Below are 72089 nucleotides of genomic sequence, written 5' to 3'. Positions count from 1 at the left end.
AGTGTGAGATGAGGCAGTTGGGGGGGAGTCAGTAGTAGTAATGAGTGTGAGATGAGGCAGTTGTGGGGGAGTCAGTAGTAGTAATGAGTGTGAGATGAGGCAGTTGGGGGGGAGTCAGTAGTAGTAATGAGTGTGAGATGAGGCAGTTGGGGGGGTCAGTAGTAGTAATGAGTGTGAGATGAGGCAGTTGGGGGGGCAGTCAGTAGTAGTAATGAGTGTGAGATGAGGCAGTTGGGGGGAGTCAGTAGTAGTAATGAGTGTGAGATGAGACAGTTGGGGGGGCAGTCAGTAGTAGTAATGAGTGTGAGATGAGGCAGTTGTGGGGGAGTCAGTAGTAGTAATGAGTGTGAGATGAGGCAGTTGGGGGGGGAGTCAGTAGTAGTAATGAGTGTGAGATGAGGCAGTTGGGGGGGGTCAGTAGTAGTGAGTGTTAGATGAGGGAGTTGGGGGGGCAGTCAGTAGTAGTAATGAGTGTGAGATGAGGCAGTTGGGGGGGGGAGTCAGTAGTAGTAATGAGTGTGAGATGAGGCAGTTGGGGGGGAGTCAGTAGTAGTAATGAGTGTGAGATGAGGTAGTTGGGGGGAGCCAGTAGTAGTAATGAGTGTGAGATGAGGCAGTTGGGGGGGGGGGTCAGTAGTAGTAATGAGTGTGAGATGAGGCAGTTGGGGGGAGTCAGTAGTAGTGAGTATTAGATGAGGCAGTTTGGGGGGGGGGGGTCAGTAGTAGTAATGAGTGTGAGATGAGGCAGTTGGGGGGGGTCAGTAGTAGTGAGTGTTAGATGAGGGAGTTGGGGGGGCTGTCAGTAGTAGTAATGAGTGTGAGATGAGGCAGTTGGAGGGGAGTCAGTAGTAGTAATGAGTGTGAGATGAGGCAGTTGGGGGGATCAGTAGTAGTAATGAGTGTGAGGTGAGGCAGTTGGGGGGGTCAGTAGTAGTAATGAGTGTGAGATGAGGCAGTTGGGGGGGGTCAGTAGTAGTAATGAGTGTGAGATGAGGGAGTTGGGGGGGCAGTCAGTAGTAGTAATGAGTGTGAGATGAGGCAGTTGGGGGGGAGTCAGTAGTAGTAATGAGAGTGAGATGAGGCAGTTGGGGGGGAGTTAGTAGTAGTAATGAGTGTGAGATGAGGCAGTTGGGGGGGAGTCAGTAGTAGTAATGAGTGTGAGATGAGGTAGTTGGGGGGAGCCAGTAGTAGTAATGAGTGTGAGATGAAGCAGTTGGGGGGGATTCAGTAGTAGTAATGAGTGTGAGATGAGACAGTTGGGGGGGCAGTCAGTAGTAGTAATGAGTGTGAGATGAGACAGTTGGGGGGGCAGTCAGTAGTAGTAATGAGTGTGAGATGAGGCAGTTGGGGGGAGTCAGTAGTAGTAATGAGTGTGAGATGAGGCAGTTGGGGGGGAGTCAGTAGTAGTAATGAGTGTGAGATGAGACAGTTGGGGGGCAGTCAGTAGTAGTAATGAGTGTGAGATGAGGCAGTTGGGGGGGAGTCAGTAGTAGTAATGAGTGTGAGATGAGACAGTTGGGGGGGCAGTCAGTAGTAGTAATGAGTGTGAGATGAGGCAGTTGTGGGGGAGTCAGTAATAGTAATGAGTGTGAGATGAGACAGTTGGGGGGGCAGTCAGTAGTAGTAATGAGTGTGAGATGAGGCAGTTGTGGGGGGTCAGTAGTAGTAATGAGTGTGAGATGAGGCAGTTGGGGGGGAGTCAGTAGTAGTAATGAGTGTGAGATCATGCAGTTGGGGGGGGGTCAGTAGTAGTAATGAGTGTGAGATGAGACAGTTGGGGGGGCAGTCAGTAGTAGTAATGAGTGTGAGATGAGGCAGTTGGGGGGAGTCAGTAGTAGTAATGAGTGTGAGATGAGGCAGTTGGGGGCAGTCAGTAGTAGTAATGAGTGTGAGATGAGGCAGTTGGGGGGGAGTCAGTAGTAGTAATGAGTGTGAGATGAGACAGTTGGGGGGGCAGTCAGTAGTAGTAATGAGTGTGAGATGAGGCAGTTGTGGGGGAGTCAGTAGTAGTAATGAGTGTGAGATGAGACAGTTGGGGGGGCAGTCAGTAGTAGTAATGAGTGTGAGATGAGGCAGTTGTGGGGGAGTCAGTAGTAGTAATGAGTGTGAGATGAGGCAGTTGGGGGGGAGTCAGTAGTAGTAATGAGTGTGAGATGAGGCAGTTGGGGGGGGTCAGTAGTAGTAATGAGTGTGAGATGAGACAGTTGGGGGGGCAGTCAGTAGTAGTAATGAGTGTGAGATGAGGCAGTTGGGGGGAGTCAGTAGTAGTAATGAGTGTGAGATGAGGCAGTTGGGGGGGGTCAGTAGTTGTAATGAGTGTGAGATGAGGCAGTTGGGGGGGTGGAAGTCAGTAGTAGTAATGAGTGTGAGATGAGGCAGTTGGGGGGAGTCAGTAGTAGTAATGAGTGTGAGATGAGGTAGGTGGGGGGGGAGTCAGTAGTAGTAATGAGTGTGAGATGAGGCAGTTGGGGGGGAGTCAGTAGTAGTAATGAGTGTGAGATGAGGCAGTTGGGGGGGAGTCAGTAGTAGTAATGAGTGTGAGATTAGACAGTTGGGGGGCAGTCAGTAGTAGTAATGAGTGTGAGATGAGGCAGTTGGGGGGGGGAGTCAGTAGTAGTAATGAGTGTGAGATGTTGGAGGGGAGTCTGTAGTAGTAATGAGTGTGAGATGAGGCAGTTGGGGGGGGTCAGTAGTAGTATTGAGTGTGAGATGAGGCAGTTGGGGGGAGTCAGTAGTAGTAATGAGTGTGAGATGTTGGAGGGGAGTCAGTAGTAGTAATGAGTGTGAGATGAGGCAGTTGGGGGGGAGTCAGTAGTAGTAATGAGTGTGAGATGAGGCAGTTGGGGGGGTCAGTAGTAGTAATGAGTGTGAGATGAGGCAGTTGGGGGGGCAGTCAGTAGTAGTAATGAGTGTGAGATGAGGCAGTTGGGGGGAGTCAGTAGTAGTAATGAGTGTGAGATGAGACAGTTGGGGGGCAGTCAGTAGTAGTAATGAGTGTGAGATGAGGCAGTTGGGGGGGGAGTCAGTAGTAGTAATGAGTGTGAGATGAGGCAGTTGGAGGGGAGTCAGTAGTTGTAATGAGTGTGAGATGAGGCAGTTGGGGGGGTCAGTAGTAGTAATGAGTGTGAGATGAGACAGTTGGGGGGGCAGTCAGTAGTAGTAATGAGTGTGAGATGAGGCAGTTGGGGGGAGTCAGTAGTAGTAATGAGTGTGAGATGAGGCAGTTGGTGGGAGTCAGTAGTAGTAATGAGTGTGAGATGAGGCAGTTGGGGGGGTGGAAGTCAGTAGTAGTAATGAGTGTGAGATGAGACAGTTGGGGGGGCAGTCAGTAGTAGTAATGAGTGTGAGATGAGGCAGTTGTGGGGGAGTCAGTAGTAGTAATGAGTGTGAGATGAGGCAGTTGGGGGGGAGTCAGTAGTAGTAATGAGTGTGAGATGAGGCAGTTGGGGGGGGGTCAGTAGTAGTAATGAGTGTGAGATGAGGTAGGTGGGGGGGGGAGTCAGTAGTAGTAATGAGTGTGAGATGAGGGAGTTGGGGAGGGAGTCAGAAGTAGTAGTAATGAGTGTGAGATGAGGCAGTTGGGGGGGGAGTCAGTAGTAGTAATGAGTGTGAGATGAGGCAGTTGGGGGGGGAGTCAGTAGTAGTAATGAGTGTGAGATGAGGCAGTTGGGGGGAGTCAGTAGTAGTAATGAGTGTGAGATGAGGCAGTTGGGGGGGTCAGTAGTAGTAATGAGTGTGAGATGAGGCAGTTGGGGGGGCAGTCAGTAGTAGTAATGAGTGTGAGATGAGGCAGTTGTGGGGGAGTCAGTAGTAGTAATGAGTGTGAGATGAGGCAGTTGGGGGGGAGTCAGTAGTAGTAATGAGTGTGAGATGAGGCAGTTGGGGGGGGTCAGTAGTAGTAATGAGTGTGAGATGAGGTAGGTGGGGGGGGAGTCAGTAGTAGTAATGAGTGTGAGATGAGGGAGTTGGGGAGGGAGTCAGTAGTAGTAGTAATGAGTGTGAGATGAGGCAGTTGGGGGGGGAGTCAGTAGTAGTAATGAGTGTGAGATGAGGCAGTTGGGGGGGAGTCAGTAGTAGTAATGAGTGTGAGATGTTGGAGGGGAGTCAGTAGTAGTAATGAGTGTGAGATGAGGCAGTTGGGGGGGAGTCAGTAGTAGTAATGAGTGTGAGATGAGGCAGTTGGGGGGGGGGGGTCAGTAGTAGCAATGAGTGTGAGATGAGGCAGTTGGGGGGAGTCAGTAGTAGTAATGAGTGTGAGATGTTGGAGGGGAGTCAGTAGTAGTAATGAGTGTGAGATGAGGCAGTTGGGGGGGAGTCAGTAGTAGTAATGAGTGTGAGATGAGGCAGTTGGGGGGGGGCAGTAGTAGTAATGAGTGTGAGATGAGGCAGTTGGGGGGGCAGTAGTAGTAATGAGTGTGAGATGAGGCAGTTGGGGGGGGTCAGTAGTAGTAATGAGTGTGAGATGAGGCAGTTGGGGGGGGGTCAGTAGTAGTAATGAGTGTGAGATGAGGCAGTTGGGGGGGGGGGGCAGTAGTAGTAATGAGTGTGAGATGAGGCAGTTGGGGGGGGTCAGTAGTAGTAATGAGGGTGCGATGAGGCAGTTGGGGGGGGTCAGTAGTAGTAATGAGGGTGCGATGAGGGAGCAGTACAGGTCAAATGTCAGAATCAGATAGAAGGAAGAATAGGGCTGGAAGATGTAAAGGCAGAACTACAATAGTATATTATAACCAAACGGAGTTTACAGCTGTTAAAGTTGCAGGACTTTAGAATTAGTATAAAGTATGATTATAAATATAAAAGGTATAGGTGTGAAACAATGGTAGATACTACAGTGGTATAGAGATAAAGTGACGGTGGTACTGGAATGATTTATACAGTGTAGAGAAGAAACACAAACATACAAGAATGAAATGTTCAGTAAGCAGGTAGTTGCTTGCAATGATGAAGCAGGGTGTTGGTATAAGGTGTGTCCAGGTTATAATGACAGCTGGTGGCTGAGTTGCAGGGTATCCAGAAGCTCAGAAGATACTTTGCAATTTTTTCCAAGTTATAGAGAATTTTTTTTAAATGTCGTCCTCCTGTCTTCCTCCTGCTTAACTCCTTACTAAGTCTTTAAGTTATGCTGTACATGTAGTCCCACTTTGAAATAAAAATCTATGCAGCCTTATAACCTACTGAGTATATAGTGAAGCATAACGTGTAGTCACTGATTGCACCATCCCCAATAGCCTCACCCACACCAGATACAAGCCAGATATACATAATGTTCTATATATTTTACATTTATTACCAAATTCCATACAGGAATCTCTCCTGGGCAGGTGCCGATATCTCCTGGGCAGGTGCCGATATCTCCTGGGTAGGTGCCGATCTAGACACAGTTGCCCCAATACCTGCAAAACCAAACAAACAGCAGAATTAGGAATCACAAATAAGATGTAAACTGTATCTGTAAATAACAATTTCTATGTTCATGTATCCTGCTCTGCAAGTTGTTGGCTCTGAATCTCTATGAGATGTTTATTGTGTTGCATTGTTACAGCGTTGTCTGACTGCAGCTCCTGGAGTTGTCTGGCCAGGGGCAGGGTTCACACTGAGGGTGGAGGGGGTTACACAAATGGGAATCAGTATTACCACTATGGGGTACTGCTAATGAAAATAATCATTGTCCCTGTTACTCCTTTGGCATTAAGGAAAAGAATGGCAAGTTCCCGTCACAGAGGACCAGTTTGGGATAGATGAGATGAATGGTTACAGGAGCTCAGTGGTTACCAGACAGGTGTTTGGCATTTACCAGCTCCTCAGTTACAAAAGTAAATCCTGACGCCACAGTTCTCCCTCAGCTGGACATCCAGGTATTATCAGATCTTATTCATGGCCACAGTCTTCTAAATCATCCTACACTATGTGACCACCTGCCCATCATGTGCCAGGAAGAAGCTGAATACGTCTCCTAATGGACAGCTACAAGCACTTCCCATTCCTATAGGGCCCTGGGGTGACATTTCAGCTGACTTCATTCCAGATCTATCTCTGTTTAAGGGATTCTGCATCAATATTAGTGCTTGTGGATCGTTTCTCCAAATTGGATCATTTATACATGTTTTTAAATTGGGGGGGCAAGATATAATTTAATTTTGGCACCACTAAATCACTGCGGGTCGCCCCCACAGGAGCAGCTGGAGTAACCCACCACACCACCCACCTGATGACAGAGATCAGTAACCCACCACACCACCCACCTGATAACAGAGATCAGTGACCCACCACACCACCCACCTGATAACAGAGATCAGTAACCCGCCACACCACCCACCTGATGACAGAGATCAGTAACCCGCCACACCACCCAGCTGATAACAGAAATCAGTGACCCACCACATCACCCACCTGATGACAGAGATCAATGACCCACCACATCACCCACCTGATAACAGAGATCAGTAACCAGCCACATCACCCACCTGATAACAGAGATCAGTAACCCGCCACATCACTGACCTGATAACAGAGATCAGTAACCCACCACACCACCCACCTGATAACAGAGATCAGTAACCCGCCACACCACCCACCTGATAACAGAGATCAGTAACCCACCACATCACCGACCTGATAACAGAGATCAGTAACCCACCACATCACCCACCTGATAACAGAGATCAGTGACCCACCACATCACCCACCTGATAACAGAGATCAGTAACCCACCACATCACCGACCTGATAACAGAGATCAGTAACCCACCACATCACCCACCTGATAACAGAGATCAGTGACCCACCACATCACCCACCTGATAACAGAGATCAGTAACCCACCACATCACCCACCTGATAACAGAGATCAGTAACCCACCACACCACCCACCTGATAACAGAGATCAGTAACCAGCCACATCACCCACCTGATAACAGAGATCAGTAACCCGCCACATCACTGACCTGATAACAGAGATCAGTAACCCACCACACCACCCACCTGATAACAGAGATCAGTAACCCGCCACACCACCCACCTGATAACAGAGATCAGTAACCCACCACATCACCGACCTGATAACAGAGATCAGTAACCCACCACATCACCCACCTGATAACAGAGATCAGTGACCCACCACATCACCCACCTGATAACAGAGATCAGTAACCCACCACATCACCGACCTGATAACAGAGATCAGTAACCCACCACATCACCCACCTGATAACAGAGATCAGTGACCCACCACATCACCCACCTGATAACAGAGATCAGTGACCCACCACATCACCCACCTGATAACAGAGATCCTTGAGTCTGAGGGGTCTTTGCTTTTGCTGTTTTGGCCTCTGGATGAGGACATCACAGCTCTCTCCCAGTCTCCTCACTCACAGACACAACACTTCCAGAGTGCTACCGCGCAAGTCCAGGAACACAAGCAGCCAATAGCGAAACTCTGCACAGACAATTTATCCAACCAGGAGAGGAGTAGGAGGGTTACCCGCAGACGGGAGTTGCATTTTGGCGTAGGAGCTTATCGCTACAGTGCACCGAGCCTCGCTCTAGGACTACAGAGACCATCATGCAACACGAAGCCGGCTGCTTTCCTAACTTTATCAAACCAGACAAATCAATGAAAGGCAGCCTAATAATAAAGCCTGCGTGTTATGTCTGTCCCTGCACTGACCAGCACCCCGTGACCCAGTACATTGAATGGCGTCTCTCTCAAATGTTGGGGGGGTGAGCTGCCCCTTTGAAGCCGCCACACCCCCTGTTCCAGCGTTTATGCCTTCTCATATTTTGCTATGGGGTCATCCAGTGCCATCTTCCTCTCCCAGTCAGGGACATAGGCAGTCCGGACCCTATTTATATTTGGAGGTGTGGTCTAATCACGAGAGGTGTGGCCACTCTCAGGATGAGATATAACTAATATAATTGCATTGCTGCTTTGCCCTGGACAGGGCGGACCCAGGCCCCTCCAGCAAGCCAGGGCCCGAGTACTTAGTCCCCTCCCAGTGCCCCTGCTCCCAGTATGAATTACATCTAGGACCCAGGAGAAGAAGTAATCCTGGGCAGATGTCTTTATGTACAATATAGGCACAAATACAGAAATACCCAGAGAAGTGGGAACATGCAGAACAAGCCGCTATCGTTAAATAGGAGTTGCTCAATATTATGCTTTTAGTATACCATATCGACAAGAAAAGGAGAAGAAATCTTCTAGAGGTGCGACGCTCTGCGGAAGTCGCTGACAGGTCAAGATCAATGCAGCGGATTTCTCATTGGAAATAACTGTACAAAGTGCTCAGACTGAAGGATTAATGTGTAACCTTGGCTTGACCTTGGTTCTTTATCTCTCGACCTCTGGCACATTCATGTAGATCGGAAGCTCTTTGGTCCATGGCGGATTACATGTCCCTGTTACAGTTTACACAGGACTGTGTACATTGGCGTAGCGCCATGCGAATACTAAATGCATAGCTCAGAGAGCTTAAGGGTTGAGGTGTTAGAGACATTCCAAAGAGCAATTTCTGCTTCCAAGATATGCAGCTGCCTGTTTATCCCAGCGGAAAGGGGCCGGAAGCTGGGTCAATGCACAGGATTGCAGGATATGAAGCCTAGATTGTAAGCTTTTGGGAGTGTTGCCTTTCTCTCTCACTTACTGCTATACGCTATGGAATATGTTGGCTTTATATAGAATATTAATAACACAGAACAACAAACACAATTTAATTTAAAGACTCTCAGTGAGAATTGGGAACTATCATAGGGAAGAGAGTCCTATCGGGAATGGATCTAGGACAAAGAGAGTGATACTGAGCCTCTGACACCAGTACGCACTGAGCAGCAGGGATCCCGCCCCAGCTCATTCATATGTATTTCCTCACCTACAGAGGAGTCACATTCTCTGCACCCAACCAACTGTACTAGCACCCCAATAGTCTTTCTGAGCTCCATGGAAGATTGGGGCCAAGTTTTGGGGTCACAGCAACAATTTCAGCAGATTTATGAATCTTTGTTATTGTATTGGTGATACAGGGAGACGATGATATCAGTGATACAGGGAGATGATGATATCAGTGATACAGGTAGATGGTGATATCGGTGATACAGGTAGATGATGATATCGGTGATACAGGTAGATAGCGCTATCGGTGATACAGGTAAATGATGATATCAGTGATACAGGTAGATGATGATATCGGTGATACAGGTAGATAATGATATCGGTGATACAGGGAGATGATGATATCGGTAATACAGGTAGATGATGCTATCGGTGATACAGGGAGATGATGATATCGGTAATACAGGTAGATGATGATATCAGTGATACAGGTACATGATGATATCAGTGATACAGAGAGATGATGCTATCGGTGATACAGGTAGATGGTGATATCGGTGATACAGGTAGATGGTGATATCGGTGATACAGGTAGATGATGCTATCGGTGATACAGGGAGATGATGGTATCGGTGATACAGGTAGATGATGGTATCAGTGATACAGGTAGATGGTGATATCGGTGATACAGGTAGATGATGCTATCGGTGATACAGGGAGATGATGATATCGGTGATACAGGGAGATGATGATATCGGTGATACAGGTAGATGATGATATCAGTGATACAGGGAGATGATGATATCGGTGATACAGGTAGATGGTGATATCGGTGATACAGGTAGATGATGATATCAGTGATACAGGTAAATGATGATATCAGTGATACAGATAGATGATACTATCGGTGATACAGGTAAATGATGATATCAGTGATACAGGTAGATGATGATATCGGTGATACAGGGAGATGGTACTATCGGTGATACAGGTAGATGATACTATCAGTGATACAGGTAGATGATGATATCAGTGATACAGGTAAATGATGCTATCAGTGATACAGGTAGATGATGCTATCGGTGATACAGGTAGATGGTGATATCGGTGATACAGGTAGAAGATACTATCGGTGATACAGGTAGATGATGATATCAGTGATACAGGTAAATGATGATATCAGTGATACAGGTAGATGATGATATCAGTGATACAGGTAGATGGTGATACAGGTAGATGATGGTATCGGTGATACAGGTAGATGATGATATCGGTGATACAGGTAGATGGTGATATCGGTGATACAGGTAGATGGTGATATCGGTGATACAGGGAGATGATACAATCAGTGATACAGGTAGATGATGATATCGGTGATACAGGTAGATGATGATATCAGTGATACAGGTAGATGGTGATATCGGTGATACAGGGAGATGATGATAGATGATGATATCAGTGATACAGGTAGATGATGATAGATGATGATATCAGTGATACAGGTAGATGATGATAGATGATGATATCGGTGATACAGGTAGATGATGATATCAGCGATACAGGTAGATGATGATATCGGTGATACAGGTAGATGATGATATCAGTGATACAGGTAGATGGTGGTATCGGCGATACAGGTAGATGATGATATCGGTGATAATGGTAGATGATGATATCAGTGATACAGGTAGATGGTGGTATCGGTGATACAGGTAGATGATGATATCGGTGATACAGGTAGATGATGATATCAGTAATACAGGTAGATGATACTATCAGTGATACAGGTAGTTGGTGATATCGGTGATACAGGGAGATGATGCTATCGGTGATACAGGTAGATGATGCTATCAGTGATACAGGTAGATGGTGATATTAGTGATACAGGGAGATGACGCTATCAGTGATACAGGGAGATGATACAATCAGTGAAACAGGTAGATGATGATATCGGTGATACAGGTAGATGATGCTATCGGTGATACAGGTAGATTATATCGGTGATACAGATAGATGATGCTATCGGTGATACAGGGAGATGATGATATCGGTGATACAGGTAGATGATGATATTAGTGATACAGGTAGATGATGATATCAGTGATACAGGTAGATGACGCTATCAGCGATACAGGTAGATGATGATATCGGTGATACAGGTAGATGATGATAGATGATGATATCAGTGATACAGGTAGATGGTGGTATCGGTGATACAGGTAGATGATGATATCGGTGATACAGGTAGATGATGATATCAGTGATACAGGTAGATGATACTATCAGTGATACAGGTAGATGGTGATATCGGTGATACAGGGAGATGATGCTATCGGTGATACAGGTAGATGATGCTATCGGTGATACAGGTAGATTATATCGGTGATACAGGTACATGATGCTTACAGGTAGATGATATCAGTGATACAGGTAGATGACGCTATCAGCGATACAGGTAGATGGTGATATCGGTGATACAGGGAGATGATGCTATCGGTGATACAGGGAGATTTTGATATCAGTGATACAGGTAGATGATGATATCAGTGATACAGGTAGATGATGATATTAGTGATACAGGGAGATGATGATATCAGTGATACAGGGAGATGATACTATCAGTGATACAGGTAGATGGTGATATCGGTGATACAGGGAGATGATGCTATCGGTGATACAAGTAGATGATGATATCGGTGATACAGGTAGATGATGATATTGGTGATACAGGTAGATGATGATAGATGATGATATCGGTGATACAGGGAGATGATGATATCGGTGATACAGGTAGATGATGATATCGGTGATACAGGTAGATGATGATATCGGTGATACAGGTAGATGATACTATCAGTGATACAGGTAGATGGTGATATCGGTGATACAGGGAGATGATGCTATCGGTGATACAGGTAGATGATGCTATCAGTGATACAGGTAGATGGTGATATTAGTGATACAGGGAGATAATGCTATCAGTGATACAGGGAGATGATGATATAGGTGATACAGGGAGATGATACAATCAGTGATACAGGTAGATGATGCTATTGGTGATACAGGTAGATTATATCGGTGATACAGGTAGATGATGATATCGGTGATACAGGGAGATGGTGATACAGGGAGATGGTGATACAGGTAGATGATGATATCGGTGATACAGGTAGATGATGATATCAGTGATACAGGTAAATGATGATATCAGTGATACAGGTAGATGATGATATCAGTGATACAGGTAGATGGTGATATCGGTGATACAGGTAGATGATGGTATCGGTGATACAGGTAGATGATGATATCGGTGATACAGGTAGATGGTGATATCGGTGATACAGGTAGATGGTGATATCGGTGATACAGGTAGATGACACTATCAGCGATACAGGTAGATGATGATATCGGTGATACAGGTAGATGATGATATCAGTGATACAGGTAGATGACACTATCAGCGATACAGGTAGATGATGATATCGGTGATACAGGTAGATGATGATATCAGTGATACAGGTAGATGATGATATCGGTGATACAGGTAGATGATGATTTCGGTGATACAGGGAGATTATGATATCAGTGATACAGGTAGATGATACTATCAGTGATACAGGTAGATGATGATATTAGCGATACAGGTAGATGATGATATCGGTGATACAGGTAGATGATATCAGTGATACAGGTAGATGATGATATCAGCGATACAGGTAGATGATGATATCGGTGATACAGGTAGATGATGATAGATGATGATATCAGTGATACAGGTAGATGGTGGTATCGGTGATACAGGTAGATGATGATATCGGTGATACAGGTAGATGATGAAATCGGTGATACAGGGAGATGATGATATCAGTGATACAGGTAGATGATGATATCAGTGATACAGGTAGATTATGATATCAGTGATACAGGTAGATGATGATATTAGTGATACAGGTAGATGATGATATCAGTGATACAGGTAGATGGTGATATCGGTGATACAGGTAGATGGTGATATCGGTGATACAGGGAGATTGTGATATCGGTGATACAGGGAGATGATGCTATCGGTGATACAGGTAGATGATGATATCGGTGATACAGGTAAATGATGATATCAGTGATACAGGTAGATGATGATATCAGTGATACAGGTAGATGGTGATATCGGTGATACAGGTAGATGATGGTATCGGTGATACAGGTAGATGATGATATCGGTGATACAGGTAGATGGTGATATCGGTGATACAGGTAGATGGTGATATCGGTGATACAGGGAGATGATACAATCAGTGATACAGGTAGATGGTGATATCGGTGATACAGGTAGATGATGATATCGGTGATACAGGTAGATGGTGATATCGGTGATACAGGGAGATAATGCTATCAGTGATACAGGGAGATGATGATATCGGTGATACAGGGAGATGATACAATCAGTGATACAGGTAGATGATGATATCGGCGATACAGGTAGATGATGATATCGGTGATACAGGTAGATGATGATATCAGTGATACAGGTAGAAGATGATAGATGATGATATCGGTGATACAGGTAGATGATGATATCAGTGATACAGGTAGATGGTGGTATTGGTGATACAGGTAGATGATGATATTGGTTATACAGGTAGATGATGATATCAGTGATACAGGGAGATGGTGATATCAGTGATACAGATAGATGATGATATCGGTGAAAAAGGGAGATGATATCAGTGATACAGGTAGATGGTGATATCGGTGATACAGGGAGATAATGCTATCAGTGATACAGGCAGATGATGATATCGGTGATACAGGGAGATGATACAATCAGTGATACAGGTAGATGATGATATCGGTGATACAGGGAGATGATGATATCGGTGATACAGGGAGATGATGATATCGGTGATACAGGTAGATGATGATATCGGTGATACAGGTAGATGGTGATATCGGTGATACAGGTAGATGGTGATATCGGTGATACAGGTAGATGATGATATCGGTGATACAGGTAGATGGTGATATCGGTGATACAGGTAGATGGTGATATCGGTGATACAGGTAGATGATGCTATCGGTGATACAGGTAGATGATGCTATCGGTGATACAGGTAGATGATGATATCAGTGATACAGGTAGATGGTGATATCGGTGATACAGGGAGATGATGCTATCGGTGATACAGTTAGATGATGCTATCGGTGATACAGGGAGATGATGCTATCAGTGATACAGGTAGATGGTGATATCAGTGATACAGGGAGATGATGATATCGGTGATACAGATAGATGATACAATCAGTGATACAGGTAGATGATGGTATCGGTGATACAGGTAGATGGTGATATCGGTGATACAGGTAGATGATGATATCGGTGATACAGGTAGATGGTGATATTGGTGATACAAGTAGATGGTGATATCGGTGATACAGGTAGATGATGCTATCAGTGATACAGGTAGATGATGGTATCGGTGATACAGGTAGATGATGCGATCAGTGATACAGATAGATGATACTATCGGTGATACAGTTAGATGATGCAATCGGTGATACAGGTAGATGATATCAGTGATACAGGGAGATGATGCTATCGGTGATACAGGTAGATGATGGTATCGGTGATACAGGGAGATGATGCTATCGGTGATACAGGTAGATTATATCGGTGATACAGGTAGATGGTGATATCAGTGATACAGGTAGATGGTGATATTGGTGATACAGGGAGATGATGCTATCGGTGATACAGTTAGATGATACTATCGGTGATACAGGGAGATGGTGATATCGGTAGATGGTGATATCGGTGATACATGTGTATGTATTTGTTATATACCTGATTACATATGGATTTACCTGATATAACTAAGCCGGACCACGTGATATTTATATACATCATGTGACCCGATGTGACGATGCCGATTGGATGGCACTATCTTGTATAACTAAGCCGGACCACGTGATATTTATGGACATCACGTGACCCGATGCGACGATACAGATTGGATGATATAATCTTGTATAACTATGCTGGACCAGGTGATATTTATGTACATCACGTGACCTAATGCGACGATACAGATTGGATGACATAATCTTGTATAACGAAGCCGGACCACGTGATATTTATAGACATCACGTGACCCGATGCGACAATACAGATTGTATGGCATTATCTTGTATAACTAAGCCGGACCACGAGATATTTATTTTCTTCACATAACCCCATGCGACGATACAGATTGTATGGCATTACCTGACATAACGAAGCCGGACCACGTGATATTTATGTACATCACGTGACCCGATGCGACGGTACAGATTGGATGGCATTACCTGATATAACTAAACCGGACCATGTGATATTTATGTACATCACGTGACCCGATGCGACGATACAGATTGGATGGCATTACCTGATATAACTAAGCCCGACCACGTGATATTTATGTACATCACATGACCCGATGCGACGATACAGATTGGATGGCATTACCTGATATAATTAAGCTGGACCACGTGATATTTATGTACATCACGTGACCTAATGCGACGATACAGATTGGATGGCATTACCTGATATAAGTAAGCCGAACCATGTGATATTTATGTAGATCACGTGACCCGATGCGACGATACAGATTGGATGGCATTACCTGATATAAGTAAGCCGGACCACTTGATATTTATGTACATCACGTGACCCGATGTGACGATACAGATTGTATGGCATTACCTGAAATAACTAAGCCGACCACGTGATATTTATGTACATCACGTGACGCGATGCGACAATACAGATTGAATGGCATTACCTGATATAACTAAGGTGGACCAGGTGACATTTATGTACATCACGAGACCCGATGCCACGATACAGATTGGATGGCATTACCTGAAATAACTAAGCCGACCACGTGATATTTATGTACATCACGTGACGCGATGCGACAATACAGATTGGATGGCATTACCTGATATAATTAAGGTGGACCAAGTGACATTTATGTACATCACGAGACCCGATGCCACGATACAGATTGGATGGCATTACCTGATATAACTAAGCCGGACCACGTGATATTTATGTACATCACGTGACCCGATGCGATGATACAGATTGGATGGCATTACCTGATATAACTAAACTGACCACGTTATATTTGTCTACATTACGTAACCCGATGCGACGATAGAGATTGGATGGCATTACCTGATATAACGAAGCCGGACCACGTGATATTTATGTACATCACGTTACCCGATGCGACGACACAGATTGGATGGCACTATCTTGTATAACTAAGCCGTACCACGTGATATTTATGTAGATCACGAGACGCGATGCGACGATACAGATTGTATGGCACTATCTTGTATAACTAAGCCGTACCACGTGATATTTATGTACATCACGTGACTCGATGCGACAATACAGATTGGATGACATTACCTGATATAACTAAGCCCGACCACGTGATATTTATGTACATCACGTGACCCGATGCGACGATACAGATTGTTTGGTATTATCTTGCATAACTAAGCCGGACCACGTGATATTTATGTACATCACGTGACCCGATGCGACATTACAGATTGGATGGCATTACCTGATATACTGTAACTAAGCTGGACCACGTGATATTTATGTACATCACGTGACCCGATGCAACGATACAGATTGGATGACATAATCTTGTATAACGAAGCCGGACCACGTGATATTTATGTACATCACGTGACCCGATGCGACGATACAGATTGGATGGTATTACCTGATATAACTAAGCCCGACCACGTGATATTTATGTACATCACGAGACCCGATGCGACGGTACAGGTTGGATGGTATTACCTGATATAACTAAGCCCGACCACTTGATATTTATGTACATCACGTGACCCGATGCGACGATACAGATTGGATGGCATTGCCTGATATAACTAAGCTGGACCACGTGATATTTATGTACATCACGTGACCCGATGCGACGATACAGGTTAGATGGAATTATCTTGTATAACTAAGCCGGACCACGTGAAATTTATGTACATCACGTGATCCGATGCGACGATGCAGATTGGATGAAATTATCTTGTATAACTAAGCCGGACCACGTGAAATTTATGTACATCACGTGACCCGATGCAACGATACAGATTGGATGGCATTATCTTGTATTACGAAGCTGGACCACGTGATATTTATGTACATCACGTGACCCGATGCAACGATACAGATTGGATGGCATTACCTGATATAACTAAGCGGACCACCTGATATTTATGTACATCACGTGACCCGATGTGACGATACAGATTGGAAGGCATTACCTGATATAACTAAGCTGGACCACGTGATATTTATGTACATCACGTGACCCGATGCGACGATACAGATTGGATGACATAATCTTGTATAACTATGCTGGACCACGTGATATTTATGTACATCACGTGACCTAATGCGACGATACAGATTGGATGACATAATCTTGAATAACGAAGCCGGACCACGTGATATTTATAGACATCACGTGACCCGATGCGACAATACAGATTGTATTGCATTATCTTGTATATCTAAGCCGGACCACGAGATATTTATTTTCTTCACATAACCCCATGCGACGATACAGATTGTATGGCATTACCTGACATAACGAAGCCGGACCACGTGATATTTATGTACATCACGTGACCCGATGCGATGATATAGATTGTATGGCATTATTTTGTATAACTAAGCTGACCACGTAATATTTATGTACATCACGTGACCCGATGCGACGGTACAGATTGGATGGCATTACCTGATATAACTAAACCGGACCATGTGATATTTATGTACATCACGTGACCCGATGCGACGATACAGATTGGATGGCATTACCTGATATAACTAAGCCCGACCACGTGATATTTATGTACATCACTTGACCCGATGCGACGATACAGATTGGATGGCATTACCTGATATAACTAAGCTGGACCACGTGATATTTATGTACATCACGTGACCTAATGCGACGATACAGATTGGATGACATAATCTTGTATAACTATGCTGGACCACGTGATATTTATGTACATCACGTGACCCGTTGCGACAATACAGATTGGATGGCATTATCTTGTATAACTAAGCCGGACCACGAGATATTTATTTTCTTCACATAACCCCATGCGACGATACAGATTGTATGGCATTACCTGACATAACGAAGCCGGACCACGTGATATTTATGTACATCACGTGACCCGATGCGATGATATAGATTGTATGGCATTATTTTGTATAACTAAGCTGACCACGTAATATTTATGTACATCACGTGACCCGATGCGACGGTACAAATTGGATGGCATTACCTGATATAACTAAACCCGACCATGTGATATTTATGTACATCACGTGACCCGATGCGACGATACAGATTGGATGGCATTACCTGAAATAACTAAGCCGGACCACGTGATATTTATGTACATCACATGACCCGATGCGACGATACAGATTGGATGGCACTATCTTGTATAACTAAGCCGGACCACGTGATGTTTATGTACATCACGTGACCCGTTGCGACAATACAGATTGGATGGCATTATCCTGTATAACTAAGCCGGACCATGAGATATTTATTTTCTTCACATAACCCCATGCGACGATACAGATTGGATGACATAATCTTGTATAACTATGCTGGACCATGTGATATTTATGTACATCACGTGACCCGATGCGACGATACAGATTGGATGGCATTACCTGATATAACTAAGCCGGACCACGTTATATTTATGTATATCACATGACCCGATGCGACGATACAGATTGGATGGCACTATCTTGTATAACTAAGCCGGACCACGTGATATTTATGTAGATCACGTGACCCGATGCGACGATACAGATTGGATGGCATTACCTGATATAAGTAAGCCGGACCACGTGATATTTATGTAGATCACGTGACCCGATGCGACGATACAGATTGGATTGCATTACCTGATATAACTAAGCCGGACCACGTGATATTTATGTACATCACATGACCCGATGCGACGATACAGATTGGATGGCATTACCTGATATAAGTAAGCCGGACCATGTGATATTTATGTAGATCACGTGACCCGATGCGACGATACAGATTGGATGGCATTACCTGATATAAGTAAGCCGGACCACGTGATATTTATGTACATCACGTGACCCGATGCGACGATACAGATTGGATGGCATTACCTGATATAACTAAGCTGACCACGTTATATTTATCTACATTACGTGACCCGATGCGACGATACAGATTGGATGGCATTACCTGATATAACTATGCTGGACCACGTGATATTTATGTACATCACGTGACCCGATGCGACGATACAGATTGGATGACATAATCTTGTATAACTATGCTGGACCACGTGATATTTATGTACATCACGTGACCTAATGCGACGATACAGATTGGATGACATAATCTTGTATAACGAAGCCGGACCACGTGATATTTATAGACATCACGTGACCCGATGCGACAATACAGATTGTATGGCATTATCTTGTATAACTAAGCCGGACCACGAGATATTTATTTTCTTCACATAACCCCATGCGACGATACAGATTGTATGGCATTACCTGACATAACGAAGCCGGACCACGTGATATTTATGTACATCACGTGACCCGATGCGATGATATAGATTGTATGACATTATTTTGTATAACTAAGCTGACCACGTAATATTTATGTACATCACGTGACCCGATGCGACGGTACAGATTGGATGGCATTACCTGATATAACTAAACCGGACCATGTGATATTTATGTACATCACGTGACCCGATGCGACGATACAGATTGGATGGCATTACCTGATATAACTAAGCCCGACCACGTGATATTTATGTACATCACATGACCCGATGCGACGATACAGATTGGATGGCATTACCTGATATAATTAAGCTGGACCACGTGATATTTATGTACATCACGTGACCTAATGCGACGATACAGATTGGATAATCTTGTATAACTATGCTGGACCACGTGATATTTATGTACATCACGTGACCCGTTGCGACAATACAGATTGGATGGCATTATCCTGTATAACTAAGCCGGACCATGAGATATTTATTTTCTTCACATAACCCCATGCGACGATACAGATTGGATGGCATTACCTGATATAACTAAACCCGACCATGTGATATTTATGTACATCACGTGACCCGATGCGACGATACAGATTGGATGGCATTACCTGATATAACTAAGCCGGACCACGTGATATTTATGTACATCACATGACCCGATGCGACGATACAGATTGGGTGGCACTATCTTGTATAACTAAGCCGGACCACGTGATATTTATGTAGATCACGTGACCCGATGCGACGATACAGATTGGATGGCATTACCTGATATAAGTAAGCCGGACCACGTGATATTTATGTACATCACGTGACCCGATGCGACGATACAGATTGGATGGCATTACCTGATATAACTAAGCCGGACCACGTGATATTTATGTACATCACATGACCCGATGCGACGATACAGATTGGATGGCATTACCTGATATAAGTAAGCCGGACCATGTGATATTTATGTAGATCACGTGAACCGATGCGACGATACAGATTGGATGGCATTACCTGATATAACTAAGCTGACCACGTTATATTTATCTACATTACGTGACCCGATGCGACGATACAGATTGGATGGCATTACCTGATATAACTATGCTGGACCACGTGATATTTATGTACATCACGTGACCCGATGCGACGATACAGATTGGATGACATAATCTTGTATAACTATGCTGGACCACGTGATATTTATGTACATCACGTGACCTAATGCGACGATACAGATTGGATGACATAATGTTGTATAACGAAGCCGGACCACGTGATATTTATAGACATCACGTGACCCGATGCGACAATACAGATTGTATGGCATTATCTTGTATAACTAAGCCGGACCACGAGATATTTATTTTCTTCACATAACCCCATGCGACGATACAGATTGTATGGCATTACCTGACATAACGAAGCCGGACCACGTGATATTTATGTACATCACGTGACCCGATGCGATGATATAGATTGTATGACATTATTTTGTATAACTAAGCTGACCACGTAATATTTATGTACATCACGTGACCCGATGCGACGGTACAGATTGGATGGCATTACCTGATATAACTAAACCGGACCATGTGATATTTATGTACATCACGTGACCCGATGCGACGATACAGATTGGATGGCATTACCTGATATAACTAAGCCCGACCACGTGATATTTATGTACATCACATGACCCGATGCGACGATACAGATTGGATGGCATTACCTGATATAATTAAGCTGGACCACGTGATATTTATGTACATCACGTGACCTAATGCGACGATACAGATTGGATGACATAATCTTGTATAACTATGCTGGACCACGTGATATTTATGTACATCACGTGACCCGTTGCGACAATACAGATTGGATGGCATTATCCTGTATAACTAAGCCGGACCATGAGATATTTATTTTCTTCACATAACCCCATGCGACGATACAGATTGGATGGCATTACCTGATATAACTAAACCCGACCATGTGATATTTATGTACATCACGTGACCCGATGCGACGATACAGATTGGATGGCATTACCTGATATAACTAAGCCGGACCACGTGATATTTATGTACATCACATGACCCGATGCGACGATACAGATTCGGTGGCACTATCTTGTATAACTAAGCCGGACCACGTGATATTTATGTAGATCACGTGACCCGATGCGACGATACAGATTGGATGGCATTACCTGATATAAGTAAGCCGGACCACGTGATATTTATGTACATCACGTGACCCGATGCGACGATACAGATTGGATGGCATTACCTGATATAACTTAGCCGGACCACGTGATATTTATGTACATCACATGACCCGATGCGACGATACAGATTGGATGGCACTATCTTGTATAACTAAGCCGGACCACGTGATATTTATGTAGATCACGTGACCCGATGCGACGATACAGATTGGATGGCATTACCTGATATAAGTAAGCCGGACCACGTGATATTTATGTACATCACGTGACCCGATGCGACGATACAGATTGTATGGCATTACCTGAAATAACTAAGCCGACCACGTGATATTTATGTACATCACGTGACCCGATGCGACGATACACATTGGATGGCATTATCTTGTATAACTATGCTGGACCACGTGATATTTATGTACATCACGTGACCCGATGCGACGATACAGATTGGATGACATAATCTTGTATAACGAAGCTGGACCACGTGATATTTATAGACATCACGTGACCCGATGCGACAATACAGATTGTATGGCATTATCTTGTATAACTAAGCCGGACCACGAGATATTTATTTTCTTCACATAACCCCATGCGACGATACAGATTGTATGGCTTTACCTGACATAACGAAGCCGGACCACGTGATATTTATGTACATCACGTGACCCGATGCGATGATATAGATTGTATGACATTATTTTGTATAACTAAGCTGACCACGTAATATTTATGTACATCACGTGACCCGATGCGACGGTACAGATTGGATGGCATTACCTGATATAACTAAACATGACCATGTGATATTTATGTACATCACGTGACCCGATGCGACGATACAGATTGGATGGCATTACCTGATATAACTAAGCCCGACCACGTGATATTTATGTACATCACATGACCCGATGCGACGATACAGATTGGATGGCATTACCTGATATAATTAAGCTGGACCACGTGATATTTATGTACATCACGTGACCTAATGCGACGATACAGATTGGATGACATAATCTTGTATAACTATGCTGGACCACGTGATATTTATGTACATCACGTGACCCGTTGCGACAATACAGATTGGATGGCATTATCTTGTATAACTAAGTCGGGCCACGAGATATTTATTTTCTTCACATAACCCCATGCGACGATACAGATTGGATGGCATTACCTGATATAACTAAACCCGACCATGTGATATTTATGTACATCACGTGACCCGATGCGACGATACAGATTGGATGGCATTACCTGATATAACTAAGCCGGACCACGTGATATTTATGTACATCACATGACCCGATGCGACGATACAGATTGGATGGCACTATCTTGTATAACTAAGCCGGACCACGTGATATTTATGTAGATCACGTGACCCGATGCGACGATACAGATTGGATGGCATTACCTGATATAAGTAAGCCGGACCACGTGATATTTATGTAGATCACGTGACCCGATGCGACGATACAGATTGGATGGCATTACCTGATATAACTAAGCCGGACCACGTGATATTTATGTACATCACATGACCCGATGCGACGATACAGATTGGATGGCATTACCTGATATAAGTAAGCCGGACCATGTGATATTTATGTAGATCACGTGACCCGATGCGACGATACAGATTGGATGGCATTACCTGATATAAGTAAGCCGGACCACGTGATATTTATGTACATCACGTGACCCGATGCGACGATACAGATTGGATGGCATTACCTGATATAACTAAGCTGACCACGTTATATTTATCTACATTACGTGACCCGATGCGACGATACAGATTGGATGGCATTACCTGATATAACTATGCTGGACCACGTGATATTTATGTACATCACGTGACCCGATGCGACGATACAGATTGGATGACATAATCTTGTATAACTATGCTGGACCACGTGATATTTATGTACATCACGTGACCTAATGCGACGATACAGATTGGATGACATAATCTTGTATAACGAAGCCGGACCACGTGATATTTATAGACATCACGTGACCCGATGCGACAATACAGATTGTATGGCATTATCTTGTATAACTAAGCCGGACCACGAGATATTTATTTTCTTCACATAACCCCATGCGACGATACAGATTGTATGGCATTACCTGACATAACGAAGCCGGACCACGTGATATTTATGTACATCACGTGACCCGATGCGATGATATAGATTGTATGACATTATTTTGTATAACTAAGCTGACCACGTAATATTTATGTACATCACGTGACCCGATGCGACGGTACAGATTGGATGGCATTACCTGATATAACTAAACCGGACCATGTGATATTTATGTACATCACGTGACCCGATGCGACGATACAGATTGGATGGCATTACCTGATATAACTAAGCCCGACCACGTGATATTTATGTACATCACATGACCCGATGCGACGATACAGATTGGATGGCATTACCTGATATAATTAAGCTGGACCACGTGATATTTATGTACATCACGTGACCTAATGCGACGATACAGATTGGATGACATAATCTTGTATAACTATGCTGGACCACGTGATATTTATGTACATCACGTGACCCGTTGCGACAATACAGATTGGATGGCATTATCCTGTATAACTAAGCCGGACCATGAGATATTTATTTTCTTCACATAACCCCATGCGACGATACAGATTGGATGGCATTACCTGATATAACTAAACCCGACCATGTGATATTTATGTACATCACGTGACCCGATGCGACGATACAGATTGGATGGCATTACCTGATATAACTAAGCCGGACCACGTGATATTTATGTACATCACATGACCCGATGCGACGATACAGATTGGGTGGCACTATCTTGTATAACTAAGCCGGACCACGTGATATTTATGTAGATCACGTGACCCGATGCGACGATACAGATTGGATGGCATTACCTGATATAAGTAAGCCGGACCACGTGATATTTATGTAGATCACGTGACCCGATGCGACGATACAGATTGGATGGCATTACCTGATATAACTAAGCCGGACCACGTGATATTTATGTACATCACATGACCCGATGCGACGATACAGATTGGATGGCACTATCTTGTATAACTAAGCCGGACCACATGATATTTATGTAGATCACGTGACCCGATGCGACGATACAGATTGGATGGCATTACCTGATATAAGTAAGCCGGACCACGTGATATTTATGTACATCACGTGACCCGATGCGACGATACAGATTGTATGGCATTACCTGAAATAACTAAGCCGACCACGTGATATTTATGTACATCACGTGACGCGATGCGACAATACAGATTGAATGGCATTACCTGATATAACTAAGGTGGACCAGGTGACATTTATGTACATCACGAGACCCGATGCCATGATACAGATTGGATGGCATTACCTGAAATAACTAAGCCGACCACGTGATATTTATGTACATCACGTGACGCGATGCGACAATACAGATTGGATGGCATTACCTGATATAACTACGGTGGACCAAGTGACATTTATGTACATCACGAGACCCGATGCCACGATACAGATTGGATGGCATTACCTGATATAACTAAGCCGGACCACGTGATATTTATGTACATCGCGTGACCCGATGCGATGATACAGATTGGATGGCATTACCTGATATAACTAAGCTGACCACGTTATATTTATCTACATTACGTGACCCGATGCGACGATACAGATTGGATGGCATTACCTGATATAACGAAGCCGGACCACGTGATATTTATGTACATCACGTTACCCGATGCGACGATACAGATTGGATGGCACTATCTTGTATAACTAAGCCGTACCACGTGATATTTATGTAGATCACGTGACCCGATGCGACAATACAGATTGGATGGCACTATCTTGTATAACTAAGCCGTACCACGTGATATTTATGTACATCACGTGACCCGATGCGACGATACAGATTGTATGGCACTATCTTGTATAACTAAGCCGTACCACGTGATATTTATGTACATCACGTGACCCGATGCGACAATACAGATTGGATGACATTACCTGATATAACTAAGCCCGACCACGTGATATTTATGTACATCACGTGACCCGATGCGACGATACAGATTGGATGGCACTATCTGATATAACTAACCCGGAACACGTGATATTTATGTACATCACGTCACCCGATGCGACGACACAGATTGGATGGCATTACCTGATATAACTAAGCGGACCACCTGATATTTATGTACATCACGTGACCTAATGCGACGATCCAGATTGGATGGCATTACCTGATATAACTAAGCGGACCACCTGATATTTATGTAGATCACGTGACCCGATGCGACGATACAGATTGGATGACATAATCTTGTATAACTATGCTGGACCACGTGATATTTATGTACATCACGTGACCCGATGCGACGATACAGATTGGATGACATAATCTTGTATAACTATGCTGGACCACGTGATATTTATATACATCACGTGACCCGATGCGACGATACAGATTGGTTGGCATTACCTGATATAACTAAGCCGGACCACGTGATATTTATGTACATCACGAGACCCGATGCGACGACATAGATTGGATGGCATTACCTGATATAACTAAGCCGGACCACGTGACATTTATGTACATCACGTGACCCGATGCGACGATACAGATTGGATGGCATTATCTGATATAACTAACCCGGAACACGTGATATTTATGTACATCACGTCACCCGAGCGACGACACAGATTGGATGGCATTACCTGATATAACTAAGCGGACCACCTGATATTTATGTACATCACGTGACCTAATGCGACGATACAGGTTGGATGGCATTACCTGATATAACTAAGTGGACCACCTGATATTTATGTACAACACGTGACCCGATGCGACGATACACATTGGATGGCATTATCTTGTATAACTATGCTGGACCACGTGATATTTATGTACATCACGTGACCCGATGCGACGATACAGATTGGATGACATAATCTTGTATAACGAAGCTGGACCACGTGATATTTATAGACATCACGTGACCCGATGCGACAATACAGATTGTATGGCATTATCTTGTATAACTAAGCCGGACCACGAGATATTTATTTTCTTCACATAACCCCATGCGACGATACAGATTGTATGGCATTACCTGACATAACGAAGCCGGACCACGTGATATTTATGTACATCACGTGACCCGATGCGATGATATAGATTGTATGACATTATTTTGTATAACTAAGCTGACCACGTAATATTTATGTACATCACGTGACCCGATGCGACGTTACAGATTGGATGGCATTACCTGATATAACTAAACAGGACCATGTGATATTTATGTACATCACGTGACCCGATGCGACGATACAGATTGGATGGCATTACCTGATATAACTAAGCCCGACCACGTGATATTTATGTACATCACATGACCCGATGCGACGATACAGATTGGATGGCATTACCTGATATAATTAAGCTGGACCACGTGATATTTATGTACATCACGTGACCTAATGCGACGATACAGATTGGATGACATAATCTTGTATAACTATGCTGGACCACGTGATATTTATGTACATCACGTGACCCGTTGCGACAATACAGATTGGATGGCATTATCTTGTATAACTAAGTCGGGCCACGAGATATTTATTTTCTTCACATAACCCCATGCGACGATACAGATTGGATGGCATTACCTGATATAACTAAACCCGACCATGTGATATTTATGTACATCACGTGACCCGATGCGACGATACAGATTGGATGGCATTACCTGATATAACTAAGCCGGACCACGTGATATTTATGTACATCACATGACCCGATGCGACGATACAGATTGGATGGCACTATCTTGTATAACTAAGCCGGACCACGTGATATTTATGTAGATCACGTGACCCGATGCGACGATACAGATTGGATGGCATTACCTGATATAAGTAAGCCGGACCACGTGATATTTATGTAGATCACGTGACCCGATGCGACGATACAGATTGGATGGCATTACCTGATATAACTAAGACGGACCACGTGATATTTATGTACATCACATGACCCGATGCGACGATACAGATTGGATGGCATTACCTGATATAAGTAAGCCGGACCATGTGATATTTATGTAGATCACGTGACCCGATGCGACGATACAGATTGGATGGCATTACCTGATATAAGTAAGCCAGACCACGTGATATTTATGTACATCACGTGACCCGATGCGACGATACAGATTGGATGGCATTACCTGATATAACTAAGCTGACCATGTGATATTTATGTACATCACGTTACCCGATGCGACAATACAGATTGGATGGCACTATCTTGTATAACTAAGCCGTACCACGTGATATTTATGTACATCACGTGACCCGATGCGACGATACAGATTGTATGGGACTATCTTGTATAACTAAGCCATACCACGTGATATTTATGTACATCACGTGACCCGATGCGACGATACAGATTGGATGGCACTATCTTGTATAACTAAGCCGTACCACATGATATTTATGTACATCACGTGACCCGATGCGACGATACAGATTGTATGGCACTATCTTGTATAACTAAGCCGTACCACGTGATATTTATGTACATCACGTGACCCAATGCGACAATACAGATTTTATGACATTACCTGATATAACTAAGCTGGACCACGTGATATTTATGTACATCACGTGACCCGATGCAACGATACAGATTGTTTGGTATTATCTTGCATAACTAAGCCCGACCACGTGATATTTATGTACATCACGTGACCCGATGCAACGATACAGATTGGATGACATAATCTTGTATAACGAAGCCGGACCACGTGATATTTATGTACATCACGTGACCCGATGCGACGATACAGATTGGATGGCATTACCTGATATAACTAAGCCGGACCACGTGATATTTATGTACATCACGAGACCCGATGCGAAGACACAGATTGGATGGCATTACCTGATATAACTAAGCCGGACCACGTGACATTTATGTACATCACGTGACCCGATGCGACGATACAGATTGGATGGCATTATCTGATATAACTAACCCGGAACACGTGATATTTATGTACATCACGTCACCCGATGCGACGACACAGATTGGATGGCATTACCTGATATAACTAAGCGGACCACCTGATATTTATGTACATCACGTGACCTAATGCGACGATACAGATTGGATGGCATTACCTGATATAACTAAGCTGACCAACTGATATTTATGTAGATCACGTGACCCGATGCGACGATACAGATTGGATGACATAATCTTGTATAAGTATGCTGGACCACGTGATATTTATGTACATCACGTGACCCGATGCGACGATACAGATTGGATGACATAATCTTGTATAACTATGCTGGACCACGTGATATTTATGTACATCACGTGACCCGATGCGACGATACAGATTGGATGGCATTACCTGATATAACTAAGCCGGACCACGTGATATTTATGTACATCACGAGACCCGATGCGACGACACAGATTGGATGGCATTATCTGATATAACTAACCCGGAACACGTGATATTTATGAACAACACGTGACCCGATGCGACGATACAGATTGGATGGCATTATCTTGTATAACTATGCTGGACCACGTGATATTTATGTACATCACGTGACCCGATGCGACGATACAGATTGGATGACATAATCTTGTATAACTATGCTGGACTACGTGATATTTATGTACATCACGTGACCTAATGCGACGATACAGATTGGATGACATAATCTTGTATAACGAAGCCGGACCACGTGATATTTATAGACATCACGTGACCCGATGCGACAATACAGATTGTATGGCATTATCTTGTATAACTAAGCCGGACCACGAGATATTTATTTTCTTCACATAACCCCATGCGACGATACAGATTGTATGGCATTACCTGACATAACGAAGCCGGACCACGTGATATTTATGTACATCACGTGACCCGATGCGATTATATAGATTGTATGACATTATTTTGTATAACTAAGCTGACCACGTAATATTTATGTACATCACGTGACCCGATGCGATGGTACAGATTGGATGGCATTACCTGATATAACTAAACCGGACCATGTGATATTTATGTACATCACGTGACCCGATGCGACGATACAGATTGGATGGCATTACCTGATATAACTAAGCCCGACCACGTGATATTTATGTACATCACATGACCCGATGCGATGATACAGATTGGATGGCATTACCTGATATAATTAAGCTGGACCACGTGATATTTATGTACATCACGTGACTTAATGCGACGATACAGATTGGATGACATAATCTTGTATAACTATGCTGGACCACGTGATATTTATGTACATCACGTGACCCGTTGCGACAATACAGATTGGATGGCATTATCTTGTATAACTAAGCCGGACCACAAGATATTTATTTTCTTCACATAACCCCATGCGACGATACAGATTGGATGGCATTACCTGATATAACTAAACCCGACCATGTGATATTTATGTACATCACGTGACCCGATGCGACGATACAGATTGGATGGCATTACCTGATATAACTAAGCCGGACCACGTGATATTTATGTACATCACATGACCCGATGCGACGATACAGATTGGATGGCACTATCTTGTATAACTAAGCCGGACCACGTGATATTTATGTAGATCACGTGACCCGATGCGACGATACAGATTGGATGGCATTACCTGATATAAGTAAGCCGGACCACGTGATATTTATGTACATCACGTGACCCGATGCGACGATACAGATTGTATGGCATTACCTGAAATAACTAAGCCGACCACGTGATATTTATGTACATCACGTGACGCGATGCGACAATATAGATTGAATGGCATTACCTGATATAACTAAGGTGGACCAGGTGACATTTATGTACATCACGAGACCCGATGCCACGATACAGATTGGATGGCATTACCTGAAATAACTAAGCCGACCACGTGATATTTATGTACATCACGTGACCCGTTGCGACAATACAGATTGGATGGCATTATCTTGTATAACTAAGCCGGACCACGAGATATTTATTTTCTTCACATAACCCCATGCGACGATACAGATTGTATGGCATTACCTGACATAACGAAGCCGGACCACGTGATATTTATGTACATCACGTCACCTGATGCGACGATATAGATTGTATGGCATTATTTTGTATAACTAAGCGGACCACCTGATATTTATGTACATCACGTGACCCGATGCGACGGTACAGATTGGATGGCATTACCTGATATAACTAAACCCGACCATGTGATATTTATGTACATCACGTGACCCGATGCGACGATACAGATTGGATGGCATTACCTGATATAACTAAGCCGGACCACGTGATATTTATGTACATCACATGACCCGATGCGACGATACAGATTGGATGGCACTATCTTGTATAACTAAGCCGGACCACGTGATATTTATGTAGATCACGTGACCCGATGCGACGATACAGATTGGATGGCATTACCTGATATAAGTAAGCCGGACCACGTGATATTTATGTACATCACGTGACCCGATGCGACGATACAGATTGTATGGCATTACCTGAAATAACTAAGCCGACCACGTGATATTTATGTACATCACGTGACGCAATGCGACAATACAGATTGAATGGCATTACCTGATATAACTAAGGTGGACCAAGTGACATTTATGTACATCACGTGACCCGATGCCACGATACAGATTGGATGGCATTACCTGAAATAACTAAGCCGACCACGTGATATTTATGTACATCACGTGACGCGATGCCACGATACAGATTGGATGGCATTACCTGATATAACTAAGCCGGACCACGTGATATTTATGTACATCACGTGACCCGATGCGATGATACTGATTGGATGGCATTACCTGATATAACTAAGCTGACCACGTTATATTTATCTACATTACTTGACCCGATGCGACGATACAGATTGGATGGCATTACCTGATATAACGAAGCCGGACCACGTGATATTTATGTACATCACGTGACCCGATGCGACGGTACAGATTGGATGGCACTATCTTGTTTAACTAAGCCGTACCACGTGATATTTATGTACATCACGTGACCAGATGCGACGATACAGATTGGATGGCACTATCTTGTATAACTAAGCCGTACCACGTGATATTTATGTACATCACGTGACCCGATGCGACGATACAGATTGTATGGCACTATCTTGTATAACTAAGCCATACCACGTGATATTTATGTACATCACGTGACCCGATGCGACGATACAGATTGGATGGCACTATCTTGTATAACTAAGCCGTACCACGTGATATTTATGTACATCACGTGACCCTATGCGACGATACAGATTGGATGGCATTACCTGATATAACTAACCCGGAACACGTGATATTTATGTACATCACGTGACCCGATGCGACGATACAGATTGGATGGCATTACCTGATATAACTAAGCCGGACCACGTGATATTTATGTACATCACGTGACCCGATGCGACGATACATATTGGATGGCATTATCTGATATAACTAAGCTCGACCACGTGATATTCATGTACATCACGTGACCGATGTGACGATACAGATTGGATGGCATTACCTGATATAACTAAGCCCAACCACGTGATATTTATGTACATCACGTGACCCAATGCGGCGTTACAGATTGGATGGCATTACCTGATATAACTAAGCTGGACCACGTGATATTTATGTACATCTTGTGACCCGATGCGACGATACAGATTGGATGGCATTACCTGATATAACTAAGCCAGACCACGTGATATTTATGTTCATCACGTGACCCAATGCGGCGATACAGATTGGATGGCATTACCTGATATAACTAAGCCGGACCATGTGATATTTATGTACATCACGTGACCCGATGCGACGATACAGATTGGATGGTATTACCTGATATAACTAAGCCGGACCTCGTGATATTTATGTACATCATGTGACCCGATGCGACGATACAGATTGGATGGCACTATCTTGTATAACTAATCCGAACCAAGTGATGTTTATTTACACCACGTGACCCGGCATGAAGATACAGTCCAATGGGACAATTTGTTTATATCATGTGACCTTTTGTCAATGTGTCGATTGGACGCTGACGCTTTCTATTACTCAAACACTACCATTCCGATTACTCTGCTTATAATACCCCAGCGTGGGTCCCTTGTGTATAAACGCCACCAGTTCTTATTAGGCCTGAATAGATCATGTGACCCGTATTTACATCATGTGATCTGCTCTTCCGACCAGTGTCGAAGTCAAATAATTGGATATGATCATTTGCAATTATTATCTGATGATCTAGTCATCGGTTGACTGATAAAGGGTAAATTGGAAGCAATTAAATGCGCACAACTGCCAACCCACCACACACATACACTGATTCACATAATGCACACACTTGTATGCTTACACATAGACGTCCACTTGCGTCCTCACATACATACATACAAACATTTTCTACAATAATGCACAGACGCACATATGCGAACGCATATGTATATAATGCTTCCTATTTACAATAAGTTAATAAAGGTCTTTTTAACTAATAATTATGATGTAATAGGTACTTAAACGAGATCTAAGGTTTAGAACATAGTGGACATGTCATGTTTGGTATCATACTAAATCCCTGTTTGTTTGCAGACTCCCGTTCCTATCGGCAAAGGAGTTGCATCTTGCGTCCGCTAGTTATGGATGATAGGGAGTTATTGCATAGAATGTTATTATCTGTATGCAGTGTTGTAGCTAGTATTAACCAGTTGTTCGGCGGGAAAACTACACAAAGAGACCATTGGAGAACTGAGCCATGCCCCTGATGACACCGTATGAATCAACCAATGACAAGACAATCCAAAAGCAAGAACCAATGGAAACCTGTGTACTAGTTTCTTTGTTAACGTAGAACTCTGTAGGATATATAAACTGCGTCCCGATCCCAGTGTTCAGACATCCACTTTGATGATCACAGACTTCTGGATTGATGACTGTATACTGGGACCAGTGCGCATGTATCGGCTTGTACTATTATTGATTGCTTTTTACTCTGTATTTTACTGTAAGTCACTTTTTGGTTATGTACCTTGTAAGGCGCTGTGGAACACTTGTGGCACCATATAAATAAACAATAATAATAATAATAATAATTACCATGTTACTTTTTCATTACATAAATAAAGTTTTGTGCTTTGGAACCACACGATTGGAACGGAAAGCAAATCTTTCTTAAGCGACTTGCAGCGCTAAATAGCGACTATTAGGAATCAATAGATGGGGGCTTGGCTTTGAATTCACGATACCGGAAATTACTCAATGCTACCGGATTTCGATTCCTCAACAAAGGGTGGATGCGTCATATATGGGTAAGAACATAATGTGTTTTATGCCTGTTTTATACTCAGTGTTGTGAAATCGAATATCCATTTTTGGGTGATTTAAGGAGCGCTGACTAGAATCCAGGGACAAGGGGGAAAAGTCCATTTCTTTTATTGTCACTTTGTGCTGCAATAGGCGATTCGCAAATAGCGTATGCATCTTCCCTGTATCGCTGCTGCATGTTTAAACAATTGTTTTGATAGATAGTCTGATTAGTTAGTAGAACACCTCTGAATAGGTACTGCCAAGAGGAAAGTATTTTTCTGGCCAGAAAACAAAGGTATATGAATGTGAACTTGTGCTTGTGATGCGAAAAAAGAAAAACGAAAAAGGAAGTGGAAATTGGCGAGGGTAGTGGAGTGCATAGCAGTAAAAGACTGAACCCCCAGAGTACCAAGACCATAAGCCCCGTAGTTGACCCTGAACATAGCAATGTGGCAGGTATACATCCGGTCCATACAATAACTATTCCCCATGGGAAACCGGATAGAGAGGGTTTGGTTCCCATGAGGGATGCAACAATGCATTGTCCCTGGATGAGAGCAGAGTTACATTCCATAATGTCAGACTTTCCCGATTATAGGAAAGAGTTAGCCAAGTGCCAGAAGTTTGTTAAGGATTTAGGTAATTCTCATGAGCCAACTAATAAAGATTGGCGAGTGGTATTAAGGGCATGTCTCCCTCCCAATACCGATGTGACAAAGTTTATCACGGCATGTGTATTGTATGAAGATGTATCCAAAACTGACGAGGATAATCAGACTAACATTCAACATATAGTCACACAATTGGCCATATATTTTCCAGGGGTAGTTAACTGGAGCAAGATCTTCACTATTAAACAAAAAGATAGTACCTGCGGCAGACTATTTCACCAGGGTGCTGCAGACAATATCCCAGTACACTGGGATAGAAAATATAAAAGATGATATACACCACAGGGAGGTAGCAGTAACGATACTCATGGATGGTCTCAAAGACACTATAAAAACCATGGCGCAAACCTCTCAGCCTAACTGGAGAGGAATTACTATAGATGCTCTTAGAGAGTCAGCAATAGACCATGACAAGAACATTGGCAGGAAGAAAGAGGTACTGAGTGAAAAGTTAATGGCAGTGAGTAGTCAGGCTGTAGAGGGATCACATACACAGCCATAGTCTTACAACACATACCAGCAATGGGGTAATACAGTAAGATGTTTCAATTGTAATAGAATAGGACTCATACAGAAGCACTGTAGATTGAAAAATCAGGGGCCATCTAGGAAAGAAACACCAAGGTACACTCAGAAAGGGTACTGACAAAGTTCAGGGAATTTCCAAAGGTCACCCACTCACATAGTGACAGCCAATGTTCTGCTGGAGGATGATAGTCAGTGCTAGGGGTTAGGTCATACCTGTAGTCTACAGCCAGTCAGGTTAACTGAGAATACTAGGGAAGAACCTACAATGACAGTTGATATATCTGGTACTAAACATACTTTTCTTTCAGACACAGGCAGGGTTGGACTGGCCCACAGGGGCACAGTATTAATCCCTGGTGGGCCCCACTGCCTGTGGGCCCATGCCCCTCTTCTAGGAGGCAGGTTCCAGACCTGAAATTATAGATTGTTACTCTATAAGTTGGTCAGTTATCTAGTGGAGCAGTACCACTGATCAACATGGGGACTTGGTTTCCTTCTATAGAAAAAACTACACCAAGATTTGCCTAATGGTGGCTGGCCATACCACCTCTGGTGCATGACCACACCCCTTATGCATGTGCCCATACCACTGCATTCCCTCGGTGGGCCCTTCATGCACCAGTCCAACACTGGACACAGGTGCGACCAGATCTGTGTTAAATTCTCCATCTAATTTACAGGTTACTAGGTGCAGCATTGTCCTCTAACCAAATCTGCAGAGGTTACTATCGGGCCGCTGCAAACCAAGCATTCCTTTCTCCTGGCAGTGGCGGCTCTTACTAACCTGCTGGGAAGGGATTTGTAGTGTAAAATGGGATGTGTCATTTACTGTACCCCTGATTGTATATTCCTAGATATCCCAGAGAAGGTTGCACATGAGGTAAAGGATATATTGGACACTCCACAAAGGTTAATGCTTCACTCTACCATTTTGGAACAAAGCTCAACCCAAGTAAAAGAGATGTTATCTCAAATATCGGGTTCACTTTGGACCAAGGATGGACAGGTCACTGGATTGATGGCAAATGTATCTCCTGTAATGGTAAATTTAAAAAGTGGTAGGCAAGCTCCAAAAATCCCTCATAACCCGTTAAAACCAGGAGGTAGAGTTAGTGGTTTATCCCATAATTGAGAGGTTGTTACAACAGGGGATTTTAATTCATACAGCTAGCCCAGCCAATAGTCCAATTTTTCCAGTAAAGAATGCTGGGGGGAGGGGCTATAGATTAGTACAAGACCTTAGGGGTGTAAACAAAGTAGTTGAGAGCCAATTCCCCATAGTGCCCAATCCAGCTGTCATCCTCATGCATATTCCACCATCTGCAACCCACTTCACTGTCATTGACCTATGTTCTGCCTTCTTCACTGTCCCTCTTCATCCTGACTGTCAATATCTGTTTGCATTTTCCTATAGAGGGGTACAATATACATGGACACGATTTCCCCAGGGTTTCATAGATAGCCCCAGTATTTTCTCTCAGGCTTTACATGACTGTTTGCAATCTTTTCAACCAAGCAATGGGTCTGTCCTCATTCAATATGTAGATGATTTGTTGTTGTGCTCTGATTCGTTTATGTCATGTTTAAATGATACTAAACTGTTGTTGCTTCATCTCTCACAAACAGGGCACAAGGTTGCAAAGGACAAATTACAGCCATGCCAGACTAGGGTCAAGTACTTGAGACACTAAATAACCCAGGGGCTACGACACTTGACAACTGACAGAATACAGGCCATACAGACCATGACACTGCAGCAAAACCAACAGCAAATCCATACCTTCTTGGGCATGTGTGGATACTGCAGGACGTGGATCCCAGGTTTTTCTATTTTGGCTTTACCATTGCAGGACTTAGCTTCATCCTCAAAACCCAACCGTGTCATACACACTGAGGAGACAGAGCAGGCTTTCCGTAATCTTAAGGATAGTCTGACAAGAGCACCTGGCCTGGGAACACCAGATTGCGAAAGACCCTTTGAGTTATTTTGTACGGAAGCTGATGGCTGCGCAGCAGGTGTTCTCACACAAAAACATGGTGATGCCTGCAGACCTGTAGCATACTACAGTGCACAATTGGACACTCTGGCAAGATCACTCCCAACGTGTTTAAGAAGTATAGCAGCAACCGCTCTTCTGGTAAATAAGAGCGAGGATGTAGTATTAGGTCATGATATGATTGTTTATACACCACATACTGTATTTGTTTTGCTGAATTCTGCCCAAACCAGACATGTCTCTTCAGCTAGGTTCACAAAATGGGAACTAGCTCTAATGGCACCTGCAAATATCACCATTAAAAGGTGCAATACATTAAATCCAGCAACGTACTTAACATATGTGCCTCGAGATGCACAAAGGGTGGAGGAAGGTGAGTTTTGCAAGTATACTGACACACATGATTGTATGGAGTATTTGAATCAAACTTTTACTGCAAGACCATATATACGTGATACACCATTAGAAAATGTAGATTTGAAATTTTACATGGATGGGAGTTGTCATAGACAAACTGACACAGGAGAATTATGCACAGGTTATGCTGTTGTAAATGATGAGGATGTTGTAGAAGCTGAACCACTTGGTCCACCTCACTCAACACAGATAGTTCACACGCATTAAGGAGAGCATGTGAGCTGGCAGAAGGTAAGTCAGCTAATATCTACACTGACTCTAGGTACGCCTTCGGGGTACTACATGATTTTGGGGCTCTTTGGCATCTGAGAAATTTTATGACAGCAGCAGGCACACCAGTCGCTACCAAAGGTAATAGCTGTCATCAAATGTAAAGCCCACACATGTGAAGAAGACCCGGTGGTCAATGGGCAATAACAGAGCAGATGAAGCTGCCAAATGGGCAGCTGGGTTACGCATAAACTTAACAACTGATAATGTGATGGTTTTCCAGACAATTGACATGCAGAAATTAATTGAGATGCAAAATTTGTGTTCCCTACAGGAAAAGGCGGTCTGGAGATCGAAGGGATGTGTTCAGGAGTCCTCCAGATTCTGGAGAGATGGACAAGGTAGGCTGTTGCTCCCAAGGTATATTACCCAAGCTTGGCTGAGGCAGCACACGGTCTGACTCACCTGGGAAAACAAGGTATGTGCAAGTTGGTCAGAGCATATTGGTGTGCACCAGGCTTTTCTTCTCAAGCTGGAAAGATAGCAATGTCCTGTCTGACTTGTTTGAGGAAAAATGTCGGGAAGACAATACCCACCGAGCCATCCCATATCCCTTCGACAGATGGTCCTTTTCAGGTACTACAAATTGACTTCATCCAATTACCACCTTGCAGGAATCTCGAGAATGTATTAGTTTGTACTGATGTATTTTCTAACTGGGTAGAGGCATATCCAGCTGCAATTAATACTGCTGTTTTTACTGCTAAAAAGATTGTTCAGGAATTTGTATGCAGATACAGTATCCCTAGAATCATAGAAGTGATAGGGGTACTCATTTCACTGGAGCTGTTTTCCAGAACATGTGTAAGTTAATGGGTAGCAATAGTAGATTTCACACCCCCTACCGACCACAAGCCAGCATGAAGGTGGAGAGAGTGAACGGTACTATTAAGAATAAACTGAGTAAGATCATGGCTGAAACTGAATTAGGATGGCCAGAAGCCTTACCAGTAGTCCTCCATAGCATCAGGACCACTCCTAGACCCCCTCTTAATCTGTCCTCCTTTGAGATACTGTGTGGGAGACAACCTCATTTGATTATAAGTACACAGGATGATTTGAAAAGCAATAATGAAGTTACTGTGAAATATCTTATAAAAATGAGTAAACAGCTGAAACAGCAGCAACAGAAATTGAAAATGTTATCACCTGATATGCCAGAAACAAACTGTCATGATGTTGAACTTGGAGAATTTGTTATGATCCGAAATTTCTTATGCCAGGGTTGTTGACAGATCGGTGGGAAGGACCATATCAAGTGTTACTGACAAGTACAACATCATTGTAAGTAGCAGAGAGAGATACTTGGGTCCATTCCACTCACTGCAGAAAGGTCAACTATCCGGGGGAGATACTAGGCAGAGTCGAGACAGATAACGTGGTCCTGTTGATTGAGAGCCTGTTCCGGGAGAGTTAGAGACTGCAGTGGAACACCTGAGCTAGAGAAATTTGCAGACCACTATTCCAGCAATGGAGTGGCGGGCTGGGGTTGTGTTTCTACTTCCTTTCAGGGTTCTCATCATCCTTATTTGTTTCGTGATTTTCTGTTTCTGTGACGGAGGACAGATGACGGAGAGGGAGGTTGATGGTGATATCGATGGAGTGGGGTCAGGAGAAGGAGCGATAAAACAATCAGGGCAGTATATGGCCAAACCCAGTATAGTAATTGTTAGAAGATCTGTTATCCTAAAAACTCGGAGTCAGTGTGAAGGTCTATTGTCTGAGAAATACTGTATTTGTGCAAACTGTGGATCCCTAATTGATGAAAAGTGCATCCAACGATGCCAGTCCAAGAGTAACCTGTATTTGGGCGAGCATCCTTAAGAGGATTACCATTCCTTAGTGGGTAAGGTCTTAAACCAGACTGAGTGTTGGGTTTGCACTCATGTGCCTCAGGGACAACATAATGTAGGATTAGTACCATTCCCCTTAAACGTCTCTGAGGTTCTTGAATTACAGGGGGAAAACGGTGGACAAGAAATTTAACATAACTAACCACCCTAATTTGAAGCTCCACCAGTATCATGTAGATAGATCCCTGTTATGCTTAAATGTCACTAATTTCAATAAACCAGGAAATTGGGAGGTGACTGGGAACAATCAGACAATGACCTTCTCACACAGAGCTGATAATGAACCAATAGATTCTGAACTTGTACGCAAAATGATTACGCGTGTACCTGTACCTGAAGTATCTCCCACTTGCAGTTATGTTAAAGTAATGGTTGGCAGAGTACCAATAGGGTACTGTGCAGATATTATACAACCGGAAATGTGTACCAGTCAAATGGAGGAAAGAGGGGCAGGATTCTTCATTAGAATAATGTGTTCCATGATAATGATGCATTCTATTCCTTATATACTGCCAGATGATGTGTATTTTATATGTGGAAGGAAAGCGTACAAGTGGCTCTCTCTGAGTTCAGAAGGTTTATGTTTTATTGGTAGGATGTTACCAGAGGTTATGACCCTTACACATGGTGAAATGCTTGGTATCCATAAAAACACATCATCTCCATACCTTCATACGCAGTATGAACACAGAGACAAAAGAAACATGAATCCTGGTGAAGTACATACAGCCACACAGTTGATCAGCGAAACAACTGGCTTCTAAATTTTGGTAGCATTAGATCCCACCAGGATAACTTGGGGAACATTAAATTTTAGATACATCCAAGACCTTGCTAAATTAATAGATAATATCACCGAGATGTATGATGACACATTCAGGTATACAGGTAAAGAGCTACAAGCTTATAAAAAGGAGCTAGTACAACATAGGCTAGTGCTAAACTATTTAACATCTATTACTGGTGGATATTGTGTGACTTTGGCCACCCAATTTGGTGTTGCACATATGTTACCAATAATACCAATGACCCCAAGGAAGTGATTGACCGGAAGATGGATTCTCCAGCTGAAATGGGAATTTCAAAAGAACCATAATTCCTTGCTAATTGAGACGGAGGAGAAGATAGCAGAGTGGTTCTCATGGTTGAACCCTGTAAAATGGTTCTCCGGTCTAGTAGAGTGGGCTCAGGAAATGATAACTAGTGTAGGTAAGCTCCTTATCCTTATACTTGTTGTCATCTTAGTAATTGGTTTGTGTCAGATGTGTCCCTGCTGTGTTGAAGTGTGGAAAATGTACCACTAATGTGAACAGTAAAAATGAAATCTTGATGGTGGTAGATGGTGGTGATATGGGTACTAAGGTTGATAAAGAACTGCATTACAATCCTGACATTGAATGTGCCTACAGAAAATAATATGCTAACAGGCAAAGTCATGTATAATAATAATTATTGTAAATGTTCCCTTAAACATCCTAGATAATGTAGTGTCATTCCCCCAAACTTCCTTTATAGGTTCGATGAGATCCCACATCCTACCCATGGTCCTTTATAGATCTGCTGAGTGCATATAAGGGTTGTTCTACCCTCTTGAAATGCATTATTAATGGTTCAATGACCAACTTGTGTCACACCGTTTAGAACATTGAATAACACATTATTATGCATGACTGGAAAGGTTAAGATCAGAATGTGATAGTTTTATGTTTGCTATCAAAGAGTGGACTGTCGAAGTCAAATAATTGGATATGAACGTTTGCAATTATTATCTGATGAGCTAGTCGTCGGTAGACTAATAAAGTGTAAATCGGATGCTACTTTGCGTTGGCGCAATCCAATGCACACAACTGTGAACCCACCACACACATACACTGATTCACATAATGCACACACATGGACTTGTATGCTTACACATAGATGCTCGTATGTGTAACCACATGCGTACACATAGATGCCCACATGCGTCCTCACATACATACATACGAACATTTCCTACATTAATGCAGAGACACACATATGCGAACGCATATGTATATAATGCTTCCTATTTACAATAAGTTAATAAAGGTCTTTTTAACTAATAATTATGATGTAATAGGTACTTAAACGAGATCTAAGGTTTAGAACATAGTGGACATGTCATGTTTGGTATCATACTAAATCCCTGTTTGTTTGCAGACTCCCGTTCCTAGGAGGAGTTGCATCTTGCATCCGCTAGTTATGGATGTTAGGGAGTTATTGCATTGAATGTTAGTATCTATATGCAGTGTTGTAGCTAGTATTAACCAGTTGTTCGGTGGGAAGCTACACAAAGAGACCGTTGGAGAACTAAGGCATGCCCCTGATGACACCGTATGAATCAACCAATGACAAGACAATCCAGAAGTAAGAACCAATGGAAACCTGTAATAAACTAGTTCCTTTGTTAACGTAGAACTCTGTAAGGTATATAAGCTGCGTCCCGATCCCAGTGTTCAGACATCCTCATTGATGATCAGAGACCTCTGGATTCATGACTGTATACTGGGACCAGTGCGCATGCGTATGTATCAGCTTGTACTATTATTGATTGCTTTTTACTCTAGTTATATCTTTAACCGTGTTACTTTTTCATTACATAAATAACTTTTTGTGCTTTGGAACCACACGATTGGACTGGAAAGCAATTATTTCTTAAGCGACTTGCAGTGCCAAATAGCGGCTAGAGACTATTAGGAATCTATACCAGTTAGACCGGGTATGTATATACATTTAAATACTGTTTTTTATTTGAAGCAGCGATGTTGTTTGCACCATATGAATTTTAGATACTTTATGAGTTTCTTAATTTATTGATAATGATGAAATTGTATATGACTTTGTTATGTTTACAATGAGCTACAGCTGCTAATTATTTTAATTACACAATGGACATTGGGGAGCATGCTCCTGAGGGTTGTGGGCTATTCCACAGCGAAACGCGTCTAGCACCCCACGAACATTGGCTACTACACCATCGAGCCCTTAACTTATTGTTTTCCAGACCAGCATCAGTCACTTTCTAGCCATGGCTCTCACTATCCACACGCCATCTCTGCTTGGCAGTACCTCCCTGGCAAGTTCAGCCCACAATGTTTATAGGAAAATGAGGGATTCCCATATTGTTTCACCCTATTTATCCACATCAGCGCAGGCTGAGAAGTCCGGTATTGGTCTTACTTTCCTACTCTACCAGAATAGCCAGGAGGCATCTGAAAATCAAGTGCTGCTCCTGGCAGTCCGGAAGAGTGGGCAAGCCTCCTGGAGTTGGCCGCTACCCACACGCACCCCCCCTCCCCCTGAAGCCGGGGAGCTTTGCTGTCATGTTTGTACTTCTATGACCGGATGACTTCACCTTCCCAGGTGATCACAGATTATTGGAATATCAGGGATTCCTTCTTACCGTCATTAACTGCCTGTTACTGACTTTGACCACTGTGTAGTGGATGGGTAACAAACTACCACCACCAAGTTCCTGCTATCAGCACTTTGAACTGCTTTCTTCCACCCAGGCTCCTATACTGGCACCTGAAATCACTTCCCCCAGGCTCCTATACTGGCACCTGCCAATGCTTACTTCTGGGTTTGTGTGGGCACATTGCTGCAGCCTGATTAGTGTTGGCTAACTTCCACTGGTCATTTACCTTGAACATTGAAGGGCTGGGCCGGGGGGCAGGTCACCATGTGCCGCCCCAGGGCCACTCTATTGTTGAGCGGTGTGGGCCACCACCTTAGGCAGCAAAGAGGCCTTGGTGGTCTACTGCATAATGCTGCTGCAGTCATGGCTGCAGGGGCTTAACTATAGCCCCGCAGACTCCACGGTGGATTGGGGGCTGCAGATTCTATGCGGACTAGCTGTCCACACGGAATCTGCTGAAAACGTCCTTCCAAAAATGGTCACCACCTAGGAGGAGACAGATGCTAGTGGTCCTACTTGACTGTCAGTGAGTGCATAGCAATACCCAGAGGTGCCAGGAATACTGGCATTGCCTGGAGAAGATGTAGAGAGCTGCATCATCTTCTGTGAAACACCTGATAATGAGCATGAAACCCCTGGCAACCAGCATGAGACCCTTGGCAATAAGCATGAGACTCATGACAACAAGCATGAGACCCCTGGCAACAAGCATGAGACCCCTGGCAACAGCATGACATGAGACCCCTGACAATGAGCATGAAACACCTGACAACGAGCACGAGACCCCTTGCAATGAGCATGAGACCCCTGACAAAGAGCAGGTCATTTAAAAGTAATTAGAAGCCTTACTGTGTGGCATAAAATGGTGTCAGGGGCATAACTATATGTGGCATAATGTGTAATGGGCATTACAGAGGGTGGCATAATGTGTAATGGACATTACGGTGTGTGGCATAATGTGTAATGGGCATTATGGTGTGTGGCATAATGTGTAATGGGCATTACAGTGTGTGGCATAATGTGTAAGGGGCAGTATGGTGTTTGGCATAATGTGTAATGGGCATTACGGTGTGTGGCATTATGTGTAAGGGGCATTATAGTGTGTGGTATAATGTGTAAGGGGCATTACAGTGTGTGGTATAATGTGTAATGGGCATTACAGTGTGTGGTATAATGTGTAATGGGCATTACTATAAGGAGGAAAAATGACAAATAACATAAACTGTCTATGGGGGGTGGAGGTGCATTTTTAACTGTAACAAGAAAAACGGGAATTCTTATACAGCGCTACACCTGAAAGTGAGCAGCTAACAGTCAGATCTCAGTCCCCCCAAGGACTAATAAACTTTGAACTAAAAAATTGAAAAACTGACACAAGCGCTACCTCTATAACCAAAAAAGTTCATGATAGATGATGATAAAGATGGTAGAATTACTTATGTAACTATGTCTGGTACATTGAAAACAATCATAGGGTGTACACTATTTATTGACATGAACATATAAGTATAAAACACAATACATATGACACATAAATACTTCAGCTTGGTAACTCTGATGTAAATAACTATGTCACCAAGAAATCACAGATGCATGACATATATAATACATATAAGTCCAATCCCGGTGTTTATAATATAAGGTGGCTGCTTTACCAGAATTATGCAGGTCATGGGCATAGGTGTAAAAAATTGCGGAGAGGTAGTCCGGGTCCCTCAAATCCACAGGTCCATTGATTCTCCACAATCCTGGTGCTGCAGTGGTTCTAACTCCCTCCTGCCAACGCGTTTCGGTACTCCGTGTACCTTTATCAAGGCCTGGAGGTGTAGATGATTGGGCTCTCTTAAATACCCCTTTTGATTATGACTTCCGGTTCCGGTTATCACGGACCGGAAGTGGTCGCCCGTTTCTAATTGCAGTCCCTCTAAAACATTCTGTATATCCTCCCAGCTTGAAAGCAGCATGTAGAGATGTTCTTGTTTATTCCGAAGATTCCCTTTCTTTATTTTCTATGAACGCTTGTTTATAGCGTCAAACCGGAAGTTTGAGTCGTCAAACCGAAAGTGACGTCATCGAGGGCTACGGAAAAAATGTCCCAGGAAATATGGAGCGTGAAATTATTTCCACATCATAATAGGCTGGGACAGCAGCTCAGGCTATTCTCCAGCACAGTTGTCCTGTCAGTGAGTGAGATCCTATCCTGTGCTCAGATGCTGATTCTTGTGATGACGCTTTCCTCCCAACATGACCCTCTCCAGGAGGGACACAATGCTCTGTTCCTGGACTTCCCGGGTAATTTATTATTGCCTGAGCTGCTGTCCCAGCCTATTATGATGTGGAACTAATTTCATGCTCCATATTTCCTGGGACATTTTTTCCATAACCCTCGATGACGTCACTTTCGGTTTGACGCTATAAATAAGCGTTCATAGAAAATAAAGAAAGGGAATCTTCGGAATAAACAAGAACATCTCTACATGCTGCTTTCAAGCTGGGAGGATATACAGAATGTTTTAGAGGGACTGCAATTAGAAACGGGCGACCACTTCTGGTCCACGATAACCGGAACCGGAAGTCATAATCAAAAGGGGTATTTAAGAGAGCCCAATCATCTACACCTCCAGGCCTTGATAAAGGTACACGGAGTACCGAAACGCGTTGGCAGGAGGGAGTTAGAACCACTGCAGCACCAGGATTGTGGAGAATCAATGGACCTGTGGATTTGAGGGACCCGGACTACCTCTCCGCAATTTTTTACACCTATGCCCATGACCTGCATAATTCTGGTAAAGCAGCCACCTTATATTATAAACACCGGGATTGGACTTATATGTATTATATATGTCATGCATCTGTGATTTCTTGGTGACATAGTTATTTACATCAGAGTTACCAAGCTGAAGTATTTATGTGTCATATGTATTGTGTTTTATACTTATATGTTCATGTCAATAAATAGTGTACACCCTATGATTGTTTTCAATGTACCAGACATAGGCCCTGATTCAGACCCACTCGCAAGTGGGCGTACGCAAAAAAATATTTAAATTCAAGCACTCGCTCGTATTTTCGTACGCAGCTAAAAATCCGCCCCAAACTCAGGCGACCCCTCCTCTAACTAACGAGCGTGCCAAATAGCGAGCGTACATCCCCAAAATGGCTTGAAGGGAACGCACGCACAAGTACAAACCGGAAGTGGGACTGTCAGATTCCGATGACCTTCTCGTTTTTTCTGCCTACCTCCATCAATCGTATCATGGCAATCAATGTATCAATTAGCTTAATTGTTTTATTTTTTTCAACACAATGCAATAAACTTTACTCTTGTCCGTGTTTGTATTTGCTCGCAGAATACGTACGGCTGAAACCTTCGCTTTTATTGTTCAAAAGACATGTTAGCCCCAATTAAACAATTGTTCTATTTGTTTGTCTCCCCACAAATTTTCTGGGGTTCATTTCTTTATGTAAATTTGCTTACGCATGTCACTGCATCAAGCCTATCATAACTCTCAAGAGATTTGTGGCCCTGGCGAACACATGACTCATACACTAACCAATAGAATTTGTCCTGTTAATTTCCCAAATACATTAGCCAATCAGATTTTTTTGGGGTGCTTTATTAAAAATATTTTGTCAAAAAAACACCATTGCCATCATGAGATCCGCCGCATTCACCAGGCGCGAACTGCTGGTGCTCACGGAGGTGATGGACAGGCGAATCACCAGTCAGCCTCCACCCATCTCCAATAGGTGCAAGCGTTCCGCATATGCGGAGGTACATCGACGCCTGCGCTCCTTCGGCTCACGCCAACATATTGGCCAGCTGGAGCGCAGGTGGTCGGACCTGCACCGGCGGACGCCCCGCTTGCTGGCATGCTTTCGCATGCAGATTGCGGAAAGTAAGTGTTCTGGACTGTGGTTTTCAAGTTTATCTTGTGGGCCCTAACTGCGTGTGCATGTTTTCCTGTCTGTCCTATTGAGTCATTGTAGTCATATCTGCATGTGCATGTTTTCATGTCTGTCCTATTGAGTCATTGTAGTCATATCTGCATGTGCATGTTTTCATGTCTGTCCTATTGAGTCATTGTAGTCATATCTGCATGTGCATGTTTTCATGTCTGTCCTATTGAGTCATTGTAGTCATATCTGCATGTGCATGTTTTCATGTCTGTCCTATTGAGTCATTGTAGTCATATCTGCATGTGCATGTTTTCATGTCTGTTCTATTGAGTCATTGTAGTCATATCTGCATGTGCATGTTTTCATGTCTGTCCTATTGAGTCATTGTAGTCATATCTGCATGTGCATGTTTTCATGTCTGTCCTATTGAGTAATTTTTTTTTTTTTTGGATTCCTGAAACTAACCACAATATTTTTGTCATTTTTTAGGGGCACAGCAAACACTACGGCGGCATCGCCACACAAGACGCCGGTCCCGGCCCCTCTCTCCAACCCCCAATTCGTCTATTACCCCCTCCTCCCCAGACCCTGTGGCCGAAATTTCAGGCCTACTTCCCCTCCAGCCCAATTCCCCCTCTCCTCCATCCGTCCCTCCTCCAAATACCCCCTCCCAGGATTCCGCAAACACCTTGCCCCTAGGGTTGGGGAATGTAGCCACCTCCGAGGTGGTCCAGGGAGTGGCTTCTGGCTCTGTCGTTTTGGAGAACGGTATGTTTTTAAAGTTTATTTTGGACACCACAAACTGTTTGTATGTAATCATGTGTCGTCCCCATTTTTTTTGCCTTTCTGTCGCCTTAGGGTATTTTTGGGGGTTGTCTTTACCTGTTCCTGCTGATGTCACCATACACATATCACACCTGTGTGCCACTGTTTGCGAGTGGCTCTGAATGAGGGCCATAGTTACATAAGTAATTCTACCATCTTTATCATCATCTATCATGAACTTTTTTGGTTAAAGAGGTAGTGCTTGTGTCAGTTTTTCAATTTTTTAGTGCATTTTTAACTGTTCGCACTGGGAGCCAAATTGCCTAGAAACGGCCCTGTATTAGTATTACCAAAATGTCATGGGGGGAGAGCACCAGAAACTTTTTTTGGCAGGTGGTGAGCAAAATGTATAGTTACGCCACTGCGTGGCTGCGTTCTGACTCTGACTAGTTAGGCACAGTTTCTCCATCTATACATGACCTCTGTAGCTGCGGCTCTGCGTCTTAGAACGCAGCAGCTGTCACTGATGCGCAGTTGCTAGAAATCACTTCGCTGTGCCCAACATCAGCAATGCGTGCGACTCAGAATCAGGCCCTTATTGCTCAGATACAGCATTTTTTTATTTTATTTTTCTTTTAGAATTTGAATTACATTTTTGTTAAATTTATCATCCAGTTTTTCTTTATTTTTTTTAAATAAAACTGACACATACACCCAAGTAATATTTATTGATACATTTTGGTGGTAAGGGATTTTTTTATTTATTTCCACAATACTGTAATTGGCAATATATTAAACCACCTTTGTACGGGCTGTGGGCTTGTCCCCTGGCCTTAAGTTTGCCAGGCAGTCCCTCACCATGAACCAGTCTGTGCAGAGTAGCTGGCAGAGGGCATTAGCTTGGAGACACTGGGCTCAACTGGGCTCAATCCAGAACCGTCGGAGAACAGAACAGCGTTTTGCGGTATTCTGATGGTCACAGGATACAAGCAGATGCGTTGTCTTAAAGGCAAAGGGTTTATTGCGCAAATGTCTTTATGAGGACTAAGCTCTGTCGCTAAAGGTGCTACAGACCCAGTGGCATAACTAGGGTATTTGGAGCCCAGGGCAAATTTGAAAACGGAGGCCCCCCCCAGCAATACCGATATGTGCACACGCCGAAGGCGCGCACCGAAAAAATGGGCGTGGTCACTTAAAAATGGGGCGTGTCAACATGACACATCCCTTTATTTTCACGCTGAACATTCCTATCCATATGCACCTTAACGCCAGTAGTACCCCTTATACAGTACCCCCAGTATGCAGTTGTGGTCCCTCTTATGCAGGCCCATAGTAGTGCCCCTTATACAGTATCCCCAGTAGTGGTCCCGCTTATACAGCCCCCAATTAGTTCCCCTTACTCAGTACCCCCAGTAGTGGCCCCCCCAAATGCAGTGCCCCACGTAGTGTTCCCCCTTATGCAGTGCCCCCAGTAGCAGTCCCCACAATGCAGTGCCCCCAGTAGTAGTCCCCCCCCATGCAGTGCCCTTTATATAGTGACCCAGCAGTAGTCCCCCCCCCATGCAGTATTCCCAGTAGTGGTCCCCTTATGCAGGCACCCTGTAGTGGCCCTTCCTATTATTTCCCCCAGTAGTGGTCCCCCGAGTGCAGTGCCTCTAGTAGGCCCCTTTTATAATGCCCCCAGTGGTAGTTCCCCCCCAAGTAGTAGTCCCCAGTAGAGTAGGTCCTCCCAATGGTGCCCCCAGTAGTAGCCACCCCTCACCCAGTAGAGGTCCCCCCAGTAGTAGCCACCCCCCTCCCCTGTTGTGCAGATAGGTATATATATATATATATATATATATATATATATATATCTATAAAAATATACTTACCTGAATCTCAGCTCCTGGTCCTGGTCCTGCTCTCGACGCCGCTCCCGCCTGGGCGGGCGCACTCAGCATTATGGGACAGACGTCATGACGTCAGTCCCATTACCCACTGCAGGAGGTGCTGCAGCAGTCAATGAGAGTCTATCTGACTCTCATTGGCTGCTGTTTAACACACGCATCGCCGCCAGCGCTGGCGGCGATGCGTGTGTTATGCACAGCCTGAGCCCGCCTCCTGGCACTATTGGGCAAGCGCTCAGGGGGAGGGAACGGGCTCAGGCGTGCAGCACAGGACCGGCACTGGAAGCCTAGCGCCGGTCCTGTGTAAATGTGTAGCGCTGACCGCACTCACTGCGGTCAGCGCTACAATGGCTAACTAGGGCGGGCGGGTGGTACCGTGGCCGGCGGCGCCCCCCTGCGCCGCCGGTCCAACGGCACCCAGGGCATGAACCCCGCCCGCCCTGCCCTGCCCTAGTTACGCCACTGTACAGACCATTCATAGCACAGAGATATTACAGCAGTATTCTCCTCTCAGAGCATGTGAGCCTGAAATATGGCAATCCTCTGACGCTGTTTACAATCTACAGATGAACAGACCCAAACCCAGGAGAATCGAGATCCAGCTCCCGTCTTCCCGCCAACTTTGAACCTGAATTGAGGCAAAGCATCTGCTTCCCGGTGTGGGATCTTGCGTGTTTTGGATTACATATAGAAGTCCCTTCCTCGTGATTGTCACTTGTCACTCAGTGTATGTGTGTGTCACACACACTGCACACTCACACATTGCATACTCACACACATTGCTAACTCACACATTGCACACTCACACACATTGCTAACTCACACATTGCACACTCACTGCACACTCACACATTGCTCACTCATACACTGCTCACTCACACACACTGCACACTCATACACTGCTCACACACACTGCACACTCACACACATTGCACACTCTGCGCACATACACATTGCACACTCACTGCACACTCTGCGCACACCCACATTGCACACTCACTACACACTGCACACTCACACACTGTACACTCACACCCATTGCACACTCTGCGCACACACACATTGCACACTCACTACACACTGCACGCACACACACACTGCACACTCACACACACTGTACACTCACACACTGCTCACAGACACTGCACACTCACACACTACTCACACTGCACACTCACACACTGCTCACACTCACACACACTGCTCACTCACACACTACTCACTGCTCACACACTGCACACACACATACACACACACACACACTGAACACTCACTGCAGGGTTCCAATCCAGATCAGACCCGGAATTGAGCTGGTGCCAACCCAAGATATTCCAGACGTTGAAGTGGATGCTTGGAGATGACGTCATCTCCAAGTGCCACTGAAGCCGGACCAATCAGCCGGCATGCGGCGCGCTCCAGGTCACCGTGACCGGAGTGCGCCGTTCACACTGTAGGGTTTCACAAGTTATCCCGTGTTAAACCCTGCAATAACCCGGGTTTTAGCTGCGGTGTAAAAGGGGTATTAGAGAGTGACTAATTGGCACTGTATCACACAAAATCATGTAAACCATTATGTCAATCAGGCGAAATAATAATACAACCATTAATAGACCAATGATAGACTAGCAGTAATAAAAGGGATCAATTAGAAAACTTTGATCTACTGAGTCAAAGTTCAACAGAAAAAGAAGAAAAGATTATAGAGAGGGAGGGGGGGAGTTGTGGTATATGGTATGAATCCGACCATACCCAAAGTGTATATTCATTATTAAACCAATTAAATGGATAAGGTTATGCAGCTATCCAAGGAAGATTACATACCAGGATGACCATCTGACTCGGCTAGAAGCCTTCGGTGCAGGTACCAATCTGTGTTCTCAAAGAGTTTGAAAATCTGAATTTGTGTGTCCAATATCCAGAGAATCTATATATACTCCCCATGTTTTATAGAAATGGAGAATGCCTCCATCGATGTCAGGAAGAGTACAGTACAGTAAATGAAGTGATATTTGCTTAACTTCATAGAAGGGGATGAGCAAGGTGGTAACTAGAACTGAGATAGGGAGTTACAGATTTTCCTGAGCGATCTTAGGTCCCAATTTTTGAAGTTAGCCAACAAACAGGCTAAGGGGTCATGTGGGAGGGTAATTGAGAGAATATTGTGCATGTAATTAAGGATTTTATTCCAGAAACATCTAATTTTCCCACAAGCCCAAAAACAGTGAAATAGAGTCGCATTTGAACGATGACACTTGGGACAATGACCTAGGTCAGATGGGACTGCGAGTTTACGTTGTGCCGGTGATAGGTATGACCTCTGCAGTGTGCACGCATCTTCTTCTTGGAGATAAGCTGAGCCTAAAGCTTTCAAGGTAGAATCATAGTGATCCAACAACAGCTATGGGGAAGTTAATGAAGGGATGTCACAGTAAGTCCAGTCTCTCGTTATCTATGGTAGTTGAAGTTTTGACTATTTCAGAGTAGATAAAATTAGTTTTATAATGAAAACGCTCACATAAGCGTAATGTAGTAATGAGTGGGCCATGTGTGGAAGAAGGGATGAGAATAGGTGGGAGTGATGAAATCTAGTGGCGGACTTGTAAGAACATGAGAAAGTGATGCTGTGGGGGTTTATATTTCTCTCGTAGGGTTGAAAACTGCTCTATATTGCTACCTGGGCACTGTGTCTCTCCATGTATGGAAGTGAGTATTAGTGAGTGAGTGAGGGGGGGGAGGAAGAGGTGTGTAGGGGGATAAGTATCGTGAAACAGAATATAGTTGCAAATTTGTAGAGGAACAACTAAGGGTATAGAGTGGAGAGGTGCGCAGGGGGAGAAGGGAGCAAATAGCGCCATGAAGACGGTCCGTATAAGACGCGCTGTCTAGAAGCCAATCAGCAATATATCAGAGGGAAATAAAAAGTGAGTAAGCTGAGAGGTCAGGAGCTCCAAGACCACCCATTGTACGAGTAGCTTGTATTCTGGCCAAGGCAATTTTGGGCTTTTTTTTACTGCCATAGAAAATGTGTAGTAATTTTGTTGATCTGCTTTAGGTCATTTTTGTTTGGACGAATAGGAAACATTTGCATGATATAAACATTTTTGGGGAAAAAGACACTTTTGAGTACAGGAACTCAGGCAATTAGTGAGAGGGGAGAAGTTTCCAATTATCCAACATAGTAGTTATTTTAGAGATGACAGGAGAAAAGTTTATGTCATATAATTTATAGGGGTCAAGGGAAATGCAAACCCCCAAATAAGTGATCATTGAAGTGTTTATATGAAAGGAAGAAGCAGCTGGTGTTAGGGAGAGTTGAGGTTGGGGGCTCCTGTAGGCATCAATTCGGATTTGGAGACGTTGACCCTAAATCTGGATACTGCTCCAAATGAAGTTATAATCCTCATCACTTCTGGGATGGAAGATGCAGGATCTGTGATAAACATATCGTCCTCGATTAATGCAGAGTTCAACGTCTCCAATCCGAATGCCACGAAAGGTGGGAGAGGACCGTAGGGCAATTGCTTGTGGTTCTAGGGTGATAATGAATACGAGGGGGCTTAGGGGACATCCCTGCCTGGTGCCCTTTTGAATAGTGAAAGGGGGAGAGAGAAATCATTTACACTTGGGTTTCAGGGCAGAAATAGAGTAGTTTTAAAATATCAATAAAGGGTTCTCGAAAGCCAAATCTCAGTAGGGGTGAAAATAAATGTTGCCATGAGATGAGAGGAAAGGCTTTCTCTGTGTCTAGGGAAAGGATTAGCCTACTGGGAGAATCGGTAGAGCGGGATGAAGAAGAGATAGCCGATATAACCTATATAACATTTACTACTGAGTGCCGTCCCCAGATATAACCGGTTTGGTCTGAATGGATGACCGGGGGTAAGATTAGCTTTAAACAATCTGCCAGAATCTTTGCCAGAAGTTTGTAGTCAAGGTTCAAATAAGAAATAGGGCGATGAGACCCTGGGAGGAGGGGTCTTTTCCAGGAAGGGAATTTGAAGAGATTATGGAGTTAAATACTGATACTAATGTTTTCCCCTAGCCGAGGGAGTAAAATCTTATAAAAGTCACCACTTAGGCCATCTGGGCCAGGGGCTCTGTTGAGCTGTAGGTGTTGGATTGCTTTACTAGCTTCGTCTAGAGTAATAGGGGAAAGTATAGATTGTGCCATTTTAGGGGAGATGTTAGGGCATGGCAGGCTGTCCCAGAAAGTAGTTGTGGAAGGGGGGGGGTAGTGGAGGTTGGTCACTGGATTGGAGATGGTAGAGGGGGTAAGTGGTTGGGAAGTGGAGAATAAGTAGCTGAAGAATGATGACATTTCTTCTGCTACAGTATTTCAGCATTCGATGTTGTCAGGGCACCAGTGGGGGTTCGTAGGGGATGGACTACCATGGGTGGCCTAGTACCATTTAGGAGGTTAGACAGAGAGGTGCCCTGTTTTTTTACTGAATTTGTGGAAACTATGTTGAACAGAAAATAGAGACCTATCCCCCATAGATTGCATGAATTCTTCAAAATGGGTTTTCGCAGTCAAATATAGTTCCTTATTGTGGGAGGTGGGAAGAAGCTTATATTGCTGAAAGGCTTTAGATAAAGAGGATTAGAGAGACAAATACTGGGTGGAATATTTTTTATTAGTGTCGGAGGAATAGTAAATGATTTCTCCTCTTAGTACAGTTTTAGCTGCTTGTTATAGGAGGGTCGGGTTTGAGTCCAGGTGTGAGAGGTTATTATTTTTATAGTCTTCCCAGGCAGTAATTAGTCTATTTCTAAATGTGAGAGATTGTGATAAGTATGAAGGGAATTTCCAAAGTTTAATTGATCCGGGCTGATCTAGAATATGTAATGTTACTGATATCAGAACGTGATCTGACAATGATATCATTTCTATGGAGAAACTACAATTTTGGGGAATAGGGAATAGGAGAAAAGGAGATAGTCGACTCGGGAAAGTGATCCATGTACAGCAGAGAGACATGTGAAATCCCTTCAGTTGGATGTAGGGCTCGCCAAACATCAGCAAGTTGTAATCACTTAGCCAAAAGGGGAACTCCGAGTTTAGGGAGAGAGTGATGTGGGTAGATTGTGGTGAGTGGTCTAAGAATTGTGATTAAGTTAAAATCACCACATTGTATGAGGGGTTCATTGGCTAATAGGGACAAAATTGCTAATATTATTTGGGAAAAGGGTTTGGAGTATGAGTTTGGAGTGTACACACTGTATAGGACTTGCCTGAGGCCTGAGGTTTGAACTGTACATATTACATAATGACCGTTGTGATCTGATATTGTGATAGCTCCTGCTATGGAAGATGTTGTTTTGCCAGAATGAGCCCTCCGCGAGCTACGGAGGAGTAAGGTGCCGAGGCTATGACCGACCATCCAAGCACGTTGAGTTTTGCGATCTTAGCTTGAATAAGACGGGATCCCCTGAGGAGGGCAATATCGATTTTGTGTTTATTTAAGTAAAGTAGGATCTTCATTCTTTTCATTGGAGAGTTGAAGCCTCCAACATTCCAGGAACCTATTTTGATGTCAGGCATAGATATCAGGGAACGCAATTCTCCAACATAGTGATGGCTGAAGACGTACTGCATCTGCCCAGAAACGGGATAGGATGAGGAGGGAAGAGAAAGGGGAGGAGTTAAGGGGTAAATGAATCAAAATAAATGGGAAAACAAGTTGTACAATGTTCCACATGGTAGCAAAATAGAAAATATACTGTGGTCAATGATATATGAACAGGAAACTTCTAAGAACTACAAGGAAATTCTCACAGTGAACAAACAGTGGAAAATTTGAAAACAACAAGTAGAGGGGAGGGGTCCCAACACATGGCCCCCGAATATTGCCAAAGTGTGGTATGAGATTAAAATGAACTAGCACCCCTATGGGATGGGGCAATTGAATAACCAGGTAACAATTGGGTATTGGAGTTCAGAAATGTAAGGTTTAAAGCTAACCCATCAGATGAACAGATAACATAGTACAATAATTACATCCAGTAATACGGTAAGATAATGAGATATGACTGTAGACTTAATACAAGGACAGTATTATGATATCCAGCATAACACACTTGAGATATAATATTGCTGATCAGTTATATTCTCATCCCAGTGGCAGAACTCCCGGAGACAATAGAGTCATTTCCCACCGGGCTCCAGCCCTTAAGGGGGCACCTGGCTCCATTATCCCCCAGGCCGTTCCGGGCACTGCTATGGAGATCGAGTGCCACTGATCGGCGCTCCACCTCCAGCGGCATCAATACGGGGGTTGCAGTCGCACCACCTATTTGCCGGGCGACCGCTGAGTGTGTTACCAGCAGGCGCCAGGTTCCTTCTTTCCCCCAAGTGGTAGCCGAAGGAATGGAGCTCACTCCTGAGCTCTGCTTCCGGGTCCCACAATGCACTATGGGAGTGACGTCATTCCCATAGTTCCGAGGAGCGGGCGCCGGGGACAGAAGGCAGCAGCACTGGAGCAGGGTTTCAGATAAGTATTGTTGGTTTTTTTTGTATGTGTGTGCGCTCGCGTGGGGGGGCTCACTATAGGGGGCATTATTGGTGGCTCACTACAGGGGGCATTACGGGGGCTTATTACAGGGGGCTTACTACAGGGGGCTTTCTACATTGGGCATTACTGGGGGCTTTCTACAGGGGGCTTACTACAGGGGGCATTACTGGGGGCTTACTACAGGGCCCCAGTACTGGGGGCTTACTACAGGGGGCATTACTGGGGGCTTACTACAGGGGGCTTACTACAGGGGGCATTGCAGGGGCTTACTACAGGGGGCATTATGGGGGCTTACTACAGGGGGCATTACTGGGGGCTTACTACAGGGGGCATTATGGGGGCTTATTACAGGGGGCGTTACTGCGGGCTTACTACAGGGGGCATTACTGGGAGTTTACTACTGGGGGCTTAATACAGGGGGCTTACTAATGGGGGCTTAATACAGGGGGCTTACTACTGGGGGCACTACAGGGAGTTTACTATTGGGGGCTTAATACAGGGGGCACTACAGGGGCTCTTACTCCTGGGGCACTGCAAAGGGGGACCACTACTGGAGGTACTGCATAGGGGGATCATTACTGAGGGGCACTACATAGGCGGCACTGCATAGGGGGACCTCTACAGAGGGCACTGCACAGGGAGACCACTACTGGGTGAACTGCATAGGGGGGCGGCAGCTGGGGCTTGCATAGGTGCTGGGGGGGTGGTACATTTTAATTTGGGGGAGGCACCAACATTTATCTTGCCTCCGGGCACCTGGGATGAAGTTATGCCACTGTCTCATCCTAAACATTGACTGAGTAAGAGATAAGTGAAGCAGGGTGAAACCGGTACAGTGCTTCCATGTCCCCCTGTATCGGGAGCCAAGTGATCAGCATCTGTCATAGTGGAAAGGGAGAGTTCTCGGAGAAATTCTGAGGCGTTGTGAGTTCTGTGTGATCTTTACCATCATAGATACTTAGCCGGCCAAGATAAAGTCATCCAAATCTGCCACCTTCTGATATTAGGCGCATATGGGAGAGATAGCTTTGCCGACACTCGGGAGCTCCACAGAGTAGTCTGGAAATATGTAATGCCTGTTGTTTTCCCATGTTAGCCCATTTCTTTTCCGAGAGACAGAGGCAGATCAGATGGCGACTTGATGTAGGTGATTGAGACACTTAACTAACATGACCCTTGGGCGGGGTTTAGATTGCGTAGGTAATGGACCCACTCTGTGTACCCGTTCAATGACCATGTCGTTACATTCAGATTCAATACCCAGGAGGGATGGCAAAGTGTTGCGCACAAAATGGTCGAGTGCTGTCCCTTTAACAGATTCTGGAAGCCCCAGAAGTCTAATGTTATCCCTGCGGGACCTGTTCTCCAGGTTGTCAATCTTATTCCACAATTGGTAGTTTTCTTTGTGTAAATCGCTGACAGATGTTTGTAAGTTGCTGATTTCATGCTGGGCGGCTGTTCCGTGTCTGAGAGCCGCTGTGTTAGCCTGCTAAGCTGCGCAGTGATGTCAGCCACAGCCTGTGTGAGTATTGGGGTCATAGAGCTTTTTATTGCTTCCACTATGTTCCCATAAGTGACCGGAGCATCAGGAGCGCGGCATACCTTATGGGGGGGAAGACCCCTCTCCATCTGCAGCTGGATTCTTAGAGGCCGGGGAGGATGCCTCCAGCTCGCTGTCTGGCACCACATTGGCTGCAGCGCGGTGTTTCTCCTGCCTGGGTGCCGGCGGAGGTCGGGTGCTGTGAGGAGTACAGCTACTGACCCAGGTAGTATGTGAGTTTAGTCAAGGGCGCGATGAAGGCTGAAACAGTCTTGTAATGTGTTTGTCTGGGGCGAGGTGCGGGGGCCCTGATTCGGAGCTGCCTCACTCCATCAACCCGGAACCGGAAGTCCTGTCTTTTTTTTAATAGTTAAATTGTTAACACTAATCAAGTAATCAATTAATCAATTAATCAATGCTTTACCTGGCTTTCACTAAATAGTACTCCACCTCCAATTACCAGTGCTTGTCTCTGGCCTCTGATCTACAGTAGTTCTTTTTAATGAAAACATTCTATAGCATTGTATACAGGCTTGCCTACCCTCCCGATTTGGTCGGGAGCCTCCCGAATATCGGGCGCTGCTCCCGACCCCCCGGAAAGGCAGGCAAGCCTCCCAACTACTAGTAAAACCCCGCTGCAGGGGGGGCCGATGACACGATTTGCGTTGAATCGCGTCATCGTGGCTCCGCCCCCTGCTTCATGATGCCTTTTTTCCGCCCCCTGCTTCATGATGCCCCAAAAACGACATCATAGCCCGGCCACTCCCCCCGCAGAATGCAGGCATTCAGCTCCCTCCCGGAAGAAGGAGCTGAATGTCGGCAAGTATGATTGTATAGGATATAATAACCTGCCGTCCTGCTTGCCGCTGCAGTGCCACGATGTTCCTAGATGTGCTATATTATTTTTTAATGCCGTGTGTTTGTGCCGCTGCTTTGTCGCTTGGTCAGCCAGTCAGCTCGCTGCAGCCTTTGACCTATAGTGGTGAAATCTGAAAACAATATTTTGAGCTGTGAGGTGGTAAAATTACTAGAAATTAAAGTTTTTGAGGCTAATAATAATGTAGGAACTAAAACAAATGACAGATATTTTAGTTGTTTTATCTATTTTTATAGAAATCCATATTCAAAACCAAAATGAAAACACTTGAGGGTAGTTTGGGGAAAAGCCAATAAATGGTGGTCCGCGCACGTCTCTAGTAAAATCCTGCACTGGGTCCCTTAACCAATCAAGCTAAGGTCGTCATTCAGCTGTGCACTCTAGTGAACTGCTGAATGCAGATTAGCGATGATCGGGAATTTGCGCACAGAGGACCTGATTCAGACCCGGTCGCTCTGACAGAGCGCTCGCTCTGAATCAGGGCCAGGTTTTTCTTATTTTTTTAGAACGGCCTCCTGGCCGCTCCCATAGCTGTGGATGACCACCCACAGGTATAGCGAGCGGCCATGATGAAGGTCGCGATGGTCCCCATTGGGCTTGCGATAAGACCCCTGTGGTAGGGTCTCGCGGCCGCAAGCCCCAGAGAGATTTTGTCTCTAACAGAGCCGGAATCTCTCCACTGACATCACTGGTGATGTCAGTGGGGTCGGCCCCAGACGGTAGGCGTTCTCATGGGAACACCTCCGTTTGGGCAGCCACCCCCCCCCTGCACGCTCACTCAACATCGACAGCTCGCCCCCTTTGTTGCGAGACCCGGAGTGACGGAGTGCCCGTCACTAGCCGGGTGTCACGCATGTGCACGACGGTGCCGGCTCCATTGTGCGCATGCGCTGTGGGCCACCATTGACCCGGTTGTGAGCACTCAGCTCTTGCGACCGGGTCTGAATCAGGCCCAGAGACTGGCAGTAGACTGTCAGTGATTGACAGTCTGCTGCCATTTGTGGGCGGGGAAGGGGCAGCAATGCGTGTCGTCGCCGTTGGGGGGGAGGGAAGAAGTCAGGATCTCCGTAGGCTGACAGAGATTTCCTGGCTTCTTCCTCTCATCTGCAGCAGCCGGCTGCATGACGCCATGGGCCACCTTAGCCGCCCGATGGTCTGCAGATTATCCGATTCTGCGTCGGACAATGCAGCTCGGATACGTAATGCAGCAGGAGGTGTCAGAATATCTGCACAGGTGGAATAGCTAAGATACTTGCGAGCAGCTTTGCAATTCCGTCCGCGGCTGGACCAGGCCCTAAGTGTATGGACTGCATCTGAGACCTCGTATACTCATATCAATCAGCTCACAAAATATACATAAATATATCTTACACTTCCATAGGACAGGTAAATAGCATTCATCCTTTCCAGTATCTACATACGAGATGTGACCACCTTACAAAGCTCAAAGGACACACGATTTCCCCCTGGAGCGCATTTCAAAGTGTTTTACACAAAGGCCTGAGCTGGTTACACACTGGAGCGATGTCGGGCCGATATGCCGACTTGTAATGACATATTGTGCACATCGCTCAGTGTGTACCGGCAATTGCACGCTCCCGTAGATGCACAATCACTGTTCACGGGCATTCGCTCCAATGTCAGCATGAATGCCCGTCGCTCCAGTGTGTACCCAGCCTTAGGGAGTCAGCACTAATCCCCCATTGCTAGGCCAGGGCTATTACCTTGTTATTTCCTGTCAAGATAACGTATAATAAAATACTCTTGAAAGTTGAAACACATTCCTATGAGTGCGTCGTCTTCTCTATACATTAACAAACGCATTTCCACTACCTCGCTCAGCGCATTAAATATAACACATTATTATATATACATTTACAGTACATAGCACCTAGTGCCGATAGTACATATGAAAATGGTGATGTAGCACAAGGAATTAACCCTCTCCCACAGCCGCCAGCTTGAACATGTGGGTCACACCTATAGCCACAAGTTCTAATTGCCATGAAAGATCAAAACCGTTGGCATTTAGAGCAGCAAAAAACAGCTGACAACAACACCCGGTTTCAATTGAAGCTGAAACGGTTAGTAAATAATGATTTTTTAAAATGACAAAACAAAGTTCTGGGCAGCACAGACGGTGTAATGGTTAGCATTGGGCAGCACAGGCGGTGTAATGGTTAGCATTGGGCAGCACAGAGGGTGTAATGGTTAGCATTGGGCAGCACAGAGGGTGTAATGGTTAGCATTGGGCAGCACAGGCGGTGTAATGGTTAGCATTGGGCAGCACAGGCGGTGTAATGGTTAGCATTGGGCAGCACAGAGGGTGTAATGGTTAGCATTGGGCAGCACAAGCGGTGTAATGGTTAGCGTTGGGCAGCACAGAGGGTGTAATGGTTAGCGTTGGGCAGCACAGAGGGTGTAATGGTTAGCGTTGGGCAGCACAGATGGTGTAATGGTTAGCGTTGGGCAGCACAGGGGGTGTAATGGTTAGCATTGGGCAGCACAGGCGGTGTAATGGTTAGCGTTGGGCAGCACAGGCGGTGTAATGGTTAGCGTTGGGCAGCACAGGCGGTGTAATGGTTAGCGTTGGGCAGCACACGCGGTGTAATGGTTAGCGTCGGGCAGCACAGACGGTGTAATGGTTAGCGTCGGGCAGCACAGATGGTGTAATGGTTAGCATTGGGCAGCACAGACGGTGTAATGGTTAGCATTGGGCAGTGGTGTAATGGTTAGCATTGGGCAGCACAGAAGGTGTAATGGTTAGCATTGGGCAGCACAGCCGGTGTAATGGTTAGCATTGGGCAGCACAGCCGGTGTAATGGTTAGCGTTGGGCAGCACAGACTGTGTAATGGTTAGCTTTGGGCAGCACAGACGGTGTAATGGTTAGCATTGGGCAGCACAGGGGGTGTAATGGTTAGCATTGGGCAGCACAGAGGGTGTAATGGTTAGCGTTGGGCAGCACAGGCGGTGTAATGGTTAGCGTTGGGCAGCACAGGCGGTGTAATGGTTAGCGTTGGGCAGCACAGAGGGTGTAATGGTTAGCGTTGGGCAGCACACGCGGTGTAATGGTTAGCGTCGGGCAGCACAGACGGTGTAATGGTTAGCGTCGGGCAGCACAGATGGTGTAATGGTTAGCATTGGGCAGTGGTGTAATGGTTAGCATTGGGCAGCACAGAAGGTGTAATGGTTAGCATTGGGCAGCACAGCCGGTGTAATGGTTAGCATTGGACAGCACAGACTGTGTAATGGTTAGCATTGGGCAGCACAGGCGGTGTAATGGTTAGCATTGGGCAGCACAGACTGTGTAATGGTTAGCATTGGGCAGCACAGGCGGTGTAATGGTTAGCATTGGGCAGCACAGACGGTGTAATGGTTAGCATTGGGCAGCACAGACGGTGTAATGGTTAGCGTTGGGCAGCAAAGGGGGTGTAATGGTTAGCGTCGGGCAGCACAGACGGTGTAATGGTTAGCATTGGGCAGCAGAGGCGGTGTAATGGTTAGCATTGGGCAGCACAGACGGTGTAGTGGTTAGCGTGGTGCAGCACAGACGGTGTAATGGTTAGCATTGGGCAGCACAGAACTGAGGTCATGGGTCCGATTCCCACCACATCCCTACCTGTGTGGAGTTTGTATATTCTCCCTGTGCTGGCGTGGGTTTCCTCCGGGTGTTCCGGTTTCCTCCCACACTCCAAAAATATACTGGTAGGTTAATTGGCTCCCAACACAAATGAACCCTAGTTAGTATGTGTGTGCGCATGTGGTAGGGAATATAGAGTGTAAGCTCCACTGGGGCAGGGACTCATGTGAATGGCCAACTATTCTCTGTAAAGCGCTGCGGAATATGTGTGCGCTGCGGAATATGTGTGCGCTATATACATAACTGGTAATAAATAATAATAAATAAGTAATAAAGCTGATTTTGGATGTTTTTTGTTTAGAGACAAAACCAATTTACCCACACAGTCTATGCAATAATATCCGGACATCCGGACCAGCACCACCTACTGGAGACATTACAAAATGCATCCAGAAATGCAAGCTAACTCCAGCGTACTCCTGGCTCAGTAAGATGCTGCCACCTGTTGGGGACAATTCAGAGACTATAGAAGAATTGTATGATGACCGGCAAAGGTCCTGCAATTTTCCAGTGAGTTTCAGACCAGAGTATGTAATAGAATTCAAATGGACTCAAAGTTCCAGAGCCATCAGAATGAAACATGTATGGCCACAAGTCATTGTCCTGATATTTAGTTAAACCTACAGGTCACCAGAGTACAGTAAATAGGCAGCACGTTTGCAACCCCCTGGAAATGCAGCAGCCATTCAGAGGTGCTTATTGCCAGTGAGATAGCTGCAGAAGACCTGTCTTTCCTACAGAAATAAATGGTTGCACTCTGGTTGGCTGTTCTAACAGTATCTGTCCAATCAGAGTGCGCCCATTTATTTCAGTGGCAGTGACATCTCCGAGTATGTCATTCATGGCTAGGTCCATTAGGGACAAATCGTATGGCTATATATTACCAAGCCAGGATGTGGAGGCTACATGGACCCAAGACAACGTTCCATTGGATTTGTCTAAGTAATAAATGGGTAATGGAGCTGCGTGGTGGCTTCTCTGTAAACAACAACCGGTGTCTGTGTCCTGTGTTTATTTTACATATGCACTGTAGGTCCCATTGGGGTCTGCATGGCAGGGCATGCTAACATCTCTGGTTCTCAAATGGCCAGTATACCCTGTCCAGGGTGGGGGGGCCTTTGGGGGGGTAAAAGCACAGAATTTAAGGGATGAGTGGCAGCAGGTATGGATTCGAAGCCGCACACCTGCACCTGCAGCCATCCGCCCACAGCCCTTGAGAGAGACACAGCACCGGCTGCTGTCATTCCAATGTGGCCACTTGTGGCTGGTTTCAAGTCAATCAGAGCTCATGGACCGGCAGCCAATCAGCATCGGCTACCGGCCCGGGAACATCGAGAGCCATCGGAGCTGCTCGCAGCGCTTGTGGTAGCCTTTTCCCACCACAACATTGCGAGCAGTTTGGGCTAAAATACAACCCAGTCACGTGTGTAATGACGCTACTTTGCTAATTATGCGCACCCATTAAACACTGTTCTGACGGTCGGGCACGCCTGCATTCGCACATCCACACCCCTGTTTACAAGTACCTTCCCCTGTTACCACCCACAATCGGCACTGTCACTCAAAATAGCGGCCCGACTGCGGGCTACAGGCGAGCACTTTCCCATCGCAACGACTGGTTCACGCACACATATTGCGACCCAGATTGCAAAAAAATTGCTCAATGCGAGCGAGCGCTGCATAGCATCTGGGTGTGAATCAGGCCCATAGTTTAAAACCTCAAGCAAAAAATATGGTAGTTGCTCAATCGCTTAATATACTACAGGTGCTTGTAAAGGGCGGGGTTTACACTGAACACAGAAAAAAGAAAATTGCCCCCAGCACACTGCAGATAAATCAAAAATACTTGAATCCTACATGATAATAGAAATTCAGAGGTATTGGTTTACATACATTTGCAAATATATGAATAAGAGCTGGGCCGTCGTCAAGGCTCCTCTATACCAGCATCCCTAAAATTAAGGGGTTCACGTCCGAGAAGCAAGGCACCAGAAAAATTTCTTTCCAGCCAAGGACCATCCCCAGGGCATCACACGAAAAGGGGAAAAAAGGTGATAGTGAAGTGTTAAATGATAGGTGTGTAAAGATAAATCTATAAGTGTTAATGAAATGTAAAAGAATTAAAATGACATAAATAATACACAAACGCATGGAAAAGTGAAAAAATATTCTATGTGAATTAAGTGGTGATGCCATGAGCAAGGTCCGGCCAGAACAATCCCGGGGGCCCCACTCCCAAACGCTCACCCCAAAATAATTATTGCTACATAATAGTAGCACCCATTCTGGGTCATATAATAACAAATTGATGTACTGCATGATAACAGTACATGTATGAGCTGAGAGATAACTTACCTTGGAGGGACCCCAAAAAACCTCCACATGGCACTATAAGGATCAGCACCTCCTCCTAATGCTGACTCCTTTCATGCCTCCAAACTGCAAGCAAAAAATATGGTAGTTGCTCAATCAGCTTAATATACTACAGCCTTGACGATGGCCCAGCGCTTATTCATATATTTGCAAATGTATGTAAACCAATACCTCTGAATTTCTATTATCATGTAGGATTCAAGTATTTTTGATTTATCTGCAGTGTGCTGGGGCAATTTTCTTTTTTCTGTGTTCAGTGTAAACCCCACCCTTTACAAGCACCTGTAGTATATTAAGTATATATTAGATTGAGCAACTACCATATTTTTTGCTTGCAGTTTGGAGGCATGAAAGGAGTCAGCATTAGGAGGAGGTGCTGATCCTTATAGTGCCATGTGGAAGTTTTTTTTTGGTACCTTCAAGGTAAGTTAGCTCTCAGCTCATACATGTACTGTTATCATGCAGTACATCAATTTGTTATTATATGACCCAGAATGGGTGCTACTGTTATGTAGCAATAATTATTTTGGGGTGAGCGTTTGGGAGTGGGGCCCCCGGGATTGTTCTGGTTGGACCTTGCTCATGGCATCACCACTTAATTCACATAGAATATTTTTTCACTTCTCTAATCGTTTGTATATTATTTATGTCATTTTAATTCTTTTACATTTCATTAACACTTATTGATTTATCTTTACACACCTATCATTTACACTTCACTATCACCTTTTTTCCCCTTTTCGTGTGATGCCCTGGGGATGGTCCTTGGCTGGAAATAATTTTTTGGGGTGCCTGCTTCTCGGACGTGAACCTCTTAATTTTAGGTACGCTGGTATAGAGGAGCCTTGACGACGGCCCAGCGCTTATTCATATATTTGCAAATGTATGTAAACCAATACCTCTGAATTTCTATTATCATGTAGGATTCAAGTATTTTTGATTTATCTGCAGTGTGCTGGGGGCAATTTTCTTTTTTCTGTGTCCATAGTTTAAAACCTGTAAACTGCGTGTATCAAGCTAGTGCCCCATAGTAGGCCCCATGTAGTTGTGCCCCTCTTGCAATGCCCCCTGTAGCAGTGTCCCTTATGCAATGCCCCTTGTAGCGGTTCCCATCTGCAGCGCCCCTTGTAGTGGTGCCCATATGCAGCGCCCCCTGTAGTTGTGCCCATATGCAATGTCCCCTGTAGCTGTGCCTATCTGCAGTGCGCCCTGTAGCGGTTCTCATCTACAGTGCCCCTTGTAGCAGTTCCCATATGCAGTGCCCCCTGTAGAGGTGCCCCCACCCTCCCCTCCCCTCAGTACTTACCTGATCCATCACGGCCGTCATCCGGGCTGTGGTTGCCGCTGCCACCCTGACTGGATCTAACTAGATCCAGCAGGCACGGCCACACAGGGTCTTCAGTGCGTGGGTGATGTCATGACCTCATCCGCGTACTGCATCACTGGGAACGCTGGCCTCTCAACGATCAGAGGCCAGTATTCACAGTTCAATGCTGGCACCCGGCAAGCTGTCAGCTTAGACAGCTGTCGTTTACACAGCTCGCTCAAGTGGAACTGCCCTCCCTACGCCCCTGCCCCCGGTTGTAGTGCCCCTCTTGTAATGCCCACTGAAGTAGTGCCTTTTATGCAATGTCCCCAGTAGCACTGCCCTTTATGCAGTGCCCCCTGTAGAAGTGCCCCTTATACAGTGCCTGCAGTAGTGTACCCTTATACAGTGCCCCCATTAGTGCCACTTATACAGTGCCTCCAGTGATGCCCCTTATACAGTGCCACTAGTAGTGGTTCCCCCTATGCAGTGCTCCCAGTAGTGCCCAGCAGTGGTCCCCCCTATGCAGTGCCCCTTATACGGTCCCCCCAGAAGTGGTCCCTCATATGCAGTGCTCCCAGTAGTGCCCCTTATACAGTGCCCCCAGCAGTGGTCCCCCCTATGCATTGCCCCAGAAGTGGTCCCCTTTATATATTTCCCCCAGTAGTAGTAGTCCTCCCTATGCAGTGCCCCCAGTAGTAGTCCTCCCTATGCAGTGTCCCCAGTAGTGGTCCCCCTATGCAGTGCCCCCAGTAGTGCCCATAATAGAGTGCCCCCAGTAGTAGTCCCCCCTATGCAGTGTCCCCAGCAGTGGTCCCCCCTAAGCAGTGCCCCTTATACATTGCCCCCAGAAGTGGTCCCCCTTATATATTACTCAAAGTAGTAGTGGTCCTCCTATGCAGTTAGTTCCCCCAGTAGTGCCCCTTATACAGTGCCTCCAGCAGTGGTCCCCCCTATGCAGTGCCCCTTATACGGTCCCCCCAGCAGTGGTCCACCCAATGCAGTGTCCCCAGAAGTGGTCCCCCTTATATATTTCCCCCAGTAGTGACACTTATATAGTGCCCCTAGTAGTAGTGGTCCTCCTATGCAGTTCCCCAGTAGTGCCCCTTATACAGTGCCCCCAGTAGTAGTCCTCCCTATGCAGTGCCCCCAGTAGTAGTCCTCCCTATGCAGTGCCCCCAGTAGTAGTCCTCCCTATGCAGTGTCCCCAGTAGTGGTCCCCCTATGCAGTGTCCCCAGTAGTGGTCCCCCTATGCAGTTCCCCCAGTAGTGCCCATAATAGAGTGCCCCCAGTAGTAGTCCCCCCTATGCAGTGTCTCCAGCAGTGGTCCCCCCTGAGCAGTGCCCCTTATACAGTGCCCCCAGTAGTGGTCCCCCTATGCAGTGCCCCTTACATGGTCCCCCCAGCAGTGGTCCCCCCTATGCAGTGCCCCCAGAAGTGGTCCCCCTTATATATTACCCCCGGTAGTGACACTAATATAGTGCCCCTAGTAGTAGTGATCCTCCTATGCAGTTCCCCCAGTAGTGCCCCTTATACAGTGCCCCCAGTAGTAGTCCTCCCTATGCAGTGCCCCCAGTAGTAGTCCTCCCTATGCAGTGTCCCCAGTAGTAGTCCTCCCTATACAGTGCCCCCAGTAGTAGTCCTCTCTATGCAGTGTCCCCAGTAGTAGTCCTTCCTATACAGTGCCCCCAGTAGTGCCCATAATAGAGTGCCCCCAGTAATAGTCCCCCCTATGCAGTGCCCTCACTAGTAGTGTAGTAGTGTCCCCTATGCAGTGCCCCTTACATATATAGGACAAAGACGTACAATAAAAAAAACAACACAACACTTTCCTGAATCCCCACTCTTGTGCCCGCCATTGTGTACTTTTCCATCCTCCACCCAGCCTGCTCTGCACTAATTGGAGAGACATCATGACGTCTCTCGTATCACCCACTGTGGGAGTCGGAAGGTGGAGCCCTGTAGATTGTAAGCTTGCGAGCAGGGCCCTCTTACCCTTATGTATGTCTTTTACAACACAGTATAATGCTAATTCAAATTGTAAAGCACAATGGAATTTGTTGCGCTATATAAAAAACTTAATAAGAAATAAATAAATAAATAAATAAATGAGTGAGCGCCAGCCCGGCTCCGGCTGTGGGTGCAGCAACCACTGAGAGTCTGTCTGACTCTCATTGGATGCCAAAACAAACACAGCGCCGTGTACTATAAGTATACTACCCAGTGCCGGTGTTTGTTACTGTGTAGTGTGGACTGCACTACACTGACCTGAAACCAGTGTCCTGTACCATGGCCGGTGGTGCTGCCCCTCGCCGATTGTCCAATGGTGTCCAGGGCACATGCCCTGCTTGACCCACCATAGAAACGCCACTGTCAGTGTGTTGCACCCACCTGTCCCTGCCTCAAAAAGCAGGGCAACAGGGAGATCTCCAGTAATTCAGGGAGATAAGCTAGTGATACACTCCTGACAAGCTGCAACTGTGAATTGCAGTGTATCTGCGGTCAACAGCAGATGTTGGACATGGTGCATCAGATGAGTAACCCAGGAGTGGCTATCTAAAACACAAGGCGACGGGAACTTATCCGTTGGAACACAGCTGCAGAGGTACCATAAGTGTGGCATATGTACCTACTGGCGGGAGCGAGTAGCTCACACCTAATTGGATTGACCCCACTGAATTCAACCAGAAAATTACAGGCCCGAGGCCAGTACAGGTGATTGGAGGTGGATTGCTTTAAGGTTAAGCATTAAACTATCATTACTACTATAAGGAAAAGTAAATCAGAAACACATAAAAAAGTTAAACCAAGCTTCCAAATGTGAGTTTTGAAATGGAAACTGAATCCAAACAGCAAATCACAGACCTCAGGCCAGTACAGGCATTTGTAGGTGGAGTAGGAGTATTTAGTTGAAGGGAACACATTTATTTACTGTAAAAATCTGAGTCCTTGGACAAATTATTATGTACAGTAGCTTGCATAAACCTGAGAGTATTCTCCAGTGTACTGCAGTATATCATGTCTTAGGGGGTCATTCAGACCTGCTCACGAGCGCAGGACGCTCGCAAGCGGGTCAATGTTCCCCCACTGCACATGCGCATGAAGGAGGGAGCTCTGCTGTGCGCATGCGCGAGACCCGGCGAGCGACAGGCTCTCCATCGCTCCAGGTCTCGCACCAAAGGGGCCGCGCTGTCGATGTTTATTGACAGCACGCCCCCTTTGGTGGGTGTGCCGGGGGCATGCCTGCCAGATGGAGGCATTCCCATGGGAACGCCTACCATCTGGAACCGGCCCCACTGACATCACTAGTGATGTCAGTGGGAGTGATTTTGGCTCTGATAGAGCCAAAATCACTCCAGGGCTTGCGGCAGCAAGACCCTACCGCAGGGTCTCCATCGCAAGCCCGATGGTCGCAATGGTCATCATCATGGACGCTCGCATATGCTGTGGGTGGTCACCCACAGCTATGCGAGTGGCCAGGAGGCCGCTCCATTTTCATGGAGGAGGGCACTGATTCAGAGCGAGCACTCTGGTCAGAGCATTCAGCTCTGAATCAGGCCCTTAATGCGTACATCATGATCTGTTGTTGCTGTTCCTCCAATTACTGAAGCATATAAAAGGGTGGAATTCCTCCTGGTTACTACTTCTTGCCTCAGTTAGTAGCAGGACACATTGATCTTTCTTATGCAGTTGCTATATGTTGAAAATGAGCAGAATGTTTTCAGGCCAGAGTCCTCATCTCCTGCACACACTCATCAGGTTTTTTTAAAACTATTTTTTTCTTTATTGAAAAAAAACAAACAAATCATGTAGAAAACTAGTAAAGGGCGATTATAGTATATCACAAAGAAAACAAAATTCAAAGCCCATCTTTAAAAAAACTCAGGGCCTGATTCACTATTGAACGCAACTCTGAACACAATAGCGATTCTGCTCGCAACTCAACTGCGATATCTGCTAATCCATTGTGCTCACTATGCAATCTCAGCACTACATAAGGAAGCCCACTTTACTTTACACACATCCATTATGTTTAGCAAGACTGCAAAACCATCGGTAACATGGAGTACCATCACAGCCTCACACACACTTACACAGGCTCTGACCTTACTCAGGAATTACTAACCTCATCACACACAGTGATTACACAAGACTGAGATACCATCAGTAACATGGAGTACCATCACAGCCTCACACACACTTACACAGGCTCTGACATTACTCAGGAATTACTAACCTCATCACACAGTGATTACACAAGACTGAGAGACCATCAGTAACATGGAGTACCATCACATCCTCACACACACTTACACAGGCTCTGACCTTACTCAGGAAATACTAACCTCATCACACACAGTGATTACACAAGACTGAGAGACCATCAGTAACATGGAGTACCATCACAGCCTCACACACACTTACACAGGCTCTGACCTTACTCAGGAATTACTAACCTCATCACACACAGTGATTACACAAGACTGAGAGACCATCAGTAACATGGAGTACCATCACAGCGTCACACACACTTACACAGGCTCTGACCTTACTCAGGTATTACTAACCTCATCACACACAGTGATTACACAAGACTGAGAGACCATCAGTAACATGGAGTACCATCACATCCTCACACACACTTACACAGGCTCTGATCTTACTCAGGAATTACTAACCTCATCACACACAGTGATTACACAAGACTGAGATACCATCAGTAACATGGAGTACCATCACAGCCTCACACACACTTACACAGGCTCTGACCTTACTCAGGAATTACTAACCTCATTACACACAGTGACTACACAAGACTGAGAAACCATCAGTAACATGGAGTACCATCGCATCCTCACACACACTTACACAGGCTCTGATCTTACTCAGGAATTACTAACCTCATCACACACAGTGACTACACAAGACTGAGAAACCATCAGTAACATGGAGTACCATCACAGCCTCACACACACTTACACAGGCTCTGACCTTACTCAGGAATTACTAACCTCATCACACGCAGTGATTACACAAGACTGAGACACCATCAGTAACATGGATTACCATCACATCCTCACTCACACTTACACAGGCTCTGACCTTACTCAGGAATTACTAACCTCATCACACGCAGTGATTACACAAGACTGAGACACCATCAGTAACATGGAGTACCATCACAGCCTCACACACACTTACACAGGCTCTGACCTTACTCAGGAATTACTAACCTCATCACACACAGTGATTACACAAGACTGAGAAACCATCAGTAACATGGAGTACCATCACAGCCTCACACACACTTACACAGGCTCTGACCTTACTCAGGAATTACTAACCTCATCACACGCAGTGACTACACAAGACTGAGATACCATCAGTAACATGGAGTACCATCACAGCCTCACACACACTTATACAGGCTCTGACCTTACTCAGGAATTACTAACCTCATCACACACAGTGATTACACAAGACTGAGACACCATCAGTAACATGGAGTACCATCACAGCCTCACACACACTTACACAGGCTCTGACCTTACTCAGGAATTACTAACCTCATCACACGCAGTGACTACACAAGACTGAGATACCATCAGTAACATGGAGTACCATCACAGCCTCACACACACTTACACACGCTCTGACCTTACTCAGGAATTACTAACCTCATCACACACAGTGATTACACAAGACTAAGACCATCAGTAACATGGAGTACCATCACATCCTCACACACACTTACACAGGCTCTGACCTTACTCAGGAATTACTAACCTCATCACACACAGTGATTACACAAGACTGAGACACCATCAGTAACATGGAGTACCATCACAGCCTCACACACACTTACACAGGCTCTGACCTTACTCAGGAATTACTAACCTCATCACACACAGT

The sequence above is a fragment of the Taudactylus pleione genome, unplaced genomic scaffold, assembly GCF_031769625.1.
Source record: "Taudactylus pleione unplaced genomic scaffold, aTauple2 ptg001439l, whole genome shotgun sequence".
NCBI classification, from domain to species: domain Eukaryota; kingdom Metazoa; phylum Chordata; class Amphibia; order Anura; family Myobatrachidae; genus Taudactylus; species Taudactylus pleione.
This window is presented reverse-complemented; position numbering follows the sequence as displayed.